This window comes from Adelges cooleyi, unplaced genomic scaffold, assembly GCF_023614345.1.
Source record: "Adelges cooleyi isolate 19-005CV unplaced genomic scaffold, UGA_ACOO_1.1 ACOO_flye_CR_arks_rails_tigmint_CR_PRNA_30, whole genome shotgun sequence".
NCBI classification, from domain to species: domain Eukaryota; kingdom Metazoa; phylum Arthropoda; class Insecta; order Hemiptera; family Adelgidae; genus Adelges; species Adelges cooleyi.
The window spans coordinates 9,162,399-9,216,723 of NW_026095971.1; the positions used below are offsets into that span (position 1 = coordinate 9,162,399).

At 32.0% G+C, this 54,325-nt stretch overlaps 1 protein-coding gene across 5 annotated transcripts; it reads left to right on the forward strand.

Moving 5' to 3' along the window:
• The first annotated feature begins 12,486 nt into the window (after nucleotides 1–12,486).
• Nucleotides 12,487–45,964, forward strand: LOC126838056 (pituitary homeobox homolog Ptx1-like). Of its 5 annotated transcripts, none has more exons than XM_050572157.1 (6): nucleotides 12,487–12,789; nucleotides 18,503–18,862; nucleotides 32,377–32,487; nucleotides 32,577–32,833; nucleotides 43,676–43,864; nucleotides 44,284–45,964. In XM_050572157.1, exons 2-6 carry the CDS (start codon nucleotides 18,589–18,591, stop codon nucleotides 44,767–44,769), a joined length of 1,317 nt encoding a protein of 438 aa, XP_050428114.1. In that variant the 5' UTR covers nucleotides 12,487–12,789; nucleotides 18,503–18,588; the 3' UTR covers nucleotides 44,770–45,964. The 5 variants fall into 5 exon arrangements, with proteins under 5 accessions (XP_050428114.1, XP_050428115.1, XP_050428116.1 ...); XM_050572158.1 differs by having other exon boundaries at nucleotides 18,506–18,862; XM_050572159.1 differs by lacking the exon at nucleotides 12,487–12,789 and adding an exon at nucleotides 14,418–14,439 and having other exon boundaries at nucleotides 18,506–18,862.
• The last annotated feature ends 8,361 nt before the right edge of the window (nucleotides 45,965–54,325 follow it).

Below are 54,325 nucleotides of genomic sequence, written 5' to 3' on the forward strand. Positions count from 1 at the left end.
GATTATAGCCTTGGATAATTTACAATGGATAGAATTACTGCATATCTTATGGGTCAAATGCGTTGTGGCTTGTGTGACTTGTATCTAGTCGAGGTGAATAACGGAGCAAAATTACTTGGCATGCTCAATAACTACTGCACAGGCTTAGTATAATGCCCGCATGAGCAATAGAACAAATGTAAGTTTGCTCAACCATTAACCTCGAAAATGGTGGACAAAGGTCTTTAAACAAAATGCTCTATCCGTAGTATATGATGATCTAAGATATTAGTTGATTTTTTGAAGGTTAAAATATTGTACGGATGTTAGCCTCTACACATATTAGGTATAAACTATAAAGGAAAGTCTTAGAATTATTAATTTTATTATTTATTAGTTACCTATATATATTTTACACGGTCTACAGTTACCGGGTAAACAATATTCTATACTTTTGTTTTACAACATGACTGTAATTACAAATAATTCTATAATCCGTTTGTACCTATTATTCATAGTTAGGTACGTAAGTTCGTATTATTTAATTATTAATAAAATTAAACTGATAAAAGTACTTATAAATGGTCTGTATTGACTTCAGAATTATTTATTTTATTTAGGTAAACTGTTTGTAATATTATGATATAGGTTAGTTTATCTAGTAGGTAGGTAGGTACTTAGCGTCTTAGCACATTTTGTTATATAATATTTGACTAGATTTTCTTGAAGTTTTGCAAGAAAATAATTATGCACCTTACAGGAAATTAAAAAAAATTGATAATCATATCATATACTTTTCATAAAAAATGATTTACGGTTGTATTACGTGAAGGTATCTATATAAATTATATTTTAATAAAATTGCTTAAACAAAACTTATCTAGCAATTTGTATAGTAAAAAAAGTTTGATGTTGCTAAAGATGAATATTTAATTATAAACTAATCTTACACGACAGATAATAGTTAAATTAAAATTCAGTTTAACCAGAGTTAGGAAAATGATTATATAAATATTAATTTGAATACAAAAATATTTAAATAATTTTAGCTGTAATGTTAAGCTCAAATTGACTGTAAATCCAATTATGTAGGTTTTATATTTTGTAATAATAACTAATTAATAAGTAACATTTGAATTTTATGAAGTATAAGTATGATATAATGTATGTCAAACAAATAAAATACTAAGCTTTTAATGGAATAAATAATGATTATAAAGAATTAAACATTATAAAACATTAAAAACCATTATTTATTGTAGGCCACATAGATATATTTTAGTGTGCAAGTGGTTGTGGTTTGAATATTGGCTATAATATGCTTAAATCATATACATTTTCTTGTTGGTTTAAGTAAGCAAGTATAAAAACTGTCAGACTATAACCACTATAAAAACAATTTTTGATTTTAGTATAATATGATTATTTATCATATTAGAAGGGGTATGCACTATACGGGGTATACCCCTGTGATCACAGGGTATTCAGAAGGACTTTAAAATTACATACAAATATATTGTTTTTTTAAGTAGGTACCTACTTTACAATATGATATTGTGGTATGAATGTTGTTTTTATTTTTATATATCTGATTAATAAATTTTTCTAAAACTATATTATTTTTTAAATACTGTTTAATTTTAGGTATTATATTTAAATAGATTTCAATCTAATCGTGCGTGTAGCAACGTAACCGAACTGTACTTATTCATTTCTATTAGACAGCAATTTATTATCTGATGTAGGTAATAGCTGCTTTCAAACCAGTCTTGGGTTTGAAGATTCATGTCCTGTAAATGCATGTACTTCTCTAGTATAATAAATCGGATATCACACTGACGGGGAAAATGGGTAAAGGCGAGGGCGAAGTAACGTACACCATGTGATAAACGGCCGTAATTATGGCGAGCGTCTGTAGAAACTTACTTTTTTTTTGTAGCCCTCCTCCAGTAATTACCCTCGATTTTTTAAAACCTCTAGAGACACAAAATAAAAGACTAATTTTTGTTTTTATTAGTTGTATTTTAATCCGTGGAAGAGACCTCGTTTATTTTGCTGCCGACCATAAAAAACAGTATTCACCTATACATTTTTTAAACACACATAATATAGTGCACATATTATAGTTGTAATCGTTAATAATGCATGATATTCAAGAACCAAAATGATCGGGAATAAACGACTAACAACCAAAATAATTAATAACCTATAATTAGGCAAATGTCCTATTCACCAAGGTCTTTATTCAAATTAAAAAAAAAAATAATCTTTTTATGAAATGAAAATTTGTATTGTCATTAAAAAGAAAACTTAAAAATTTTACATAAACAAAAAAAAAATCGTAACTATATTATAGTTGTTACTTATAGATTTTTAAAGGTTTAAAGGTTTTTCTACTCCCAGACAAATAATAATAAATAATTGGCCCTTCAATATAATAATAAAGTATTCATTCAAAAATTATTTATTTGATTGTTAAGACCACCCTAATAATACATATCATTTTATAGGTCTTAAGAATTTCATTTTATTTAGGTTTTGCAATCTGTTAATTATTAAAATAGCATTTATTAAGGCACATTACATAAGCAAATTTTGAAAATATTATTGTTAAACTTTGACGGATTAATATAATATATTTTATGAGACGGTCGATGGAATACCGAACTATATCCTTTAAATATAGGCGTACCAAATAAAGTTTGCAACTTATTTTTCAGTTGGCTATAATATATTTTTATCTGGTAATATTTAAATATGATATTCAAGTAACGACGTCCGTCAGCATGCATAGAATATAAACTTTGAGGCGAGATGCTTATATCTCAAAGATCAAAACTTGATAAATCAAAACAAGTTTTCAGGACGGCGCGACGCAGTGGTTTAAAAAACACTGCCCTTACATTAAAATTCATGATAAATCTAATGTTTGCCTACCCATCAATCTTAGTAAAACAAAAATATAGGTTAAATATAAAAAAAGTGTTTGTCAAACTATTTTCGTTGGATATTTTTATTATTATTGTATTATTTTTTTCGGTTTCTTTATCAGTTTATTGATGACAAATTTAAGCCACAGTAATCGTATTTTGACACAACAAAATAATATGGTCGCATTTTGTCAACTTACTATTATTATGCAATAGTTAAAAGTACTACAACTTGTTTACATACGGTCCATCTACATAAAATATTCTTGGTACACATCAAACTCGCTCGACTATATAGACCAGCTGTATACAGGGTGTTCCAGTATGAAAGGTAAGTAATAGGTGATTGGACATCTGGGACACCCCCAAATAAGCCCCCCGTTTTTATTTTTTCGATAAGTCAAAAATTGAAGGTTTCGACAGTTAAGTAAAAAAAAATGACCTAAAGAAACAAAAAATTATTCCATGATATTCAGTGCAAAAAGCTAACCTTAAAAGAGGGGTCACATCATTTTCAGTCCCTTTCGGCCCCTAACTAAAAAAATGATAAGAGAAAAATGATTAGAGACCAGAAATAAATGATAAGTGATAAAAGATAAATGCTAAGACATAATTGATAAGAGATAAATTATGAGAGATTAGAGATGAATGATAAGAGATAGGTGCTAAATGATAAGAGTTTGAAGATAAATAATTAGAAACAAGAGATAAGAAATAAATAATAAGATATTAGTGATAAGAGATAAATGGTTAGAGACTGGAGGTAAGAAAAATATGATAAGATAAGTGATAAAAGAAGAGTTAGGGGCTGAAAAAGACTGAAATGATGTGACCCCTCTTTTAAGGTGAGCTTTTTACACTGAATAACAGGGAATCATTTTTTTTTTAAGTCATTATTTTTTTACTTAACTGTCGAAATCTTCAATTTTTGACTTATCGAAAAAATGAAAACGGGGGGCTTATTTGGGGGTCCCCCAGATGTCCAATCACCTATTACTTACCTTTCATGCTGGAACACACTGTATAATATTATATTATATAGGCTGATGTGTATGCCACAAGCACACGCTGAGATGTGTGTGGAACCGAATGGCAATTTCCCGGGGATCAAGACGTGGTTGGGAATTTCAATCAATTTTATGCGGGGCAGAAGAGGCTAACACTATATAGGACGACGCTATCGAAGTAGGCTCTTAATATAACAATAAAAATAATATAGAGAAGGTATATACGATCCGGAACTCTGCACAAATAACATTCTCACGGTTGTGACTAAAAAAACAACAATAACTGTATAATGCAATACAATATTTATTATAAGTAAAATAAATAATTCATAATTGTCTCTGTTTTGTTACGATCGAGATTTATTTTATTCCCTTTCCATTCGAGTTGATCTAAGTAAACACTGAACGTATGCCTCCACCGCACACACTCACAAACGCATACTCTTGAGGGTAATTTTCAATTACAACGGCGACGGTGGTGGTGGTGTTATTATTTTTAGTCTTGCCCGTCAATTGAGCGGCACATTAGAAACGGCCCGCGACATCCCTATATAAATAAATATTAAAAATATATATATATTATACCGAGGTGTCAGTGTGCAGTACTATGTGTATATACTATAAAAACGCAAAAACAACAGTAGCCAGGGTACACAATGCATATGTAACACACGTATAATATAAATAGGGATGGTACCTAGGGGTGAGAAGGGACGGCGCGTGCGTGTTTGCTTTGACGACACACAGTGTATACACATAGCATATGTAATATGTATGCATGTGCCGTCGTTTTATTATAATTCAATACGGTCGCGTGTCCACCGCGGCTCCTCTTGCTATTTTCTCCCCCATGTCCTCCTCTCTCCCACACATATATCCCGGTTATACCGTGCTGGTGGGTACATCATACCCGGCTTTCCCATTAAAACGCTATACAGGGTGACGAGGACTCGCAACTATAAATCAACGCGACAATAACCGAGGCTAGATATGTTTTATAACATATGTATATATATATATATATATATATATATTATATAGGTATATATGTCTTTATTGTTGTAATGTGCGGCGTCGACCGTTCGGGCTTATGATTCCAATGATATGGTCTTCCTCCCCAGATACCCTCTTTTTTCCGGGAAGAGTGTGGTTTTGTTTGATATTTAAAAATTACACCGCCGACGCGACGGCGACGAAATTCAATTTAAATCTTTTAAACCTTTCGGTAATGGCCCATTTTCGAATGCCATTTGTTTGGTCCTTTTTTGCGCTCATAACGCAACGGTTAAATGTTTTTTTTTTTTGGTAAATCGTATTGTTGCCCATTTTATGTTTTTATTCAAAAGGACCATATTACGCGAGCTTATACATTTCGCGGTTTATAAACGTTTACTCACATAGTAATATATAATAGCATTAAAATGTATAAGTTACTTATTCCGTTCCTCTGACCGACTTGAGGTTGTGACTTATATGTGCCTTTTATCTCTTGTTTGTCCAACCGTAAAAACAGTAATAATATTCTGGTATACGCGAATTCAAAAATATGAATAAAGCCAATGTCGTCCACCGCTCCAACGGATAAAACTGTACTTAAGCTTATGATTATCTAGATTTCTTGTGAGTCACACGCTTATGTGCACAAACAATTTATTCGCGGGCCTTGAAATTGTTTTCCTGACGTCCAAAAAGACCGCGCTTTTAAACCTGCGGCTTACAGGGTACTCAATTCAGAGGACCCATTTCAAATTTCATCATATCTATATACGATTTTTCGAATTATTTTTTCTATCAGCTAAAATTCCGTATACCATACATTTTAATAGTTAATAGAATAAAACAAAAATATATAATTTACATCGAAAATCAGATATTTTATTTTTTTAATTTTAATTTTCATAGGGGAGGGTAAATAGGCAAGTGGATAAGGCGGCATGTATTAGCACTCAATGTCACTAGGTCAACCGGTTCTGTTTGCAGGGCGAAACCCGTCTAGATAAAACAAGCCACGCTCCTTTCCCAAATCGAATTCGTTAAGAAACCTTCTCACTATGAAATCCTTAAAATTGGCCTTAAAAGTCAAAATACAAAGCATTGGGATACATGATGCATTTACTCTTTATATTACTTTGCAAGAGTTACGACCCTGCATTATACTGATCTACAAGAATTGTATTGAAACATGTTAAGATATTGGTGCCCTGAATTCATAAGTAATATAAAAAATGCTTTATCATAAACTGCATAAACTGATATTTGTGTATTTTAGTGTAAAAATATAGGGTTTAACGAAAAATGTTGATTTGTTTAACAATAATAAATGTATTATACATATTTTAAGATAACTTGTATTTCAAAATTACTTTAAATGGGAGTGAAGTGCGGATGAGTGTTGTGTGTCGATAAAAATGACTACACCGTACTTTATTCCTCACCTATATCAGGTAATTTACAAAATAAGACACTTATTTTCTCTTGAAATTGTTTTTAATTTGAGACATTCAATTGAGACATTTTAGTTTAATATGTTATTTTACAATATATATATAGATAGTATTCAAACTTTTATCTTTTTTATTTTTTTCTAGAGCTCTATTGACTTTTTAAACTTAAATGGTAACGTACAAACGTATGTAAACTTTCTGTAAACTAACTGTCGAGAGGTGGAGTGCGGAAGAGCAATGCGCAAAAATAAAGCAAATACTACACTCACCCATCCTCCCGTCATAAATTTTAAACTAGTTATCGATCAGTCAACATTTTTAGCATATTATTCTTAATTTAAAAAGTTCATTAAATATATACGCTATTATTTAAGTTTAAAAAGTTGATAGAGGCTAAAGCTGTGGAAATCTGATAATATTGTAAGATAACATACACAAACATTTGTTCTAAAGAAAGAATACAAAATTCCTATTATTTTAAGGGAAAATGAGTGTTTCATCCTTAATGAATCACCCTGTTACATTAATTAAAATGTAAAGCATTTACATATATTTGCTATTAATCAAAGTCAATATACCAAAAAAATGTTTTAAAAAATTTGTCATTACAAAAATTACTGTAACAGAATTTATGAATGACTATTGTAGATCATTTAAATCTCCTAAGTCCTATATTCGGTGTTGTGTTGGGGATATTGATAGGGCAGGGGAGAAGACGAGAGGGTTAAGAAAAAAAAGAGGAGGAAAAGAGAACAGAAGAGAGGAGATTATTGACAAGAGAATTGACTGATAAGTGAGGTATAAAGGAAGAGAGGGGAAGGAACATGAAGACGTGCTCTTGATCCAATGTATTTCTCTAAGAGGAAAAACTAATGATTTTTATTTTGTGGTAAGTATTGGAGTGTTATATTAAATTATAACAACAGCAATACTTTTAGATTTAATTAAAGCAATACATTTTTAAAAAGTCGATTACATTTACCAGAGAAACTTGTCTACATTTACATGCACGAGTTTCACTGCTTTAATTTAACCCCCACTCCCTAAGGGGTTACTGTCAATGTTAATCGATGTAAAAAAACAACAATTCAAAATCTTTTAAAATCAGTTATATTCATATTATTTTGACAGCGTCCCATACCCTTTGCAACCCTTTAAACAAGCAGGGCGCTTTTTAGTATTGTTTTAAAATTAATTTTGTGCGAAAAGAGATTTTCGTTTTTATGTTTAATCCTTAAGCTTTATACAGACTTGGTATTACACACTGAGCGCAGGTATCAGTTTTGTTTAAAGCAAAGTTACTGATAATGTGATTGACAATGAAAACTGAAAAGCAATAAAATGAGAAGTAATAATTCCATTTGATAAAATACAAGTAAATTACATAATGCATTTTTTATGAGCATTGACGAATAAAAAAAAGCCAGTACACTGCAGTGGAGTCGATGCATATTGAGGACGGAGCATGTTGGAACGGGACCTCTCCCATCTATAGGTATTTTTTAAACCGAAAGTAATAAATTCACTTTCAAATAAAAGCTTTGATGTGTGTATATATATATAATGTTGCTTTATTTCATGCATCGACGCCGTTAACGGCCAAACATATAATATTATATTAAGTGCAGTATGTTTTTAGATAAAAATAATGATGCCAATATTTATTATCTTACATAATTTGAAGGCTATTCTAAATAATAGTAGATTATTATCAAGTGCTGTATTTGTTTTATGACTTTCAGTATTAAACAAAATAAAATATTTAATCGAAATACAGGTTTAATCTATTCATGTATATGATCACAGTACATTATGCCACCAAACAAACTGCGTTTATCGTTATTATGTTGTTGTAAAAATAAATAAATAATTTGGGGGAAAATAAGTCAAGCTAGTTAATATGCTTAACTTAAAAACGCACATATGTACACATCTACTAAGTTAAAATAATAGAAATACACCCGGTTTAATATTCGCTGACTGTGAGACTTAATAGTAAATACAAAAATACTATACTCGTAAACTTATGTAACCATTTATCAGTTATTAAAAATTAAAAAATGAATATTATTATTATAATTTTTTTAATGTACCAGTAAATTACAATGATTCCCTTTAAAAACCGATAATGAAAAATAAAAATTGTCTTTTTGCAATTTTGGCGGTCATAATAAAAACAACAATAACACTCATCTTTAAGACTGAGCTGTGACTATTGCTCCTCTCAGTGACGCGCTATATTTATATACATACATACTATACCTAGTCTACATAATGCATGATCATATTATATATATATATATATATATATATATATATATATATATACATAAATATGTATAGCCACTCTGAACACGTCGTCTTGTGTAATGGCCGAGGGGTGCGGTTTACTGGACCGTCAAATACGAAACAAATTGAAACGAACGTCTTGATGTATATATGACACACACACACACACACACACACTAAGCACACTCTCATTCGAACTTGGTAGATAATAATATATTATCTCCTTTACTCTTGTGCGCCGCCACTTCCACCAGTCGACCGCTATATACTGTTGATCTATAAACCCTTGCTCATTTTTTTTGTTCTTTTACTACTCTCTGGCAACTCGTAGAAATTTATTGCCGACTACACGTATATGTACAACACGGTCGGCAGAGGGGACTCGAAACAAACATTAAAAATAAAAAAAAAAAACGCCAACAATTGAACAACATTATGACAGCCGCATTAATTCCGCATATCGCTTTTTAGACGTCCGCGTTATAGATTGGGGAGGGAAATATGCGCCGCAGTGGGTTTTACAGTCGAACAACCATCGTTTACCTCTTAGGGCGGCTGGCACGTCACTCAAACCCAACAAAGTTTCCACTCCTTTCCAACACCCTCCCCGGTCACGACAGGCTCTCGGTCAGAATATAGTGAGATATCAGCTACCGTCATATAATATATGTAACAGTAACATTGCACGTATATAATCCAAGTCCGAAGTTATCCGTTAGTAATAAGTATTAATATTATAATATAATACGGTCCATTGGGTCTCAGGCGCCTTCAAACGGATTATGTAGTCTTGTACAGATAGTATTATTATCGTATAGTTATTATTATTACGAACGTTGGACCGGGCAAGAGGACAGACGGCAGAGAGGGAGAAAGAGCAGTGTGTTCGACGATTGTCACAAAAGGTCGATCCTTATAATAATTTTAAGCCGGCGCGGTCGCTTTCGGTATATATATATATATATATATATAGTATAATTTGCGCGCAAAACGAGATTATTGTTGCAGCGAACGAGAGGTCCACATAGTAATACAGTAATGGAGTAATACGGTGTCGTTATAATATAGAAGGATACTCTCGACGTTGTATAACTCTCTCTCTCTTTCTCTGGCAATTTGACAGGCAGTTCGCGTTAATAGTAATCACGTAGGCATCTGGGCGGCGGGAGCGAAAGCTGGTGGAGGTAACAGACAACGATGATGCTCATCCCGGGAAATCGGCTCGGGAACAAACCTCGCGTCGGGCACAGATAACGTCTGCAGCCGGTGTGCGCCAGGATAACGACTAGGCATGTTCGATAACAGTCGTCCATATCAATAATTGTGTACATGCGTTTCTTCGTAGAATCAAAATATAAAAATATCATTATGCATTAAACAGTTGGGGAATATTATAAATACATTTAATAATAATATTGTAATGCAATAAAAATGAACATCTAAGTTAGTTTACTCATTGAGGACTATTTGTCAGATTGGGGTCTTGTATAGTTAATTAGCTCCGAAATCAGAAATGTTCTAGATTGGTTCTCGCTGTTTATTGTAGGTAAAGGTAAATCTATTTGAATGCTTAGGTATTTACTTCCGACCAATAAAGTTTACTATCTTATTTAACATAAACTTCGTAAAACATTAACTCGTAATACATCTATAGTTATATTTATGTTCTCACCGGGAAAAAAAAGAATAATCAAGTTAATAGATGGTAAAAAATCTACAGAATGTAATTGTTCAGAACAATTGTATTTTTATTTTTGCGGCTTCAACGTCCAAAGATAATATAAAAAAAAAGTTTAAAAATTGTGTTTTATACGGACTTTTAATAAAATTCGATGGGATTCAGAATAATAATATTCTTATGAACTCAGAATATTTAAAACAAGTATAATATTATTTTAAGTAGAAAATTAAGTTGAAATGAGATCCACTAAAAAAACATCAACCCATTTTGTAGTTGATTTAACTGAATAAAGTTTTATAATCTGTTTAATTGGCTTAACCTAACTTAATTGTTATTTTACTTTTATAATTTAATAAATATTACAAGATTTAGTTGGCTGGGTTTCTGTACTTCCATAAAGTTAGTAGTGCAATCGAAGCACAATGAAAATAAATGTTAAAAACCACAATACTTACTCAAATGGAAATGGTTTTGTTTTCTGTAGTTCCTAAAATAAACAGATAATAAAAGTACTTGGGTAAAGTGCGTTGGGAAACAAGAACATTTGCCAACATGTTTCTAAAGGATTAACCTTAATACCGTTTTCCTGTACGCTTCAAACAAACTAAAACTGTCTATGCTACTGGAATCGAATGTACGGAATTAAGTTTTTATCTAGTATACAATATATACAAACTTTTAAAGTTTTTATTTATAGTTTATCCAAACTGAGAGATTCTGGAAATGTACTCAAAACATTATCTTAAAATAAATAATGCAGGAACAGGCACACACCTTATTTTTTGCACCGCAAATATAAACCCCAAGTAAATACAAAAACAATAAAACATTTAAAAACAATTTTTAAAAAAAATATATTAAAAACACTAATTTGTTCAATTTAATTCGGTTCAACATGCTGCGACGATAAAATATTTAAGTAGTAGGTGTAATATTATAATAATTGTCAAAAAGTTGTTAAAAAAACCTAACCGTGATCTAGCTTTTGAAGTTGGCATTAATATAATATATTTTCTGTGTTTTTATCCTTAAAAAGCTTCGACAGTCTGTTACATATCTCTTTTGGTTTAAAAACAATCGTACCTACCAGGTAATGTAATAAGTTACTATTATTTTTTTAACATAAAATAAATCGCTATTATACTTTGCTCTTGTAATATTTTAATTTATTAATGACAGTTCAAATACTTTTAAGCATAAGTAGGAATTAAAAGATAAGAAATATTTGTAACAATAAATGTATATTTTATCATAATAATTTTGAATTATTTGTAAATAATAAAATGTCAAAAACAGGTATCATGTTATGACTTAATACGTATAATAAATAATATTTGATATAGACGTCAACATCCACAATAAATAATTTGTATAGTAAGTAAAATATACGCGAGATGAAGTATATATTTTTATCTTAAGTGTCTTTCAAAATTGCATTTGAACTGTAGTTGCGAAAAAAATACAATGCGCATAATAATCTTTATCGTAATATGAGTTTATAACACATAGCAACCATTATATATTCACTGTTTTTGTTGTCTTGAGATTTATAACTACAAGACAATTATAAAAACTATAAAATAATTTTAAAAAAATATCTATTACAGCTCTTATATTATCTAATTAAAATATTATATATTCTATACAAGCTTAGGTATTTAGATATTATGTAAAAGGCTTAATTTTTAAGTGTAGACTGCAGTTACTAGGATAGGTTTAAGGAAATTTTATTAGTATTCTTAAAATTAAAAAAAAAATTAATTATTTAAACATTAGAATACAAGATAAATAATTATTTCACCAGAAACAAAAATCCGACACCCGTTGACCGCATTATCGGAATCCGCAGTGTGCCTAGCTTTAGGTGGTGCCACGTATATAATATTAATTAATGCAACTGGTAACGCCGAAGGAGATGATGTGTGAGAAATGGAACCGAGTGTGATAGACTATGGTAAGGATTGTTTAGGGGGGGGGGGCGCACAGGGTCGTTTGTGTAGTGTTGCGGCAGCGGCGGCGGGATCGTTTCACCCCTATGGTGGAGTTGGGGGGAAAAGGGGGAGGAGTTGGACTGTCGCGGTCCGCCGACGGTGGCGGCACAGGAAGGAAGGGATGAGGATTCTGAGAGTGTAGCCCTCAGTGCGCCGCCGGATAGCCCAGGCTTAGCATGTTGATCCCGTTGGATTAGTGAAACGGCTACCCAGTACCAGGTTAGTGTTTTGTCCATTTCCACTAGACCACCCCTCCGCGTCTTCTCCACCATTCGTATACTTACGTCGCTACGGCCGTTCGCATATTTACTCGAACGTAGAAATAAAATATAAATATATAGATATATACTTAAGTATAATTGTGAGTGTAATTCTCGTGTGTTGCGTGACGAAATCCCATTAAGTACTGTAAATCATACGTGTACTGCTTCTTCAAAAGAAAATATCATTCGTCAAACAGATCAATAGGTATGTATAAAAAAAAAAAATTTAACAATAGGCATTATTTAAATGAAAAATGTATAAGAGTTGTTAAATTTAGATTGTTGAAAAATATCTACATTTTTAAATCGAGGTAGTAATGCTTTCCGTGTGAGCAAATTCTTAATAATTTACAAGTGTGTGCTTTGCATAGAATTTGAGAAAAAAAATTGTTTTATAGCAATAAATTACGTATTATAATTACAATAATGTTTAGTAAAAAACAACTTAAAAATAAAATTAGCCAATAAACCTTAATTAGTAATAAGAAAACCATATTATTTTATACTAAATTAAAATTACAATTATTTCTTAAATATATAAAATTCAACTTCAATAATATAAGTTTTAAAACATTTTGTTATAGAACTGTTCATAAAAAACTAATAACCATGTTATCAAATAATATTTTTTAAAAATGTTATCGTGACTTCGGTCGCAAAAAAACGTATCTATGTAAAAGTTATACTTTCTCAGCTATCGCATTGAAGCTAAAACTAAAAACCAATTACAATTATTGTGATCATTATAAAAATTACTTTTTATAATTTTTTTAATATATATTCAAGAGTATTAGTTGACTTCATATAATATCTTACAATTATTTAAATAATGATTTTATTTTGTTATAGTATTTATTACACATTATTTTTCATTTTTCCTTTCTTTGACTTTTACCTGTTAAATTTAAACAAGAATTAAAATATCTATTATACCTATTTTTAAGGACAATACAGAGCAAATAGAATATCTAAAAAAATCGAATACATGCTATGTTGACATATTATTTTAAGATCTCTGTATGATGTCTACTGCAGGTAAAAGGTAATACCTGCCCAATAGCTGTTATGTCCTTTTTTTTAGTGCATACTCTTTTTTAAAAATAAATATTAAATATTGTTTCCTAATATTTTCTTCTGACAATTTCTAATTTTATGTTGATTATTATTTTTAGTAGTTGTATGTTTTTAATTATTATTGTAAAAAGCACATTCACAAAATGTACCGTATTTGGGTTAGAGTATAATATTATGTAGTACATAAACTAGTGAATATAACGCAAAAGTAAGTGGGATTTATTATTGTTTTTCTTTCGAGTTACAAAGCCGACTTAATACCAGCGGATCACAGTTGATCTCAAACGATTTTTCGTTTGGTCTACTGTTTTTAGTATTTTCAATAGATTTACTTATTTATTTTCTACTAGAAAGTATACATTTTTCAATGCTTTATTTTATTTATTTATTAAAATTCCATATCTATATAATATTATAATTACAATTTAAAAATAGTCAACACCACCGACCCCGCTTAGAGTCGCATAGAGTCTGTTAATTTAAGCTTTTATACAAATAAATTATAATAACCATAAATTCTATTACAGAAATAAAAAATAAAAGTTTTGTAATGCATATATCGACGCCCCGTTCGTGCTATTGGTGCCAACGGTGCTAGTTTTCGTAAGAAGCCTCGAACGGTGTTAGTTTTCGCTAGAACTTGAACGGTGCTACTTATCGTACGACGCGTCGATATTAATTGTGTGGTTTTTATGAAGAAAATAACTTTTTAACTTATTTCGTCGGTTTTTTTGTTATCATAATGTACATCGATTAAAAATGTTTTACGATTATGTCTTTGGTAGGTTAAAAAAAGATTTTTCTAATTTCTACCTCAAAATCAAGACAAACCTACTATATTGTACTTGCAACTCATTTTCTAAAAACGAGGAATAGAACTAAAACTCATATACTTCCCTAAAGGGAGGAAATATTTCCACGCTTTATTTGGCCAAATTCTAATACTTAAGATTTACGACTAAAATGTAGACCTAAGATAAATTTATTACATTTTTAAAATATTTTATATTATCTTAATCAAATTATCATTAAAAAAAATAATTTAGAAAAATCCTAAAATGTTGTTATAAAATCACTGATACACGAGTTCGGGTTAGGAGAGCAAATTTGTACTAAATGATTCTGCTAATTAAAAATGTTGCCAATATTGCACCTAATAACTTCTTTTGCTCCATAATTTTAGTGTTTTGGAATGTGCAGCATTATAGGTACAAGTTACAACATACATATAATAGCGGATTTCAAGATTTCTCAAGGTAGACAAATAATGTTTGCACCACAATAAACAACTTTTCACTTATACTATGTAGATATTTGTATAAAAGAACGCTATTTACAATTTTGCCATCTGCTAGGCAAACTACAATGTTGCCTACCGCCTACATTATTATTCCAGTTATTACTGGAATATTGGATATTGTACATTATTTTATAAACTAGGTACTCGATATTATTCAGTAGGCGTATAATATGCATAAACATATTAAGTTGTCTTTACCCTTGGTATTTTTGAAATTGCTAGGCCGATTGGAACAATATCTTATCGGTGTAAGGGGGTGTTAAAAGTCCAAAACACCACTTTGTCTTGTTTGAGTTGAGAAAACTGTCAACATAATATAATAATATCAACTATCAAATAATTGTCAACTTACACACGTTTTAAGTTTGTGGAAAACTGTTGGACCAAAAGAATCACGCGATTGATATATCATTATCAATTTGCCCCACGGAGGGGGGGGAGGCGATGTGAACTTTTTTGGTAATTAGTTGTAAAAGTTTTAATTAAACTGTAGAGTGAAGGTTATTTTAATAATTAGATATTAAATACGTTAATTTCATCTAATTTAATCATAAAATTAGGATGAGGCGTATGGAACACATACACTGTGTTTAATTGGATCATTAGACTGGGAGGAGGGATGCCTCTAAGACACAAACTCAGACCTGTGTCCGTTTGACGAGGGTGCGCCGCGTTGACGTGTAGGTCTGAGGTGTGGCCAGTGGTTATTGGATGGCGCAACGCGGCGTTGGCGGCGGTCAAAAAAAAAAAAAACACTGGAGCCAGTGCGTCAAGACGGCGGCGTGCGGCGCATAAAAATAATAACGACGCAATATTATTATGATTATATGTTGTATGAAAAATCGCTTTCAGACAAGGCGTATACGAGTAGGGAAACCGTTAAACAAATGAACTTGTTTCGGCAAGTGCGGGGAACACGCGTGGAAAACGGTAATGGGGAAGCGGCGGCGGCCAAAGACTCGGCGGCATACACCGACTCCTGTGCGCTTGTACTTATGGAAGTGTGTGGAAGGAAGGAAGAAAAAGGAACAACGAAAAATAAGAGAGTTTTTACGTCGTCCGATAGGAGGCGGCCGCGCGCGCGAGATGGAGCGCAAGCGCCGCCCGCGACGGGCCGAACGCGTAGGGCAGAGTCCGCCCATAACGGGACATGGTGGACGACGGTGCCACCGCCGCGCGATCGGTTCTCGTATATATCTCATAGCCGGGGGGCTCAAACCGCGGATAGTCGACCTAATCTGAGGTCAATTTGTTAGCTTAACTTTAAAACTCCACGACCATCTTCTTGGTAGTCTGCCGTGCGTGCGTGCGTACAATAATAACAAAATAAATAAAATACCGAACGAAAATCACGACGGTTATAATAAAATAGAAGACGAATAATAATAATTATTATACTATGTACTCGTGTAAGTATATTATGTTATTATACAAACCGCTGTTGTCTTGTCGTTAACAATATCTATCACAGTGTCAGTTGCGATCCGTGTCCGCCGGCAGTACATGTTGGGCTCGAGTGCGACCGGGACGGGACGAACGCGCAGTGCCGTTTTATGTGATCCCATCGTTTAATGATCCACCGAAATCCCACATAAATCCGCGGCACAGTTTCGGGGATTTCTTTCTCTGTACATTATTATATACACTTAATAACGATATTGTTATATATTTATCGCCGCCCTTACGTTAGCTATTTCGACCCGTGTCCGCCTTCGACGATTGTTATATAGACAATATTTTTGTTTTCTTTCAAAAATCGTTTATTTAGTTAGGTTTTTTTTTGGTAACTATTGCAATCGTCTACAACAACGATCGTTCCGATCAAGATTCATACTTGCACTCGAGACCACCGTTGCACTCAAGGTATTGTTTTTATATTGTAATTTTTGTAACAACCCACGCCGCTGTAGCTCGCTGTGGTACATTTCTAATTGAGAAAAATAGGCAAGCACCAATAGGATATACGCCCATACAAAAACTAAAAAATATTAGTAACTTATAAACCTCTATTAAGGGTTGGAGGAAAGTGTGTTATCAGTTTAAAATAAGTTTGAATATGTTTTGAAAATAATTTACGAGCACAATTAGAAACGTTTGTTTTTGTCATTGGTATATTTAATTTTCTGTCAAAAACACTTTTTTTAATGCTATTTTGACAATATTAAAAGTACACTAACGCTCTACAGTTTTTTTAACAATTTTTAAATGGGCTCCTGTGTTGGCTTTTTTAAAATGTTAAGTGAACAATTTACTATGGCAATTCGTTTTTATGGAATACCACAAAACTTATCTCGTTAATGGACTTCGTCCTTTTTATAAATGTCACACTTGTACAATACATAACCATTTGAGTGGTTATCTTCACTATTAATATATATTAAAAATTAAAATATATTTTAGTTACTTCGGATTCAAAATACTTGTACATAGGTACATGTAAATTTTCAATATTCTATTTTTTTTTTAATGCACTTAAAATATTTGAAAAGTTTTTAATAGACAATAACTATGCAAACTCGATAAGTAAACTATGTAAATAAATATAACTAAGGTAAAATAAATATAATTGAAGGTTATACAAATTAATAATTCGTAACTGAAAGGTTTAATATATGATACTGGTTACTGAAGATATGAATTTAAAAAAAAAATCATGTATTAAATTTTAAAATCTATTTTTAAAACTACTTAAATCGTCAAAATGTCAAGCCATACTAAAAAATGTCATCAGGTTTTTTATTAAACAATTATCTAATAGTTTTGCACTTGATGACTTCATATCTATTTTTTTATACATTTCAATGCAGTAATTCAATGACAATGAATAATACTATGGTTTTTACATTAAAATGTTATAGTTTATGCTTGAAAATAAATTTAGATTAGCCGCAGTGAACTATAGTCTCTAAATATGTTTTCTAATGAAAATGACTTATACATTTAAAATAAAAACCATATTTTTGGACTAAATTTGACAAATATTAGTAATCATCGCAACACACGTTCACATTCATCAAAACCGTCAATAATATAATCAAATGCCGACATGCATTGGCTAACATCCTCAACAGGTGTCTAATGAATGTTAACCATGGTAATAAATACGGTTTAAGATAAAATCTTAGAGCATGATAATAAAGATAAAGATACACTTAATTTATAATTTTTAAAATAAAACAAATTTTATTAAAGTTAAAATAAAAAGAATTTTTTGTAAATATTCAATTTAAATACTGTACAATATTATACAAAAAAAAAATGTTCAGCATGACTTACCGGTAATTTCTTCTAAAATAATTTACTAACTTGCTCTTCTTATGCATTTTTATACAAAAACAAACCTTCCATTGAAATTTGTAAAATTGTATGTATTCTAAATAAGAAGTTTAGTTGTGGATAGCCCTTTAATTAATATAGTATTATTTCTCTCTCTCTCTCTCTCTCTTTCTCTCCTATATAAAATGTAGAAAATTACTGTACCTAAATAGTATAGTTTAATATTCTAAATATTTACTTAGTTTTTGGATTTTTATATATTTTTCAGCAGATATCAGTTGCCTAGATTTTGCACATACTTTGGCTTTTATCAACTCACAGTAATGGTAGCCACCATCTAAAACAAGCGCAACCATGATGGAACGATTAGAGAACCTGACCGACCCGAGCCTGTGCTTGCAGGACTTGGTGTCGTCAACGGGCAATGACCACCACAATATCGCCCTGCAACACGCATCATCCGCGTCATTTCACCATCCGGTTCATGATGGCGGAGCCGGTATACACCAAGGCATGCTGGGTCATCACCATGTGCATCACCATGATGGGCATCACCATCACCACCACACATCCGTGCCATGTCCTCCTACGCTCTTGCACCATGAACCGTTAGAGAAACTTAAAAGAGGTAAGATGTCAAACCCAAAATAATTAATTCAACAACACTAGCAACAGCTATCATGCGTAAAACCAGTTTATATTGTTGTACAGAGTACATAAACGTTATATAATAGTATAAAAGTATAATTATTCTATTATAGTCCATTTAATATGCACAATATCCATTTATAGTAAAGTGAATAGTATATATATTTCTAAATTCTATTATAGTAGTACTATAATTGTAAATGTAAATTTGTAATTTCTTAAAGATGTTTAATTATACTGATATGATTTACAACGGTTTATATTTCATGATTTGTCGGTACATTTTTAAATGTTATTCAAATAACAGCTATTTGAAGTAAAAAAATTACTGATGCCCTTTACTTGTGAAAAATTGTATTTATCATAAGTGAAAAAATTCTTGTAGTTCTGCATATTTTTTATTCCTTATTCGCCGAATAATCAGTTATTTTTTAACTATAATTCATTATTCGAATACATTATGCCCACCTTTGATGAATAGTATAATATTTATTTTACACTGAATATGGCTATTGATCTAGTTTACGCTAGATCAATTCGTAATAATTTAAAACGTTGTATTGTGTAAAATACCGTTTCACAAATATTAGTAAATTAAATAAACTATTGTTCCTGAAAGCATAAATTAACTTTACATTTTTTTTGACAAGTTCGAAGTTAGATAACTTATCAGAATTATCATACCGAACCGGATAATTATTTCTATCAACGTTTGTTGTAATTACAACAAAATAATGTAAATTTGGTCTTGGTAACGTTTTCGTTTTCTGTATAATTATAATGATTTTTTATTTTTCTTAATATTTGTAATGCATCAACATCTTATAACATTTTAAGTTAAAATAAAGATCGTGTAATAAATGTTTCATTTCCTTCGGCAGACACAATCAGACGAACAAACGCACCGTTGAATTTACCCAATTTATCTAATATTCTATCAATGTAATCGTGTAGCATATTAGCATTTTCTAGGATCCTATCAGAAATGGCCGAGTAGTCTCCTTCCACTTTCACTTTCGTTAACAGCTGTTGGTTGACATCGGATGCCTTGGCGAGTCTTAAATTTTTTACAGCTTGACAAAAATAATTTCTCGTAAACTGTTCCCGTGCCGCGAGTCTGTCCGTGCTAATCGTATTCATTTTGGCCATCATGTCATTTATTGCAGACCAGTAGATATTTTCATCGAATCTAAACGTCCTTAATGCAATTTTAAGAGGAATCACGAGCACATGCCAGATTCCGAGCAGTTGGTTTTTTTCCACTTGCATTTCTGTTTCGTTAACGGCAGGCGGTCGGCTTTGTAAGGTGTGGTATGTATATATGTGAAACCATGTGAAGTACACAATCGTTAAGTGGATGCATTCCGCAATCAGGGCATTGTACTTATTACCCCGGATCGGGTATAATTCCCATTGGTGTGATAGTTGCTGCTGACCAAAATCTGTGAGATATTCCGTCAAACGACGTTCGACGTTATTCGTTTGAAGTTCAATAACAAAATTTGACCAGTCGTAGACGATTTCGTGGTGAGAATGAAGTTTTATCAACATTAGATTCGGTACGGTGTAGTGGTCTGCGAGATCGTAAGCGTAGGCTAAAACGTCATCTCTTTTGTACAATTTATCTATTGTCTTATAGACTGCTTTGTCAACGAGACAGTAAATCGCTTTCCTCTTTGTGAGGCACAGGCATAGGCTTGGAGGTACTAAATATTTTACCTTGACACATTGGGTAACGAACTCAAACACGATTTTTTCTATGCGTTCGTTGTTTTCTCTGAAATGGTCTCTGTAATTTTCACAGTGCGCGTCTGAAGCCTTGAGACCCGCCACAAAGGTAAATATTTCAATTTGCCAAGAGTAAGCGTCCCATTTCGCTTTGTGTAACATAGACAACATGCGGGACAGGTAAAACATATAGTCGGGAACTAACCTGTTAAGCAAATTTTTCAATACGTTGATTTGTTCTTGATGCATGCTTGCTTCGAGTTCCCTCAACATATGTAAAACGAACAATCCATTAACACACTGGATCTCTTGCATTTTCTGGCGATACCTTTTGACGAACACGTTTTTAAAGTTTAAACGGTCCTCGTTGGTGTAGAATTCGTTGACCAGAATCTCCTGGTGTTCGTCCATAATGTAAACCGGTGTTGCGGCTAAGGTAGGTATCAAGTTTAACAAACGTATGAAATTTCTGTCATACAATTCTTCCAAGTATTCCTATTAAAATGTAATATTTAACTAAATTAAAAAAAGTTTAAAAAATATTCCTTGAAAATGATTTACATGTGTGGTTTTCATGTATTTTTCTAAAAACTTATTCTCTCAAATTAGAATCCCGATGAACACCAACTAGAACATTAAAATGTTCTATTACTCCACACAGACGTGTAAAACTCGTATTTGAACATTCATTATATTATACTCTATCAAACTAATATACAATTTCGGAAATACTTTTCTCACAACGGCCACTTCAAAACCCCCCTTGACACTCTGTTGCCTTTACACCTTCTCCAAATCTATAAAAGAATTAAAGCTGTACAAGGTTTTTCTTCTTATCTCTATCCTTTTGAAACAAGCTGTCTCGCACAAAACAACGGTTCCATCGTCAATTTTCCTTATATAAAACCAATTTGGTTTTTATATATAGCTGTCTCAATTCTAATTTTCTTTTGCCCAAATCTTCATACCATTAACCATAAATTGTATTGTTTTATAATTGCCACATTCTTGAATAGTTTCTCCCCTGCCTTAAAATATATATACTTCAAAACTCTTCCTCCTCTTTTTTGACATATTTCCGTCTACTAGGACTCTGTTCAAGCTAAACATATTATTTTACAACCATAAATCCATAAGAATGACTAATAATTTGATAATTTGTATACAACAACTTTTGTTAACATAAAAACAAATGGCTATATAAATGTATTTATTTTTTTATTTAATTATACTACAATGGTACAATAATTATTATTTATTACAATTTTATAGGAATATGACGTAAACAAATTATTTATGTAGTTGTTAAGATCGTTATTAATAGATCGTAAAGAAACTATTCGAAAAACGTTTTACTCGAACAAAAATGTGCACTACTGTGCATACGGAATATTCAATATTTTAATTTACACGTATGTGTTCTATAAAATAATTAACTAAACCAAACTAATTTAAATTGACAATTGAAATAAAATTTAAAATCATAAATCTTAAATAATAACTGACAACTGATTGTTTACTCACTTGTTGATCATCAATGCGATGCGAACCCTAGAAATAAATACCCATTATAATAATTTAGTGATTTGCAATTTTTCACTGGCCAAAATATTATTTTCAACACTCCAAAATTTATGTGTTCATATTATTTATCGTGCACTGTAGTAAATTTTTCAATTATAAGTCCTCACAAAAAGGATTTATTATATGATATGAGTATTTAATACTAGTTTTTACTGATTTTGCAAAAAAAAAAAATCAAACTATTACCTAATATTGTTATGAGTAATAACAAAATAATAATAATAAACTTATTAAATATATTTATATCAAACATTTTACCTAATACATTAACATAACGATGAGAAAAAATGTATAATATGATAGATTTCTCAATTAAAGAATTCTAAACATTTTGTGGGCTTATGAAAAACAAAAAACCATTTGTGCATAAAGAACAATAATCGGCTAGTTACTTCTGCTCGAATTACGGCAATTCTCGGTGCTATGACTAAATCATTTAAACAAGCTAACAAAAAAATAATTTTCCAATTCATTGCCGCGTGGACGTATGAGATGAAGAAACAAGTTGAAGTACTTACAGTTCATCTTTAAATATCGAAGAACGTTCAGTTTTTAAATTGTATTAAAATTAATTTACAACTGTTCATACAAATAGCGTTGGGTAAATATAGAAACATCAACGTGACTATTACAGAAAAATATGATATATGTGAAATAATTATTCAAATTTCAATTTATACTTACTATACAGGTGACTTTTTTAACGCCTCACTCTAGTAAAAAACTGAAAAATGAATTTTTTAATCATTTTCAATACCATTTAAAATTAATATTCGTGAACAAGAATCTTGTTAATTATGAGCATACACTAAATATTTATTCGAATTTTATAATTTTTTCATACGAACCTTTCTTAATCTTGTATTACACATAATAACTAGGATGGTACAAAGACAATATAATTATTAATATTTAGTAAAAATGTTAGTCGGCAAATTCGCGAGTAATGTTCGATGTTTATACGGAATATAATTATTTTCTAGACGTGAAACCCGGCCAAACGGTGCACGTATCGACGAGTATTATATACAGTATACTAGAGCCTATATTATATTATTATATTACATTGGTGTTCACCAACCGGCTGCAGTTTAATGGGCAATAATTTAGCGCGTTATTGTTATACGGGGGTGTCCATTAGCATAATCATTGTTTGTGCGTGGGATGTCGGGGCGTTTGGCGAAAGGGACGGGCAACAACAAGTGTGAATTCCCATGTAACATAATACCAACTCGTCAGTATTCATGGTCGGCGCCCCGTGAAATCAGCGCAAGAGCGACCCTCCAAAAAATAAGGGTCCGCAATTATATACGTATACTCTGTTCTTTTGAGCGTTATTTTTTTACCGTATTGCTCGTCCGACAGACTATATAATTTCATATTATAGTTTAGTCAAAGTACACTCTGAAACCCAAAGTAGAACAGTAACAGCGTGGGCCATTTGTTTAATTATTATTATTTGTTAATTATTTATGTATAATAATGGGTATAGATGAATAACGCCAGCATAATATGATATTAAAACTCTTTTTTTTTTAACTTCATAAAAGTCTTATCACTGTGAAATCCAGAAATGCAGGTAAAATAGTGTTGTTACATTAAATAATGACCATTATGACCTAAAAAATAGAATATATATAAAATATACACAGAGTGGTTTATTTAACGTAACGTACTCATTTCTTTGAAAATAATTAACATTTTAGAGTGGTCCTTAAAAAGTAGATTTTCGAATTTTAACCTCGACGTCCACTAAAGAGTTTCTAAATACAATAAAAATACGATTTTAAAAACAAAATTGAAAATTTTTAACCCGAGCCCCACAAGGGTTGAAAAGTTTAAATGGATTTAACATAGGATTTCGATTTTTGTGCACAAAGCAATGCATAACTTTTTTCCTACTTCTAAGTTTGGGCTGAAATTTTGATGGTTTTATAGCTTGGAGTCTGCGGAACACGTACATCATACTCAAAGTCCATTCTGTTAAAATTGCTAACCAGAAAATGAAAATTTAACAAAATTAGGCGTTTTTTGGTACTTTTTTGGCTAATTTTCAAGAGGGAACATACAGAGATGGGATTGTTTTAAGCTTTATATTAAAGAGTATAATTTCTACTTAAAAATCTAGAGGACAGCCCGATCGCCAAGTAATGCCCAGAGAATATGGTGGAGACGGCAGATCACCTTATGTGATGGTAACAGTACTGTCGAAAGTATTCGTTTTGCTAGGATGTGATTTAAACTAATTACATTACTGTTAACTTTATTTTGAACGTTGTGTTAAAGATTTAGTTGAGTCTATTAACTTTTGTACTGTGTTACCAATAATTATGATATACTAAACTTAAATATTAGGTTTCTAGAACAAGCGACATCCCTCAGGTACATTAAAAACAATATTATCGGAAAAAAGTACCAAAAACCGCCTATATTTTGTTAAATTTTCATTTTCTGGCAGCAATTTTGACAGTTATGAACTTTGGGTATGGTGTACGTATTCAGCGTTTTTAAGGACCACCCTAATGTATATATATGTTAACATCATTCGACAAACGACATGTTTGTAAAAAGGGAAATATTATATGAAGCATATGGCCTTTACACACGTACAGGCATTACATATGTTATTAAAATCGACTACTTGGGGTTATACTTGGACAAAAAAATTATAGTATAACTCACATCGTCCTCCCTCTTTCTCGTCTTCCTCCGGCTGGTCGGTTGACATGTTTTATGTGTAAAAAAATACATATATATCAATATAAATGTTATCCAGCACTTGGAACTTCATGTAATGTTTTTAGTTATATTACAACAGAAGCAGCGTACCCTTTATGAAGCTGATAAACATAAATTAATTACGATACACCAAGGTTGGGGTCAGGTCACCATTTGCGGTATAATTTCTTTCTCCGTTAGAGAGAGAGTTTTATTTATGGGGGCAAGGTGCTCGTTTGCCCCACGACCGCATCTTGCTAAACGCGCATACATGCACACACTTATAAATCGGCGCGGGGATTCCCCAGGGTGTTTGCGGGTCGCTTATGTTTGCCGCGGCGTACACAGTAATTTCGAAAAACAAATTATACCTACCCCTTTCCCTGCACATATAATAGCTGTGCGGTCAACCTTATAATTATTCCCTCAAGATACAACCCTTTTGTGCGCGGGGCATACAATAATTTATGTACCGATGCGGCAAGTGTCTGCGCGTGCACCTATTTACATTGCTACCCCCTATAATATGTATCATACGGTATAGTGTACATTGCACAGTATACTGTATACGCGCCAGTCTGTCCATGCAAAAATCGTCTATTGTTTCCGATTTCGCAGTATATTAACCGATTTGTATATTATATTATATAATATGAAACCGTGAAATTGGTTTGAAATGTGAAATTATAACTGTGTAATGTTTACATAATAAGCAATTGCATATATTACGTACTAAATGTCCCATGTAGACCTTGGTGTTTACAAAGTTAGCCGGCATTAAGTGAGACCAATATTATTATTTTGAGTGGGACGGATAGAATATAGTTTAGTCATCGAACAAATTGTACATATTTGTTTGCTCATTTAAAAATAAAAGTATTTAGATAGATATCTTCATTTTATCAAAACAAATTAATTTTTTACACTATTTACACAATTTTTGGATATACCCACTTGAGTGACTTGTCTGTCAACGTTTCGGAACACTTGTACGTTCCATCAAAATTAATTTTTACTTCATAATATATTATATTAATAAGCTAATAAAACCAATTTCTTCTTACTAGGGACAGCCCATATCTTGTATAGTAAATAGTCTGCGAGTATAGATGATAAATTTGATAGATCAAACGGTTAATTTGGGGGGGGGGGAAGTTCAAATCCTTCTACTCGTTCAGGCTCTAAAAAAATGTCAGCAGCCAATCCTCCAAATAAGGATTATAATGTTTACTGATGTTCTGAGGGAGCTTTCAAAGTATTTAAAAGGTCTGAACTTCCTTAGCCCCCCCTTACTAGTTGCGCCAATGATTAAAGTTGGCAGTATGAAAGTGAAGCCACCAAAATTTGTAATTTTTGTTGGATTATGGATCTTGTGATGATGTATTACGATGCATAATAAGATAACAAAATTGTGTAATAATTGTTAATCAACATAATTTTACCATTAAAAAGTAAAACTGTATCTAAGTATAATTATACTATTTGGTTCCAATAAAAAGTACATTTGAATGTTGTAAGTATCGTATAAGCAGTTAGGCATTTATCTGAAGGACTAAAAACCCGTCGCGTCGTTTGATTGAGACAAAGATAAAGTTGACGTGACTTAATACAAAGGAATTGCCTGACACAACGAGACAGTGACGAATTTTAGAGTTAAACGTCTAAACGTTTGTGAATGGGCAACACGACCAAGATTGAAGAATTTTGTTGTCTGCGAGGTAGGAGTATATACATATAAATGTCTTCGAATTCGAAGTGTACGCTCTAAGACAGCACAAATAAAACGTTGCTTTGAAAAAATAGCCTTGAACACCATAGTGTTCGAGTACATTTAAGTATATAGGCAGTATTCGATATGCTGTCATTCAGTTGATTAATTGATAAGGTGTCACCCAATAAACTAATTTTATAAAACACTTTAACACCTTAATTTGCACAGATATAAATGAAGTGCTGTCACCGGCGTATATCGTACAGCAACTGCGTTGTCGTGACATTAATACCATAAAGACAAATATCAAATATGACTGGCACATCTAATATATTTTGTATAAAATTAACTATATCCTTATAGTACAACCATTATCCAAGGTCTTCTACGTTAGTCCTCGATACTGTTTGACGGAGATGGCGCAACGTTCAAATTAGACGAATTCTATTATTTATAATTGTTTTAATTTTTAATAATTTAAATGAATCATAATATTTGTTTATTAACACAATTACATTTTTTATTTTCAATTTTTTATTTAATTAACATTTAAACATAAAGAATGATTTTTTTGTATTAATAATATCTAATCATAAGAGCGGTAGCGTGAAAAGGAAAATCAATGTAAATTTTAAAGTAGTATTATCTAACGAAAATGTTAGCAACACTATTGTTATGATAGAATCTATCTAACTTTTGGTCGGGAAAATTGATGTTCAGGGGTGGTAGCACGATAAATAATGCTTGGTTTGTAATTTTAGATATTTTTGTTTACCTAAAATACCAAAACCGTGAGAACTGTTGGAACGGAACTGTCGATAATAATTAATCACCGGGCCCGCGAAGAAAGGCATGTGACCGGGATCGGTGCGAGCGTGAGTGTTATATTTTATATTGGCGGTGGCCACAAGTCAAATGACCAACGACTGCTGCAGCTGGTGTTCCTGCTCGGTGCTATATAATATTATTTATATACATATCAATTCCACCGCGGCTCATTTATCCTCACCGCCACAACCGGAAACCGATCGGCATTATCCCTCTTATTTACATTTAAACGAGATCTCGCGTGTCTCTCGTCCTACCGGAGGCCTATATCCAATACCGTCACCATATATTGATATACATACAGACCCTCGGCCTTATTAGTGTGCGGACACGCGCTAAACAAACCGAGGCGGCTTATTATTATATTGTGCCCTTCTTGTACGCCTCCCAAAACCAATCCGTGCGTCCCGCACTGGTGCGGTCACTCGTGATAATATGTCAGATGCGATTTTCCAAATAATCAGCTTTCACGGTTCTCCAATCACCGGTCGGGCCAATCCATATTATAACTCATCAATTTGACTTCTCCGGACGTTTATGGGTTTGTAGTTTGAACTCATTTGAGTCCAAAGTTTAGCCATTCGGTTGGTCGGTCTTGTCGCACTTATACTCCTAGTCTCCTCCGCGCAAACACATCACCGACGACCCTTCGGCCGGCTTATCCAGAAGTTTGTGTGAGCTACCAAACCGCACTATGCGCTTTAATTCAAGTACACATTACATTTTGCATGATTTATATTTACGTGCGAACCAATCGGTCACCGGTATTGTCGCTCGAACGCCCAAACGATATTACTATTAAAAGTCTTAATGATATTTTACGTTCTAATTTAAAATGTATCTGTGTCTACACACTAAGTCGGAAGTACACACAGCAGCCGGAAACTATGATTCACCTTGCCAAAACGTAGGACCAAATCCGTGTATTATCCAGAGCATTAAATACCGCCAATTATCGTGTCGCAATCAATATGTCTTGTCAAATGGTATACACGTGGTATTGATAAAAGACAGGCGCAGATCCAAGGGGGAGTGCAAATTAGCTTGAAATTTATTGCAAAATTACAATTGCTAAACATGTTTTTAAAACTGGACATAATATTACCAATATTATCTATAGAGAATTATTTAACTATTGTTAAAAAAATTGACATTATGATTATATATTAATGTATAATATATAATCATAATAAATACCCAAAATAATTAATATTTAAATTCAGTTTTAGAAAGTTATAATATTCATAAAGAAATAAAAAATAATGGATTTATCAATATTTTAAATATACAAAAATAACCCTCTATTTAGTATTTACTTACACATTTTAAATATATCAGTGATAACACAAATGTATTACTATTTGCTATACGTGTATTTTATAAAAAAATTGTATGCGAGTTTGATATGTTGTTAATTTTAATAATTTTGTCAATGTGAATTTTATGTAACCTGTTAAGGGGCAAAACACTGAAACTAGTAGTTAGTAATAAAACATTTTTAACACTCTATTGCCGGGTTGCACCAAATATTTACACAGAGCTAAACTCGATTAACTGGAGTTAAAATAAATACTGTTGCACAAACCATGTTTTAAATTTTATCTGTTGTTAAAAATGTACTTTATCACAAGTTAAATTAAAGAGTCATTTATCGCTGTGTAAAAATGTATGAATAGTTAAATTTTGTTATCAATTTTTTGCGTTAAAGTGATGATAATGGAATTATCATTAATTAGACCCTTTATGATAATAATATTACCTCCTACTGCTGATGCCTGATGCCATTTATTCGATAACCAGTATACAGGTAATAACCTGAATATAAAACAACGATTGAGCAACACTTGTAAATTAAACACATGTTAGTTTAACAAAAGATAAAGTTTAACAAAAGTTAGTTTATTGCGGTGGTAAATAATTTATCAATAAATAACGACAAGTTTGGTGCAACCGGGCTTATAACTATGTTTTTACATAATAGTTATTATATTATTGAAAAAACTAAATTTTCCTCTAGGGGGATGGATGAAATATTCGAGTATCCGTACCTTTCTTTCTCCCCTCCTGATAAATGCATTAACCGCCCCTTCAATCACATATTGGATGTACGCCTGACGAAGAGAGTAGTAATTAGTTATTTTTTCATAAGGGTTTTTATTATCTTCTCTTACTATATCTTAGGGTTCAATGAAAACAAAACAATGTCATCATTTCTACCATACGCTTCTAAGAATATGAGTACATTCTTATAGCCCGTTTGTTTCACTCAACGTTCGTACTGGAAGACTATTGGACTGTAAATCTTGATCCATTTTTTAAGACGTCTTTGCGGTTGAAACGTGAGAACGAGCTGTGTCGTGAGATAAAAAACACTCGCATCAAACGCGTTTATCCAGTACAAATACCCGAATCGTTTCCTCCCCAGCCCTCGGATGCCGCATGCTCCGAGACAACTTTATAACCACCCACTATACTTGATCCATAAGACGCTGTTGTCGTTTGATTTACGAGGTATAATGACTACGAGAGGGAAAAAAAATAAACGACAAATTGCCGTTGCACGTCGACCACGTGTCTACTCTTCGCACAAATCGCTCCGTTGTCTGTTTCACTATCCAAGTGTTTGCAGCGATTTGGTCACGTTTTTCGTATAACATATAGGTATCTATATATATATATATATATAAATTATGTAAGACTACCCCAGTACCGAACGTTTATATGCTTTCTGCAGACAGCTCTTCCTGTAAAACGATCTCGACAAGAGCCGTCAAACACGATCATCCGCGTAGTGGTGGGATTTTCTTCGCCAAAGAAGCACACCACTATTACCTATACGTATATATTATGTACATGTACTATATTAAACGTGTCTAGTGGCGCACGCCGGTCTGACTTGTCATCGGTGTTTTATCGCCCCGGGGGTTGAGAAAAACGAGACGAGCACTGCTAATGGCCAGTCGATTATACGTGTTAAAAGAGCTGTTTACAGCTTGTAAGCCGATAAATCACTAGGCGACGACCCGAGCAGTCTGAGCGTTCCCTTTACGCGACTAGTAGCAGTCTCATGTCACAAATCATATGTATACAAGCGTCGTCGTGTTGGAATGATAATTTATTTATGTTTTTCCTGAGACGGTCCAGGATGTGTGAGCACTCAAGGGGTGGTGGGTGAAGCGACGGACAACGATCATTTGATGTAATTTATGCGGATACCGAAATAGCCGGACGGACGTTATATTTTGGCAATCTCTATATGAATTTCAGTACGTGACTTAAGACCGATACGAAAACGCAAGTCGCACCTCAAAAGACCGCAAGGTCTTATGTGTTATTATGTAGTACACTAACTGTTCTTAACGAGTAAAATAATGCACACTAACGTTTTGTAGCATTATCGACAATATTGAAGTACATTATTGAATATTCGAAAATGTTTATCGACAGCAGACTCAAAACATTTTTTTTCAACCTTATGAAATATTTATGTTTTAAAATGAAGAAATACTTAAAATTTCAGCCTTCTAGGACAACTCTAAGTGGTTCCTATGGAGACATATTCCCCCCCCCCCCATTGATTTTAGACCTAAAAAATACATGTTTCATTATAATCGTCATAACTTAAAAAATTATAAATATAATTTAAACTTACAAAAAAATTCTGAAGGCTAACACTTTCACCTTAAATATGCTTTACTAGACATTATTATCTTAAAATAACGTAATTAAATTAGAAACAATCTCAGAAAAATACATAGGTGGTCTAACTAAATTTTTAGTTGGCCCAACTATTTATTTAGTTAACCCAACTAGAAATGTATTGTCTTTATATTAACCATAATTTTTGTTGGGCCAACTATGTATTTTTTCTCGTGATGTTTTAAAGATACGTATAAATCATATACATATATTTTTACAGATATGACGAATAAGTCATTTGTAATTAATTAAAAAACGGAGAAAAATACAGTTGTATATAAGTATTTTTTAGGTATAAGAATCAGCTTATAGAATACTTTTATATATTAAAATAATATCGGAATAAAAAAATACAAAAATTAGGGACTGTCTAATTAATTAATATATTAATAAATCAATAAATCTATTTATGTTTATTTTTATTTAAGTTCTCGTGTGCTATTTAAGCCGAATTAGTTAACTCCTGAAATAAAAAAACTAATTTTTATCACGCCACTTTTGTTTAAGCTACGTACATAAACATATTAATAGCAAATGTAATTCACAGTATATATTACATAAAAAAACAGTCAATTGTGTGGAGGCTTGTCCACTTAAGTGATTATTTCTTAAAACTCCTTTAAGCCTCTAACAATTTAGCTACTATCATTTATATTATGTATAATTTAACCCAGAATCATTGTTGATGAACTCAAATTTATCAACCTAACTTCAACTTAGATAAATTCAACTAACAATTTCTTATTATAAAATATATATATTATTTTCATAATCATTTTTAATATAAATGTGTTATATTGACCTTATTAATAGCCTTTGGTCTTTATGATTTATATTCCGTTTTACTTATTCGGTTTATTTCTTGGGATGCTTTGGGGACAAGTTTGACTTGTGATAGCACGGCGAGCGCTGAATAGAAATAAAAACAGGCGCCAACAATTAAATACATAGTATATTATTATATGACCCTATAATATATACCTATTACCTATATGATACCGTACACCGTTTGGCAGCGTTGCACACGTTTAATAGATGTTCAATGGAGTGCTGACAAGCACTTCAGTTGCAACAGAACAATAATAATACTTATTTTTTTTGTAAAACTACTGCGTATCAAAATTGATATTCACGCGTACATTTTTGCTTATCGATGCCCGCAATTGTAGCCCAACCTTTATGGTATTAGGTATTGAAGTTTAGTAATCGATACATTATGATTCCAGTATGGGCAGAGACGGGAGACTTCCGGGACAACAATCACCACGGTCTTACGTCAGACCACACGTCGCAGTTGAACTTCGGATCGTCCAGGAGTAGAAACCGGGACAGAAAAGGTAACTATCCTAAGGACTTAACGCCAAGCGGGTGCTCTCAAATAAAGATGTTTGCGAGTTTCTTAATCTAATACGAAATGACTTTGCAGGACGACCGGACGCTATCGGTGCCACCGGCATCAAAACCGAAGGGATCGACCCGGGCGTAGGGGCGGTCACCGACGACAGTAAGGACCCCAACTTAAAAAATAACAAGAACAATAAACGACAGAGGAGACAGAGAACACACTTTACATCGCAACAGCTTCAGGAGTTGGAGGCGACGTTTACTAGGAACCGTTACCCAGACATGAGCACCAGAGAAGAGATAGCCATGTGGACGAATCTCACCGAGGCCCGAGTCCGGGTGAGTGTAAAACAGCATACTAATCGCATGTAAATAGGACGTGTCGCTCGGACGTGTATTTCTCGGTTTTAATTTCTCCCATATTCTCTCTACCCTTTCCCCGGGCATCAACGTAAATGATTATTTTTATCATCCGACTACTGGTTATTGGATTTGCACAGGGCTCACTGCGTCAACGTTTTCGGATCCCTAACAATCCCCGGGATTGTCCCTTTTGCGGCGGCGGTGGTGGTGGCGGTGCCGGACTAGGGTAAGCGGAGTATAAAATGAGTAACCGATTGACAAAAAAAAAAAAAAGCACGGGAGCTCGCGTGGCGGGCAAAGTCATCCGCACTGATGGACGAGGGAGGCGGTATCGCTGTAGGGATAATCCTTTACGGTTTATATTAATAGTGATGTACACTGTATACATATTATACGTTTAAATCTGGCGTGTCTGAACGTTGTCAGTTTTTCAGTCGCGGCTTTAGACTGCAGTTTTGGCTTTCACGTCCCGCTAGCACGTTACTATTGTAAATGTTAATCAAATATCCCCACATCTCCTCTGTTCGACTCCCTATATTTCATCCAATTTTCTTGTCCATTTCATTTGGATTACTCTACAGTGCCCGTCTACGGTATCAAATCGACCGATATTATTAGTATTGCAAATTACTATTTAAATCAACTCGTCGGCTTTTAACATCCATATTACAATGTGTACGTTGTATAATCGCATTAATACGTGCACAACCAACTCACCATCGGTTTGTTCGAACCCATATACAAACAATACAGCTGTAATTTATTACACACAATTTAAACCCAAAATATTTAATTAGTTTTTTTGCGACTTTACATAGATTATTTATAATGTACAATAATAAAATACAAAAAATAATCGAATAAAAAAAAATGATTGAAATAATTATTTTTTAAATTATTCGAATAACTTTTACTTGAACAATATGTTAATTTAGATAAAGTTTTATTCGAATGATGTATCACTCTGATTATATTCAAAGAAATGAGTGTCTTACGTTGAATGGATCAATCTGTAATGTTGTTGACCGAAAATACATTTTTTAAGCACTGCCGCTTTCTCTGTTCTATTGATAATCGTGGGATATCCTGAATGGCAGTTTTCCGTTCTAGAAATTATATGTATTATCATTATTTATAAATAAATTTTATCAAAAGGCGAAAAATTAGAAGTTACAAACCATTAACACGCTCATTGAATGTATATATTATGCGTTTAATAAAATAAAATAATGTATAATAAATACACGTGTGAGTATTGAGCTCTGTTTTCGGCCGCATGCCAACAGGCGGTTTTAAACTATTATACATGTATAGGTAAAGTACACCCAACGAGGGGGTTGACAATCTGGATTTTTCGTTCGCCATTTTGCGCTTCCCCTTTACTTTCCTCTCACCGGCTGCTATATACGGTCACCGGGTTAGGCTTCAACAGAGAGATTATTGTTTTTATACGACCTGCGTGCGGTATTTATAAGCACGTAAGCTCGAATCGAGCGCAGTAAAACCGCATAAATATGGCTTTTTAACACATTTAACGAGTATCACCGTCATTAAATTTAATTTCCCTTTTACGTTTAATATGATTTATAAAAACGATGTGGGCCACATCAAAACCACAAGTATCACAATGTGAAAGGACTATCAACTAATACAAAATATCATAGTACCTGTTTTCACAAAATTAGTTGTAGTTTTATTAGATTGTGTATGTGTGTATAATATCTGTAATGGCGCAGAATTAACATGATATGTATATTTTCGTACCTGATTTTAAACGTGCGACAACGCAGAAAAAAAAACATTATAAAGTAAATAGTACTTATAACTCTTTCTCGCTTGCTTGTGTGCCAAACACAAATATTATACGTTTTTTGACCGATTTTTTTTTTAACGAAAAAAAAAACATTCTCGATAAATATTCTAATCAGTCGGCGTTGGTTTTCAACGAAAAAAGTCAATACGCCGTCACACGTGTAATCGTTGTACTTACACATGTTATTGTGTTATCAGTCAAATAAGAGGACAGATAGGATGACAAATATTGTGTAGGAAAAAAAAAGGGTCTAGTGCAGTGTTTTACAACATGGTAAATACTGCGGTCCGGGCATAACCACTCGACGTTTTATTGTATCTACAGACGCATATTTGTATATATGTACATACACACACTTATCTTATTTATATTACCAGCGGAACACTATATTTTATGTACCATATGTACCTACTATGTGTACTGTGTACTGTGTATACATGGGTGTACGATGACACTTAATAGAATTAAAAAAATGTTTTGTGAATTTCAAGGATTCGATTCATTAATAATAAGAAAATAGTTGTACATTACATATAAGAATTATACACTAATAAAAAACCTAATAATTCTCCATCACTATTTCTATCGTAGCATGCATATTATAAAATAGCATTATAACGTATTCGATTTATTTTAATAATTGACGGGCAAGAGACTTTTTCTACATTCTACGGGTTTTTTTTATGAAAAATAAAATAAATAACGGAGAGAATTTCCGAGTGGTTTAGTAAAAAAAAAAGAATAAGAAAGAGGGGAAAAAATGAATAAAACGCTGGTCGCGGGGAAAAGCAGAAGATTTATGTGACGGCAAGAACAGACCACCTTCACTCTGCGTGATTTATAACCCAAACGCCATTTTGTTCACGTTCTGAAAAGCACGAACCGTTTATTTCAAAATGGAAATTAAAAATAAATAAGTGAACGAAAACGAGATATATCAATATAAATACCACAAAGAGTACGTATATTGTAATTCGCAAATACAAATAATATAAATAAATTCTCAGAAGATAGTCCAAAAACCAAACGTAGTTGAGCGCCTACAGTAGGTAACATACAATTTACTCGTATATATTCTTATATACTTTCTTCATTTTTATTTTTATACAATAATGCAAAAAGAGACACGTCTAACGGATCATAAATTGTTGTCATTTAATCCCTCAAAGAAACAACATAATATACGAAATTTATTTGTTCATGGCCAATTAATTTGAAATTTACATGTAATTTACATATACCACATTTTTATATTAGCCAAATAATTTGTTATAGTTATGTTTATGGAGACACAAAATAAATCTAGATTCATTCTACGAGTTAAAAGCTTTGTACGTATTATTCGTTTTTTGCTAGGTGTCTTATATGGCTTAGTTGGTTAAATGCACTGTCTTATATTAAATTAACAAATTTCAGTTTATTTATATATTAGAAAATAACATAGATAATAAATGTAGTTACTCCCGTAACATAGTTGTTATGAACTGATGTTCAGCCACATCGGAAAAAAATATATAATGATAATAATTATTATTATTATTGAACTTACTTGGTTTTTATAAAAATTACTTTTTACACATTAATGTTGAACAATTCTTGAAAAAAACCGTGTTTTTTTACTTACCATACATAATGGGTGTTTGCAAACAAAAAGTCACACAATTTTAACAGTAAATTATTTTTAAGGCTGAGAATAACAAACAAACAAAAAACGCATTCGAGAAATAAATCATATCGGCTTACAGGCCTTATCCTTAAAGTAGCTTGGAATTAAAATATAAAGCTAGGGATCATGTATATGGGACACAAGCTATGTAGTACTTTATACCATACACTGTATACTTAATATACTTTTAACGAACACACTTTTATTCAATGTATTTTAACTGAAATTGAGTTTACCATCTTACTTTTTAAAACAACTTATTACAATTTGCCTGTTCACGTTTAATTAGTTTCAACCGTGGTATCTGCGTTAACTCTAATTAGTAGAAAAGCAATTAAGAACATAATTTATTATTAAAGGGTTCTGATTTGTAGAATGTATCTTATATTATTTTAGCTAAATGGATTTAAATCATTACGCTTTCCAATAAATCATTTTTATTATATTGTTTTAATTTTTCCTTTAAAAAAATACACTTAAAATTAGAATACATTTTTAAGAAATTAAACCAATCTATATGCCTCAGATTAATCACAAAATCCTCTTGGTATGTTCAAAATGTCTCTCTCTATTCCGACATCAGCATTGGCGAAAATATGGGGGGCTAGGGTGGGCTTAGCCCCCCAAAAAATAGGTTATGCATACAATTTTGAAATACAAAAATATATTTACTCATATATATATTTTTAAAAAATGTCCAGCCCTCCCAAGTTAAAAATTGAAATTGCGCCTATGAACCTCAGATGGTCTTAACTTGAAGCTAAAACTGTGATGTGTAAAAGACAACTTACTATAGTTACTTACTGGATTGACGGATAGATAAAATGTTAACTGAAAAAAGTCATTGTGTACGCAGTAATGACCAGTAATCAATATTTTTAATACTTTCCTATTAAACAATACATGATCGATTTTATGATGAATCTGTAGATACGGGGTAACTAATTGTAATTTTTCTTTTTTTTATCGTTCAGCATTGCTTTAAAACAATTTTTGATTATTCTATACTCATGTATAGACGTTAGTTTATCAATATTAATGTTTTTCAAGACTTGAAAATAGAAACATTTGTTATTAATTATTATTATTATTTTTTAATCAGGATTTTGAAAGACCCAATCCTAAATTTTCTAGACGTCACAAAGGAATAATTTTGTATACAATAATATGGGTGCTTTTGTCGCGGCTAGGGGAAGACAAAGTGCGATGGTCACGCGGATGTTTTATATAATCAAAGCGCACAAACGGGATTACCACGACGCATTGGGTTGGATAGGAAGCGGGGTAGAAGGAGGATGTCCGTCTCGAATTAGAATAATGTACACCGAAGCCTTATAGCAAGTCACGTGTCTCGCAGCGGAGGAGGGTATACTGTTGCCAGGTTTTGACGAATGACTTCGCTTATGGTCGCGGACAAGTTCAATTAAGTCGGACCCACCGCGGCTGCCACTGGGTCTCTCTTATTGTACCCCACCAACCCCTGTGTATTGCTTCATTGACTAGCCGCGGGGCGTAAAGGTTTTATTGGCATTCACGAGACCGCCGCCCTACCGGAGGATCATATGCTTAAGTCGGCCAAAACATAATAAACCAAGGTCCCTAGTACTCGGCCCCGTCACAAACAGTGTACACCCCCCCCCTCTCCCCACCCGTTCCTAAACTGTTGTTTTATTGCGAACCGCGGAAATCCACACACTACTATACTAGTGTTATTATTATTATTGTTATTACATCGATTCTACCATTTGGACACACCCACCCCCGGATTCACCACCCTAAAACCAATGCTTGATTTAAAACACACATGCGCAAGACGAATCTCGAGCAATCAAAACTTTATTAAGCTTCCCCTAATAATATATGTATATATATATATATGTAATGTCAAACGGTTTGGATTTGATTAGATTAGCGACGCGAGTAGAGCCGTGAAAATTGTGTGATTATTCCGTTTAATCTGTGTAGTATGTACGTTTTTTTAATGCATTCTCTTTGATGAACTGCATTTATGACACTAAGGCCCACAACAAGAGTGCATCACAGGGTAATGCGTTTGTGTAATCCTTGCCCTCCAATAAGATATGAATAATAGATATCTGAAATAAATTACGTTAAAAATTGCGCTTCCAGTTTGCGCTTATAGTTTTCAGACCCAAAAAGTTCTCTTAATGATTAAAAATAATTAAATACCAGTTTAGTTTACAAAGGACTATTTAAGTAACTCAATAAGTTTATGAAAATACTTATAATTACCAACGGGACTCTTCGGAAAATTAATTGTGGTGGAGGTACCAATATTTCTGACAACACAAGGAAAAAATGTAAAGTACAATTTTAATACTCATAGTTTTATTCCGTTTAAAGCTAATAATTTACATCTTGTTTTTCATTAATTTACCGTTTTGCTAATCAGTATATTATATATATGTATATGATATATATATATATATATGTTATATATTATAATACCTATCTATGTATTTTGCTTACATGAAGGTTGTAAAAGGCCACGACACGCGTGAAATAATTATACTTAATTAACAAATATTATGATTCGTTATTATTTTATGTTAAAAAATTATCATTACTTCTCTTGATATTTTATTTGACTCATAAAGTCATATAACGGTGTCGTTAGAAAATATTTACACACATTTGTTTATAACCTTAACATGTTGTAACATAATATTAGTTAATATTATTACATAGTCAACGGTTTTTTCATTGCATCAAGAAGTGATTAATTTGCTGTAAAATTTAATAAAACACCTGAACAGATGTTTAATACATTCACATATGTTAATAGTTGTATGCGTGGGGAGTAAATCGAAAAGATAGATCTATAAACAGAATTCACTATTTAGACATATATATTTGTCATCGCCTGGTGAACAGATCACTTAAAACAAAACAAATTATAGCGTTGTAATACTGCAATGAATTAATCATGGTATGTTTATTTTTATGAGAAAAAGAGTAAATTGTATCAAAAGTGCAATTTTTTACATTTACAGCTTACTAATTTTTTATACATAGGTACTTTATTAAAATACTTTGTTAAATATATTGATAGCTTCACATGTGTTTTAAAAATAGGTACTATAAAATCATTGGACTTGGCTAATCGTTTTTGTGTGTTTTTACAAAAAACGCGAACATATCTGATCAAATAGTGTAAAAACTATATTTTGATTATAATGAAGTTGTCCCTAATTTCAGTAATCAGACATTATTTTATGTTTGTATTTTGTTAAACATTGTTGTTCACTTAATCTTTTTCGAAAAAAAATCATGCCGTTTTTATTAAAAATTATACACTTAGTATAAAAACCCATATAAGCTCTTTTATAAAAAAAAAAAATGCAGCTTAATCATCGTCCATATAATTGTCTTGTCTCAATTGACATAGGAGTTGCAAGTGTCTTAAGAATTATGTAGATTATATACTATATTATAGATAATTAGGTCCATGATATTTTCTAGCCGGTTTTATACAAGTAAATCGTACGAAAACCTAAGGTCATCATAGTTAGTATTTAAACATAATAATGATATTGATGATACACAAATGCGGTCGGATTGCCACCATCAGGCGGATTAATAGGCGTTGTTAATCGATCAACCCGTGCAGTAGCTATACTTACTAGTGTATACTATTATTATGTATCGCGAGTATGCGCCCAACGACCGGGATAAGGTTCCGCCTGCCCTCAGGCCCCCGTCCGTTCGTCCCCCCCTCGGTTTTGACAAAAAGAATCAATTTATGACCCGACGAGATTTAAAACGGTTCCCGGGTGTTTTTCGATATTTTACTTCATCTGCACGTGCCGTCGTTTAACCCCATGCATACACGTTATTATTATTGTTATTTGTTATTACTATTGTATCGTGGCCGCGCAGTATATTATAATAGCAATAATAATTTAATGCAAAAAATATGTGTGTGTATAAAATATTTTTAATGCGTTAAATCTGTTTAAATTAACGCTAGCGTTTGCGTGTATTATGAAATATATATTTCACGTAATCTAGAGAGAGAGAGAGAGAGAGGGAGAAAGTGCGCATTATAAATGTCGTTTGATATTTACGCCCAATAGTCGTTATTGTAATATTGGTTGTGCCGTCGATAATCCGGCGTAAATGAAAAATTGGCCGCCAAAAACTGTTGTTATCCATATGTAAATATCTCGCGTCATCGGAAAGGCATAATTTATATTTATTCGGTTTTGTAAAATGAACAGACATAGTATATTATGCTATTATGATAATCCTATACATTATATACAGCTCTTTAATAGGGATTAATAGCACTAACTAGTAATAAAAATCGTTAGTTTTTCCCTTAAAGGAAAACCCTTCAAAAAGTTGCAAAACTGACAATACTAAGATATTTCATCAGCTTCTTTATCTCAAGACGACGTTATACTCTAAAGTTTCTTGCGTAAAAACCTTACTCGCAAAATGCGTTTTACTCGAGCCTAGATGATTTTCGCGCAAAAACACCTATAGTGAAATTTAAAGAGGACAACATTTTAGACAAACGACGTATACCATTTTATCAAAATGATACCTTTAAAAAAAAGTTATCACGCAGAAATTTTAAGATAATATTAAAAAATGTATTTTCTAAAACATCGAATGTTTGACTATACATTGAATATAATAAAAAAAATATATGTAATTTTTCTCTCCTCTTTCGATTTGATAAAGGACAATTTCGTTGTAAACGCATAATAATAATCTATTATTTTGTCTACTGTAATTTGATTGCGGATAAAAAATTACATATTTCAATTTGCAATTATACATAACAAATACAAAAGCTACTCTTATAGTATTCTTAAACTTCTATTATATTTATAAAACATTGTTAGTTATATATGTACCTACATGTACAGATGCAGATTTACAAGTCAACCTATACTGTGAGGGTAGGTTCTTATGCAATCAGTTCTAAGTTGTTTTCGTTTGTTTACCCGACAAACACTAACATGACCACACGGTATGAAACCTTTGGTTCTAAGACGGTTGCGTTGAGGGAAATACCATACCAACCCTTAGGTATTTTTATTGTGCCTACAGAGTAAATAATAACAAAAAAAACGTAGTACCTATCTCGTTTTAACCTGTGAACAATGCATCGTTTGCTTTTCAACATAAATACTAGGGTTATAGTTCATTTTGTTTAAATTGAGGTATATGTTTAGATCCCTTCGTCTATAATTCGATAATTTGTTATGTTTTATAATTTTAAAATTAAGTATCATATTGTGCAAAATATTGACTTTTACGAAGTTTTTGTATTGAAATAGATGAAAGTTTTATAAGTAATTTTTTAAAGTAACTTGATTGACTAAATCTGACTTCACCATCAAAAATACATTAAGTAGAAAAAATTGGATAACCATTTTAACAGTATTTATGCCAAATATCTTGTTGAAACAGAAGACAAAAGAATTCAAATAAAAAATCTCAACAATTTAAGAGCAGTGTTTTTCCTTATTTTTAAAACTAATTGCTGGACTTTTAAATGAAAATTCTCCAAAACTCGTAGATATCTATATCTACAACATGCGTCCCCAATAGTTCATACTTCAAAATCCTTACCGAAACTAGTTGATTGTATAAATGCCACTTACAAGGAAATGTTTATCGAATTTGCTTGTGAGCATTCAATGGAGTTTTTTTATACTTTACAAGAAAGCCAAAACAATATGACTTAAATTTCACATAGTATTTGCTTATACATAGACTATAGACTCATTTTCAGTATTTGAATTAATTATAAACGGCATTTGCAATTTTTCGTTTAATGAAATAAATGTTTAAAATTTGAACCAACTAAAATATATTTAAACAAAAATATGAGTACACACATCAAAAGATAGATTTAGCAGTGTTTTTAAATTTAACACTTGCGCATTTAATATTTTATACTTAATGGTTTATATTTTGGTTTCTTTACAAAAGCTTTGTAAATTATTTATTTTATTATTATATTAATATATTATGGTCTTGATTATCAGTTAGGTACATACTTACCTACACACACATTTGAACACTATGTTCGGTTTAACAGCCACAATTGACGTGACGGTTTTGTGCGCGTACTTTTGGGCGGGACTTACGCCACACCGTGGACTGGCTGTATCTACCAAGAGCCCCAGTTTAGTCTCTTTGCCTCCCCTCTTGTCCCGTGTTGTGCTTCCCCCTCTAACAGTACGGTTTGACCCCGCAAGGGTAATAAAGATTAACGAGCTTTCTGATTGATGTTGACAACGTGGGGTGCCCTCCGGGCTCGTTATTTACCGGCGGCGGTATCTGTGGTCTTTACGCTTTGCCAAAACAGCAGCAGTAGTCGTGGTGGTGGTGGTGGCAGCCGCGTTATGGCCGGCCCATCAGTTCCAAGATTAATGACATCGCAGAAGAACTGTCCTCTTTCATATTGTATACATACACATATATATATAGATTATAATAATAAACTGTACAACGTCTTTGTTCCTCGGTGGCGTTTTTTTAAGATTTTTACGCTATGTATAAACAGAACAACTACGTTCTTTTGTACTTATACATATATGTATGGGGTATTTCACAATAAGGGATGCGTGACATCTTGTGTATAAATTATAATTTGCAAATGCAGTAAAAACATAGTTGTTTTCACGGTAGTATGTAGTCAGAAGGCATTTTTAGTTAATATAGTTAATAGGTAAATCGACGAAAAAATATAGTAAGTACGTTTCATTTCGGCAACTGAATACGTGCAAGTTTTAGACGAAGCGTCGCGTCGGTAGTAATTTTATAACAGTAATTATTATAACAAAATTGTATTGATTCAATTTCCCCAAACATTGTTCAACGCTTATAACCATCGATTGCCTACAACGATTAATACACGCGTTAAGGCTTATGTAGTAATGTATAAGAGCCAAAGAAATTTCAAACCGTTTTTAATAAAATAAAATAATTTATTTGAATCGTATTGTGTAAGAAGATACATAAGTCCATCGAGATATGTTTTGAGAACATAAAAACCCTTAGACTAAGTCTTTCGCATGAAACCCAAAAACGAGGTAACGCTCACCGGCCTAATGATGCTTTGTATTAGATCCTTTTTTACATAGAACTTTAATACTTCTTTCCAAAATCTAGAAACTACCACAAAATGAAAATACTCAAAAAACGGACTTATATCCCTTCTTGCACCATTGAGGCCATTCATATAAAACATCTAATTGTATTTCAAATACAATATACATTTTAAAAAGTTAGACTTAATAAAAAAAAAAAGTTTTATCAAAACTAATATTGTTTGAATGTTTGTCTTTTGAAACAGGTATGGTTCAAAAATCGAAGAGCTAAGTGGCGAAAACGCGAGAGAAACGCTATGAATGCGGCGGCGGCCGCGGCCGTTGATTTCAAAAACGGATTCGGCACGCAGTTCAACGGACTCATGCAGCCGTTTACTGATACAGACTCACTGTACAGCACGGCCTACACGTCATACAACAATTGGGCAACTAAGGTGAGTTCGATTACAGCCAATTAGTGTCCTTAAAAATTGTCGTTATGACATTTATAACAAAGTTCGAATAATTCTGCTTTACGTCTTTATTTAAAATCTATCAAGACAAAAAGATTCCGCCATCTCATTTGTCTTAATATTCCAAAGATAATTTCCACTTTGGACTCTCATTTATTATACAGAACCCTATTGCTAAAATTATTACAGTTTTTAAATATCAGTTTGGAAATAATATTATTTGTGTTAGACGTTAGTTGTTACTCAATACCTGTTGTAATATTGTAATACTTAACAATATTCGGGTATTTCATTTTTATAACACAAATCGAGTAATAGTAATAACTAGGTATATTATTGATTATTTGAAAAAACATTCGTAAAATCTGAGCGAATAAAAAAAAAAGGTTTTCCGTCCGCAGGTGCCCAGCCCATTGGGCTCGAAAACATTCCCGTGGTCAGTAAACCCGTTAGGTACGGTCAATCACCATCATCACCAAGCGCCCGTCAACTGTTTCAACGCGGCCACGTCGGCCACCGGCTCCATGCTATCCTCTCCCGCGCCACAGAATGGGCCTCCGTACTGTCCGCCCACCACGCCGTATTCTGTGTACCACCACCGGCCCGCCGAACCTTGTAACGTCATGTCCAGCAGCATCGCTAGTCTCCGGCTCAAGGCCAAACAGCACGCTTCCGGGTTCGGTGGCTATCCGCCGGCCGGTTCGCCGGGTTCCTTGGGACCCAACGGGAACGCTATCAACGGCAACAACCGGTCGTCGTCCTCGTCGTGCCAGTATGGCGGCACTAACGGCGTCGGCGGAACGGGTGCCGGCGGCGGGGGTGGCGGAGGAGGTGGTGGAGGCGGCGGTGGTAATTCGGGCAGCGAAGGAACCAGGACGCCTGTCTGACGTGAAGAGCGGACCGGAGGAAGCGTCCGGTACACGGTTGAAGGCCTGTTGGACTTCAAAGAGGAAATGGACGACAGAGACGAAGAAGACGACGGCGACGATGACGATGAAGATGACGATGAGGAGGAAGAAGACGTCGGCGGAAACATGAACGTTGTCGGAACCGATCATCAACATCATCAGCACCAAATGGACGGTACCGTCAAACACGAGCTAACGCAAATGCACCCATCAGCCGCCGCCGCCATGCTCTGAACACTATTCCTTCGGTCATCCGCTTACCAAACGATGAATTTTTTTTTCATTGAGGCAGTGGCGTGTTAAACTCGTTTATTACCTCGAGAACTTGTACATATATGTTATATTAAATGCGAACTTCAATCTACTAAAGACCAAAGTCAAATATGATAAACACGTCACTGTAATTATTAACGTTTTTGAACCAAACGTTTATTTCCTTCGTCGAATTCGCACAATTAAACATTTTATTTTATTAAACTTGGTTCTTTTTCTTTCCGAAGACCAGATCAGAACCAGAGGGATTTGTTTTTAGCATTTTCCGTAAATTCCCGTGTAAATGAATTCACTATAAACGAATAGCAAAAAACAAATCAATACTTGCCTACCTATATAATATAGTATACTGTTTATACCTGTGTATAAATATAATTTTAACTAATGTACAGAGTATACGATTAATAGATTTGTTTTTTAATTCTTATGGCAATATAAAGAAATCATCCATCTAGTCCAAAATAATATTATTATAATAATATATTGTAATTTTTAATACATATTTAGGTATAATTTCTTTGTTTTTATTTTGTATATATACTATGTAAATACATGTAATGGGTGTTTATAATTTCAGTTATCATATAATAACATTGTGGTTTTTATTAAAATGTACGATTTAACAACGTGTTATAGCTTTTTCAATTAAATGTGTTAGAAAGCTAATAGTCGATCTCAGATTTTCATAAATGGTTTACAACTCTGCAGTAAAGTATGTACCCGTTTTAAAAAATAATCACTAATACAACTTCGTTTGTCCGAAAATACCATTTTATTAAAGTATACATTTTTACAATTTATGGGATACTTCAAAAATACTATAAAACATAAATTACATGATGCAAACTTATACTTTATAACTTTTAAATACCCTGTACAACATGTGTATGTTTTAAGAACAGCGATACTAGTTTATTTTGTAATATAATCATGTAGTTAGACGAATGTATAATATTTTTTTTTGTTCAACGTTTTATTGTAATACAAGAGTGTTTAAATACATACATTTTCGAAACAGAATATTTGAGTTTGTTTTCTTTGGGGAACATAATAATTATGGTCTATGATCAGGAAAAGTGTATCTTTAACTCACTACATTACTATAGTGTTACAAGCTGTATTCGACGGTATGTGTAGCCATCACATTATTGGAAGTTTAATTATAATTATTTCCTAACAAATTTTAAAAACACAGCAACATAAAATAGTTAATACAGTTATAAAGATTGGAAACAATATTTCGTTTTAAGATTTAAAAGCGGGAAACGTCTTCTTGGCATCCTCAAAATGACCACTAAAAGTTAAAACTTTTCTCCTAAATTTATAAATCCTGAGTATAACGTTTTTATGACAAAAGGTAGAGGAAGGAAAAGAAAAGGAAAGGGGGAAGACATTTGATTTTGTACGTTACATACTTCTATTCACCAATCTGACTACATTATTTTCGTCGTTTTTTTATATCATTTACCAATTTGTACATAAACATTCTTTCTTACGAGGGAAATACATTTTTTTTAAGCAAAGCCAAAGACGTAAGATGTATGAAAGTGAGTTTCAACACGAAAAATAAAAGGGAAATAAAAGTAACAAAAATATTAATATTAAGATTTAAGTTCTGAGTATACCACATAAACATAAAACAGAAATCCGTATTTAATGGATTATACGGATTTTCAAATTTGATTTTTTTTTAAATCTAGGCTAAAAATAAAACTGGTTCCAAAGCCTAGGTTTCTAATATATTTTATTTAAAACAGTAATATTATTATTTAACTTGAATCAAAGACAAATTAAAATCTGAAACCCGGATTTCTAATTCCAGATATTCTCATCATAAGTTAGTCGTTGATAAGACTAATCAAAGGTAGTATAGGAAATTTGTACATTCTCCTAGAGAAGCAAACAGAAATATAATGCATGGATTGGACACGTTTAAAATAGGGAAATTAAGTGGTGAAGGTGGTAAAGGATATACGAATAGTGGTAAGCAGGAGTAGACTCGAGACATAGTTAAGAGGATTTATAAGATTTATTAAGGGTCTTCCTTGTTTGTAGAAATGTAGCTTTATGCACGTTCAAGAACGTAGTTCCGGAAATTCTGAAGATTGTGCATTTTGTATTGTATAATTTGTTGTAAGAGTTATTGAAAAACAGTAGTTCTGCATTATCGAGAAGGAATGAATGGGCTAATTTCATGTAGCATATACAAGAATACGCTTGATAATAAATATTTTGTTTTATCTATTTTATCAACTCATTTATTATATTCTCCATATTTGATTGACTTAAAATATATTAGGTTTTCACTTTATATTTGCATCCCAAGATTAATATTTTTAATATTTACCGTAACACAGTCTTAATAGAAGTTTCTTGCGCGTTAAGGAGGGTAAGGTTTTGCAAAACCGATTTAAATACCATATTGGCTTCCAAGTTCCATTACAACGAACGTTATAATATTATGTATATGTAGGGACATATAATATGTATACTAAATAATTGTCTATTGGATTGCCGCTACATGACTTATCGGTAACATATATGAAAACGACGGTGCCATATGTAATATATTACAGATATAATAATATATACTCCTAATCCACGAGCCCACGTCGCACGGTTGTTGTATACATAAGACCGCGCCAGACGGGCTGTCATGTGTAAACGGTTTTGTATTCGGTTTTGTCTGAGCCCAGAGGAAAAATATCTTACAAGGATATTGAAATCGTTGCACCACTCCGCTAACAAATACGACTCGAAAAAACGTTCCAAAAAAAAAATTTAAATAAAACTATTGTCTGTGCGTATAGATGTATCATATGTATATAAATATAATAAAAATAAATATGAAAAGGGCTTCGAATAAATTTTTATTGCATCCTAGAAAATCCCGGATATCATATTGTTACACATATAATATATAAATAATGAAAATAATATGTATTTCATAGCGGCATCTATTGCGTATGTATATACGCTTTACATGGTAGCGGCTGTGCAGGTGGAATAGAAAATTGTATTTTGTACAGCATATACATTACACATAATATGCTACAATATTATACGTTTTTTTTTTCTAAATCCATTTCGTGTGTATTCAAAACAGTATTAGCAGGAACACAGCCTAACATAATATGGAATACAATATAATATAGGCAATAATAATAATAATATCATAATATATAGTCTTTATATTATGATCGTTTAAATTACATTCCCCAATATTATAATTTATTATATTTTAGAAAAAGGGTAATTATATACAACGTAACTTAATTACGCTGTATCTTATATTTAATCGTTAAAAAATTGTGTAACGGTTAACATTGCTTACATTATTATAATTTTTAATTTAATAACAAAATGTATTTTAAGTAGTTTATTATGTCTACATACAGTTGTGGCAGCTGTAACAGCAGTTTTACATATATAACATAAATAATATAAATATATTCAGATAACGGATGCTTGGTATCAAGAATAAATATTTAAAATCAAGAAGAAGCCGCAGAACTTATTTATAACGAGACCTCGTAAAACGATTTACCTAGTTTATTAATTATTAGATCAATATAATTATCAGACGATTGGATCTTTTTTAAAAATATTTGTTCCTCAAAGTGGTGTCTTTTTTCTACTAAATTGTTTTTTAAAAAAAATCTACATATTAAAAATCCCTATATCCTGCTTCTCTAAATTATAGTAAATACCAAAATGAAAATATGTTTAAGTTTTAAATTTGACACTTAACGACATAAAATAATTTAACATTTTTCCCAATTAATTTTTTTGCATTTCAAAAATTTATCGTTTTAACAGTACGAACAACGAGAATGACATTTGAAAATACATGAAATACGTTTTTTGCTAATCGTAATCCGTAGTTAGTTGAAAAACTAAATAATTTTGGATATTAAAAAGTTAATTTATTAAATTCATTAAAATTGTAATTAATTTATAAAAAAAAAATGAGAAAACATTACGTTCTATGTACGAATATAAAATTAATTAATGACAATTTAACCATCATGTAATTTTTTGAATTGTATTAATTATATCAATGTTCAGAATTCAGATTAACCCTCGTTGCTGGCTGCAGATCATAAAAACAATGTTTTTATTATTGCAATTACAAAATTAACGACGGGCGAAACCTATCAATCATTCATTTTTTCTTGGGTCTGATCGCCATATGTATGTATATTATTTACATTGTATAAGTTTACTAGTCTTCCCCCGTATCAATATAATACACATTAGGCAACACAGCATAATATGCATAACCATATTATTATAACTCCTACATCATAATATTCTCATTCATTAATTTGTTCGTTAAGGCCCGCCGGACCGTTAATAACGAATTAATGGTGACGCGTCGCTTTGTTTAACACCCCAAACGAGCGCCATTAACAGAAATATACCCTTTTCGAATTTGTATTATGATAATAACATCAGTATAGTGTGTATGGATTTTTTTTTTTTAATGAAATTATCCGATTTCAATTAAACCGAACCATTAAAACGATGGCAGCAGCGACTTAATAATTAGTGCGGCTGGGTATTGTTTTATTTATGCGTATATATTATATCACTTAGTACCAATGTGCTTTTTATTCAACGGGATTTAAATCGATTAGATAAATGAAAAAAGAAAATAGACGGGCAGGGGGAAGAAGAGCGGATAAAATAGTGTAGCAAGGCTGCCGGAGTATATAACCTGGGACGAGGAAAAAACTGCTTTCGCAATAAGTGAAGGTCTTAGGTACCAAGAGGATTTAGCATAAGCCTATATAGTCCCGCAGAATGGTCGTCGTTCGTTTTAAGTAAATTCGCTCGCACGCCACTACCCACAACACTCTGCCAAGAGATTTTTATATTATTGTTATTGCCAACCGCCGCCATTTTGCCATACTTGACTACCTGTTATTTTCATACCTCGTTAAAACAGCATAATTGATACATGATTATTTCATAAACTCGATAAAAACATTTTAGTATAAAAGCTACATTTTAAACTTGATTATTTATCTTATAACTGAGCTCGGTACAATAATAATACAAGGTATATTGCTCTTGTTGAATTAAAAATCATTTTTTATTTTAAGCATATATTTTAAAATATAACTATTAAAGGCGAGACGTACAAAGTGTACTACAAATCATATATTCGCGTTATTCTAGCCAAATGTCTTATTAATACTAATTTTAGATAGAACGTGTAGTCTGTAGAGTGTAGATATATATCTATTTTTTAAATGTTTACTGAGAATGTTTTTTAAAAGTTTTATAAAAAAAAAATATAAAGAATCCAAAATATTAAATCGCATCTATTGTTTAAATAAATGCATTTACTCCAGACTTAAAAAAATAGTAGCTTCCAGCGGTGTCACTTCAGAATTTTTTCCGTGTGTGCGACAGATTATAAAGATCAATAATTACACTTTAATAGATCATTTGATTTTTTTGTCACACCCTTATTCCATAATTATTATTTTCGAAGTTAGTAAAGTAAAAATACTTATCTAACACTTAAATAAATTATTAATGTTTATGCATTATACAATATGTACACAATCAATAGTATAAACTAATAGCTACCAACAAATGATTAACATAACTATTAGAAGGAAATACAATATAATATTTAGAAAGTGAAGACAATATATAGGAAAATCGTTATAGACTATAGTTATTTTGGTAAATATATTATATTTTTAAAGTCCCTCCCTTAAAAACTATTACAATGTAAAAATTAGAGTTAAGAATACGAATTAAATTCAAATTATAAGTTCTTAAGCTTATGTATTATTAATTGTCTATAAATTTTCATTTTCCATGGATAATTAATTAAAATGGAAATATAAGTAAATATTATGTACCACTTAGTTAAAATTTTTTAATTAACCATAAACTTGATTTACGTGCCTAAACATTAACTTTGTAAATTAAATAAACTTACCATAACTTGTTAATAAACAATATGATATTTAACTTAACTTAATGACTAATGACATAAATGTAAATTAATTACTGACTTGACCAGCTTTAATTTGAATTAGTGAGCCAGCCCCTTAAACTTCAAGCTTGACCAGGAAAATATAAATGTGACATAACGAAACCATGGCCGCCGTAATGACAACAATAAAAAGTCGCCAATACTAGTAAAAGCTCCCTAGGTAATAATTTCAATCTCTTTTTTATTTTGGTTATATTTTATTAGTAAACTTATGTAAATAACCAATTTATCTAAATAATAAATTAACAGTACATTTTAATACCTAGTTAATTTATTAACTAAAAGTTTCATTAACTCCAAAATAATCAAAATGGTGTTAAGAATTGTTAGAGTCATAGTAAAACACTTCTGCGGCATATATATTATATTATGCATTATTTAAAATTAAATACTAAATTAATTATATTGTATTTTTAATGAAGTTAAAAATTAAACATTGTGCCCAGCCGAAACGTACGGATAATGATTTATTAATTACGAAATGTAATTTCTTAGAACGTTTTTTTTATGTTTGTATGATAATATAGTAAGTTAAGTAACAATAATATTGTAATAATAACGGACGCTATTGTTCGAGATGCGTACAAAATAATTTCTAACGTTATTTCTTTTTCGGCTCTATATTTCGATATCGCAGTATTGTATACGTTTGAAAATAGTATATAGTGTATATTGTGTGTACTTGTTTTTTTCACCACCGTTTTTTCGCCCCTTATCCGCAGAATTGATTGTTCGAAAATCCGGGACAACCCGCAGAAGTCAAGAAAATAACAAAATATAAACTGGCTGCGAAAGACGCGGCTCTTCCCGTCTCGCCCTGCCGCGTTGGTATAGCAAAAAATATCCAGAGAAAAAAGAAAAAACATAGAGGAAGAAAAAAAGAGTAGGTAATCATTTTGAGAGAAGAAGAATAAAAAAAAACCGACGGCTATAATGCGGCGAGGGGGCGACGAAGGGGAACAAGACAAAATGGCGGTGCGGAGTACCAAAACTCGCGCTTGCGTGCCCGGTATTGTGTGTATGAGAGGGAGCGAGAGAGTAGGGGAAGGACGGTGCTGCGACGGGTAGCTTAGGAGATAAAACCGGCCGAACAGAAATTGGATTCAATGCGAAGGGTGTTACTATAGTTACTGGTGTGCGGCCGAGGCAGTTTTCCCTTCGAGATGCCCTCTTCGACCTACAGCCGTACGTCCTGCTCTTATAGGTGCGTTTCCACCGACTCCACCGCAAACTCCTCCACCGCCGGAACATGGGTTATTTTATAATTACAAGATATAGTGCTTGTATGCCTGTTTGCGAGTAAGCACTATACGCTATTCGGGTTAACTTTTAGATTGTCTGCAAACGCCGGTGACACCGATAGTGAAGTATCATGTATAATAATATAACATTGGCCGAACCCAATGGTTCACACGTGGCACAAAACCCATAGTAATATTTATAACATGAGCAACCATAACCGCTCCTCCTCTGAAGGTGCAAGGAACGTATACGGTAAAATACTGCACGTATCAGTTAAATCAGTTTCTATCGGCAATACAATTTTGTAAATTATCGTTAGCAATGGTGCCTTATTAACGAAATAACTTAACAAAATGGAAAGGACTTAGAGTGATACTGAACGAGAATATTATATCTTAGATTATGGAAAAAATATAAAAAAGTGTCGGTGAATTTTGTAAGTGCTTATGCCCTAGATGGAACGGGTAGGATGAGCAATGAGTGGGAAAACGAAGAATTTTGGTTAAGAAGAATAGTAAATGGAGAGGTGAACACAACTATCAGTAAGAAAGGGGAACATGTGATTTATAAAAGCGGTATAAACTAGTATAGTAGTTTTAGGTAAGAAGAAATAATTTAACATATCAATCAGAGCACTTGAGCACTGAGCACTTCTATTGAGAATGATATTAACACATTAGACAACCGAATAAGACACTCAAGAGTAATGGTTTGAGAATAAATAGGTCTAAAATAGTACACATAATAAGGTTTAGTTTAATAATGCAAATATTATAGATGGTTTTAAGCTGACAGTGATATATTTGTAAAAAAAAAAAAATTCGCTAGCATTACTTATATTAAGTATATACCTGAAAGTTTTGTATTCATTTGGATGCAACAAAAAAAGAAAAGTTTGATAAATCGTTTTTCAAAATGTCGCACTCACTAAATCCGAAAAATATTACGTCCCTTGAGGCACAATACATACTTGAATTCTCTACCACAGCCGTACAGTAACCACGGATATGGGGATAAAACATATTATACTTGGAATATCTGCATTAGTATTTTGGGATATTCATAATATTATAAATGTGTATCCTCACATTTATATCTTAAGATATTTCCATTTTTATACTGCTTGAGTTATTATAATACTGTTATTATTCTACACAATAAATATTATAAAATCGATTACTATAGTCCTATTATGTATAAAGTATTACATTAATGTTATAAAGCAAAATGTAAAAAAAAATAATATCGAAGTCAAATTTTAATTATTGATAGGTACTTTACCAATTATCATGTACCTCACACGACACAGTAAAGCATAAAATAGGTATTTATGAAATAATATACAAGTATAACAATATATTTGTAAATAATGAAGACGTACTTCACTTTAATAGGACTACTTTAAATGTTTAGACAAAAATGGTACCAAATGTCAGATTCAATAAGATAATAATATATCAATGCCTTATTCGCTTAATAAAAACCGCTGCAAAATCATTGGCATATAACTTTCTTAAAACTGATGGATATGAATGTAATCATAGCAAATACATTTACACGACAATAGTTTTAAAAATGTCTTATTAAGGTCATAAGGTATGTTCAATTGATAACATGTGTTTAAACACAAAAATCATTATTTCTACAAATTTTCATCAAGAGAGCCAACATTATTATCACGTATCGAGTTCACGTCTAGGTTTACTACTAACTTTCATTATCAAAACGTGTTATTATATAATATAACTTGTTATACTATTATTATAATATATATATATATATATATATATATATATAAATTAAAAAATATTAATAATGAACAACAAGTTTATGTTGTAAAATGTAAAATATCAATTCATTATTTTAAACATTTAGTTAAATAGCTTAACAACAATTTTTTTGTTTAATTTATAAAAGTTTTCATGTTACAAATATCGTATTCTTTAAATTTGATACATGTATTTTGTTATTTTTCATATAAAGTCTGGTGCAATGTACAAT

Excerpts from the sequence above, each read along its gene's own strand:
- LOC126838056 (XM_050572157.1), top strand. The coding sequence starts at position 18,589 with ATGATGGAACGATTAGAGAACCTGACCGACCCGAGCCTGTGCTTGCAG. Across the intron at positions 18,863-32,376 it reads GTTAGAGAAACTTAAAAGAG|TATGGGCAGAGACGGGAGAC; the intron begins GTAAGATGTCAA and ends TTATGATTCCAG. Across the intron at positions 32,488-32,576 it reads TAGAAACCGGGACAGAAAAG|GACGACCGGACGCTATCGGT; the intron begins GTAACTATCCTA and ends ATGACTTTGCAG.